At 46.5% G+C, this 71,339-nt stretch overlaps 1 protein-coding gene and 1 pseudogene across 2 annotated transcripts; both read left to right on the plus strand.

Moving 5' to 3' along the window:
* Nucleotides 1-13,543: 13,543 nt before the first annotated feature.
* NEK2 (NIMA related kinase 2) lies at nt 13,544-26,690 on the plus strand. 2 transcript variants are annotated; one of them, XM_050780986.1, is made up of 8 exons: nt 13,544-13,810; nt 14,650-14,867; nt 15,454-15,694; nt 17,888-17,970; nt 19,086-19,212; nt 20,162-20,381; nt 22,261-22,386; nt 25,811-26,690. In XM_050780986.1, the coding sequence occupies exons 1-8, from the start codon at nt 13,715-13,717 to the stop codon at nt 26,035-26,037; spliced, it is 1,338 nt and encodes a 445-aa protein (XP_050636943.1). In that variant the 5' UTR covers nt 13,544-13,714; the 3' UTR covers nt 26,038-26,690. The 2 variants fall into 2 exon arrangements, with proteins under 2 accessions (XP_050636943.1, XP_050636952.1); XM_050780995.1 differs by having other exon boundaries at nt 13,558-13,810; nt 25,835-26,690.
* A 1,488-nt stretch (nt 26,691-28,178) lies between these two features.
* On the plus strand, nt 28,179-29,628 carry LOC126948734 (farnesyl pyrophosphate synthase-like; annotated as a pseudogene).
* The last annotated feature ends 41,711 nt before the right edge of the window (nt 29,629-71,339 follow it).

The raw sequence follows: 71,339 nt of genomic DNA on the forward strand, positions 1-71,339 counted from the left end.
CTACAGGTCTAGCTGTGGCATTTTCTCACCCTCTAGAACCTGGATTTCCTCATCTGTAAAATAGAAATGGTAACAGTGCCTCCTCTTCGGGGCACTGGGCCTTGGACGGCACACGGTACTCCTCCAAGAGCAGCTATGTTATCACCACTCTTATCTCACAGACAGCTGGAGGAGGGTCACCAGGTGGGCCAGCGCTCTGCAGGAGGCCTCCTTTAAGGGCAGCCATCATTAGCACACTGTTAGCAATGGGAAGCTCCAAGATGCTGCCAAACCACTTAAAAAGATGTGTTAGAAATCCCCATTTGATAAAGAACAAAATTCTCAGTTCATGGAGCTTAGTCAATGCTTTTGTTGTCATTGTTGTTAATAAATGCTTTATTTTTGAAGAGTTTTAGATTTATAGAAAAGCTGTAAAGATAGTACAGAGAGTTCCCATTTCTGACAGGGAGTCCTGCACCCCCTCCCTGCTGGGGCGGGCTTGCAGTGGTCCAGTGGTTCAGTTTTTGTCTGGCTTCCTTTTTTCTGTGGTAAGCATCTAGCCCACAAGCTGAGTTATGGAGATGCTACAGCTTTTCTGTTTGTAAAAATGACCTCGATCCCCGCCTATACCAGTTTCCTCTGTGTGCACAAACACACGTGTGCACAGGCCCACCCACAGCATGCAGCAATGCAGTGTGAGGAGCACACCCACTGAGCTAGGCTCAGGTGACCCCTGACTGCTACCCCTTGCAGACCCAAGGTGGATCAGAGCCCCTGCAGAGGAGGCACCGTTACCGTCTCATGGCTTCTGGCTGGTCCAGAGGGGGTTTCTCGGAGATAAGTGAGCCAGGCCTCCAAGAATCTGTAGGGTGGGTGGGCACATCTGGGTGTTCTCTTTGGCAGATGAGAAGTATTCATGGTGGCCTGAGACTTGAGGTTTAAACACTATGAGCCTCGGTTTCCTTTTTTTGGAAAATGGGAATAAACCAATGCTTCAGTCCTGGGAATGTGGTGAAGAGTGAAGGAGAAGCGTGAGTAGCACTGGGCCTGGCACGGATGAGTGTGGTGCTTTTATCATTCCAGCTGTGTGGATCACACCAGCCACTCCAGGTGGACATGTGGCCTCAGCGCACCAGATGATCCTGCCCTCTGCCTCTGCCCAGGGTGGAGGGCAGTGAAGAAGGCAGTGCCACAGCCCGGCACAGACCTGAATCATTGTATGCTTGAGAGGCTCCAAGGCCTCCTTAAGTTAGGTCTTCGCTCTGTGTACCATGACATTCCTCCAGAAAAACAAAAGTGCAAAAAACATCTTCTAATTTATTTTTATTTTTATTTTATTTTATTTTATTTTTTGAGACCGAGTCTCGCTCTTTCGCCCAGGCTGGAGTGCAGTGGCGCGATCTTGGCTCACTACAAGCTCCACCTCCTGGGTTCAGGCCATTCTCCTGCCTCAGCCTCCCGAGTAGCTGGGACTACAGGCGCCCGCCACCAGGCCCGGCTAATTTTTTTGTATTTTTAGTAGAGACGGGGTTTCACGTGTTAGCCAGGATGGTCTCGATCTCCTGACCTTGTGATCTGCCCGCCTTGGCCTCCCAAAGTGCTGGGATTACAGGCGTGAGCCACCGCACCCAGCCACATCTTCTAATTTAAAGCATGTTTTATGGCCAGGCTTGGTGGCTTACGCCTGTAATCCCAGCACTTTGGGAGGCCGAGGCGGGTGGATCATCTGAGGTCAGGAGTTCAAGATCAACCTGGCCAACATGGCGAAACCTCGCCTCTACTAAAAATACAAAAAAATTAACCTGGCATGGTGGTGTGTGCCTGTGATCACAATTATTCAGGAGGCTGAAGTGGGAGGATTGCTTGAGTCCAGGAGTTTGAGGCTGCAGTGAACTATGATTGCACCATTGCACTCCAGCCTGGGCAACAGAATGAGACCCTGTCTCAAATAATATATATATACACTTATATATATGTATGTGTATATATGTGTGTGTGTCTGTGTGTGTGTATATACAGTTTTATTTCTTTAGCCGTGTTAAGATTTGAACTTTGGAATCAAGCAGAACAACAGGTCCAGCTCTGGCATTTTATCACCCTCTAGAGCCTGGGTTTCCTCATCTGTTTGTAAAAATGACCTCAATCCCCGCCTACACCCATTTCCTCTGTGTGCACAGGCCCACCCACAGCATGCAGCAATGCAGTGTGAGGAGCACACCCACTGAGCTAGGCTCAGGTGACCCCTGACTGCTGCCACTAGCAGACCCAAGGTGGATCCAGCTCATCCAGCTACTCAGGAGGCTGAGGCAAGAGAATCGCTTGAACCCAGGAGGCAGAGGTTGCAGTGAGCCAAGTTCGCGCCACTGCACTCCAGCCTGGGTGAGAGAGTGAGACTCTGTCTCAAAAAACAAAACAAAAATAAAAACAAAAACAAAACAAAAAACATGTTTTACTCAAGAAGACTAGTTTTTAATGTAATCAGTAGCAAGTACTTTTACAAAGTGATGAGAGCTTTATGTCACAACTCCCTTCCCCCAATTATTCTGTGGTCAGTTCTGATTTCACTGTACTTTGGGTTCAAGCTATGTATTTGGGAGAAAGACATACATGTCATTTCTCATAATATTCACCAAATGAAGAACTTTGGAAGGCTATGCAGGAGTCTACAGTTCAACGGAGGCCACACGGCAGATCTCCCCCAAGGAGTTTCCAGATGTTTCCTGAAAAAGAAGAGAAGAGAGAGAGAGGTCTCTGCATTGTATCTCAGATCTGAGTGAGGCCAGTTCTGGAACTTGTGGCCTATTGGGGAAGAAATTAGGTCTGGAGGGCCATGGACCAAGGCCTGTCCTCTCTTCAGCTGCCCCTCGACTGCCTCTCTGCCCTAAATGGGTAGCTGAAGGGGGATGAGAAAGAAGAGAGAGAGAGATAGAAGACAGGAGCAGCAGCAGGAGAGTGCGGGCACTTGGGAGCAGCTCACATCTGCCTCTTGGTTGGGGAGTGTATTGAAAACCACCCTGAGAAGGCTCATGCCTTGGCCTCGCTCCCCTTGTCTTGGGCTGACAGGACAGCTATACACTCAAATGCCCCTAAATGCAGGTTTGAGGACCCTCCTGGGGCAGGATGCCACATGGGGACAGGCAGAGCAGAAGCCAGGTGACAGAGCCAGGCCAGCTGGGAAAGTGTGCACCCTCAGAAACGCTGGCTGGGCGGCCCTGCTGGAGGTTGTGTAAAATGCCCATCGTGGTGCCTCAACAGTCAGCAGAAAGCTTGAGGTGTTAGGTTTCCTCTATGACTTCGTCCCTCCCCCAAAATAATTATACTAAAAACCATAGTAGCTGTTGTGTCTGGGGCATCTAAGCAGGTCAGACACTACATGCCTTATTTCATTCACCCTTCATTGAAACCCTATGAAACAGGCATTATTTCCCCCATTTTACAGGGAGGTACTGGGTCTCAGCGGGGGCGTAGGCAACTGCCAGGGGTCTCGCCCAGCTTGTAGGTATAGGGCTGGGCATTAGTCTCAGGTCCACATGACTCAGGTCAGGAGCTCAAAGCCGCTGTGCCGCCACACAGCCCTCAGCGTGTTGCGCTGTTGCAGTGGACAAGCTCTCTGGGGTCTGGCAAGGATGGTGAAGTCTGGTCAGAGGGTAGATGCCAGGCCTCATGGCACAGCTATCACACCAGAACCTAAACTGGAAATTAGGTTGTTGCTGCTGTTTTTTAAAAAATCCCCTGCATCTTTTGTTGTTGTTGTTGTTGTTGTTGTTGTTGTTGTTTGAGATGGAGTCGCTCTGTCACCCAGGCTGGAGTGCAGTGGTGAAATATTGGCTCACTGCAATCTCTGCCTCCCGGGTTCAAGCGATTCTCCTACCTAAGCCTCCCAAGTGGCTGGGACTACAGGTGCCTGCCACCACATCTGGCTAATTTTTGTATTTTTAGTACGGAAGGGGTTTCACCATGTTGGTCAGGCTGGTCTTGAACTCCTGACCTTGTGATCTGCCCCCTCAGCCTCCCAAAGTGCTGGGATTACAGGTGTGAGCCACTGTGCCCGGCCAACATCTTAAACTAGGTAAGCTACATAAGCTGGCTTTCAAGATCTTGGATCTCAAGTAGATCCCAGTTGGTCTTCAGTTTGTATCTGCCACTCACTACCCTGAGTCAAATACTTAAGGTCTTTGTGCCTCAAGTTTCTCACTGGTAAATTCTCATGGGCTGTTGTGAAACAGAATTAGATGATGCTTACCAACTGTCTGGCCTGAGAGCTCAGTAACCAGCCGTTCTAAGAACTGGAGGAACAGGCTGTAGCTTTAGGCTTTCCTTTCTGCCCTGGGATGTTCTCCCTGTCAAAAAGAACAGCATTGAGACTGCTGTCCTGGTGGGTTCCACCAAAGGATTAACACTGAACAGCAACAAAAAAGGGCGGGGGACTCTTCCTTCTGGACCGAATGCACACTTGAGTTTGTTGCAAGTAGCTGAGAGCTCATTACCTGCTTTGGCTGTGAAATAGGCCCATACCAATGCTTACGTCTTTCTGTTCTATCCCCTGAAAGTCAAAACAAAAGTTTCTCATCTTGAGGTGGGACTCGACTCCAGAGGTGGGGCTTGGACACTAGACTAGATTGAGGACTAGCTAAAACAGAGCCGGGGTGAAAGCAGCTTTGAATCAGACATGCCCACCACTGAGACATGTCAGTTTACTGTAGCCATGGCAACACCCGGGCGTTACCACTCCTTTCCATGGTAATGACCCCATGACCCAAAAGTGCCTACCCCTCCCCTAGAAATTTCTGCATAAACCGCCCCTTAATCTGCAGGGGCAGATTAGAGGGAGGTCCTGGGTCTCAGCGTTGAGTTAAAAGTGGGCATAAATATGACTGCAAAACGGCCCTGAGCCGCTACTCCCTGCCTAGGTTAGCCCTCCTCCGCAGGAGCAGTCATGGAGTTGTAACACTGCCTCTTCAATAAAGCTTTCTTCTACTTCTGGCTTGCCCTTGAATTCTTTCCTGGGCAAAGCCAGGAACCCAGCAGGCTAAGCTCCACTTTCGGCCTTGCCTGCCCTGTATCACTGACCTCCTTCTGAACCTTCCTCACACTAAGCAAATGCTTAGCCACCTGCCACGTTTTCCCCACTCCCTTAGCCCTTCCCAAGGTCTGGGCTGGGTTGAATTCAGATTGGTGTGGTCACCACTTTCACAGTGGCACAGCTTGTTTGGGGAACTCACTGATGGCGGATAAGGGGAAGGCGTAAGTTGTGACATGTCCTATAAGGTGATATGTCATGAGCTTGTAATATGAAATCAGCTGCAGGCTGATGCCATGTGGGTGGTGCCCTCCTCTGTGGGAGTAGAAGGCCTCCTGGGCAGGATTCTTGTTCTCCTGGGGCACAGGAACAAGGTGCAAACACGCAGAAGGGTAGGTTCCACGGCTGCTCTGGAAGGCTGACCGGGCTGTCCACACACACTCTATCAACCCCCCTCACTATCTTGTCCCAATGTAACTTCTGCTGGCTGGCTTCAGCCCCACTCAACTTGCAAATGCTCTTAGGGAGGTCGCTATGCGCTCCAAATGACCAAACCAAGTGTTTACAACTCTGCCCTTACCTTATTTGCTCTTTCTGCAACATCTGGCGTCATGGACCACTTCCGCGTTCTGGAAACCATTTTTCTTCTGTGGGAACCTGTGTGACAATTTTTTTCATATTCTCTCCTAGTCCTCCGGATGCTTCCCTTGGTCTCCTTCACTGAGTTTTCTTCCTCCTCCTGCACAGAATAACCTCCATGGTTCCTTCCTGTCTCCCTTCCCGCTCTGCCACTCTTGGAGCATATTCAACCCCAAATGTGGCTTCTGTTATCACCTCCCAGCTCTCTGTCTCTGGCCTAGACCAATCTATTGAGACCTTGTATCCAACTGCCTGTTGACCAGCTAGCTCCTCATAGGCCTCTGGGGCTCAACATGAACTCAGTATCAGCTTTGCCCAAGCTGCTCCTGTCCCAGCATTTCCTCCTGTGGTGAACTACACTACCATCCACCTGGTCACTCAAGCCAGGAATTTCCCTCCCTGTTTACCTTATGTACAATTGATCACTATGTGTCATCTAACCCATCTCCCAGGCATTTCTGGACTCCCCTCTTCATTCCCACAGCCATTGCCTCAGTTTAGTCAGTGTCATTTCCCCAGCGTTGCTGCCATAGCCTCTCACACTATATTCCTATGCCCCACTTTCACTCTTTACCAGAGAAGTCTTTCTAGAGCACACATCTAGTAGTGCTCGTCTGCTCAAAGCTTCCACTGCAAGTCCATCATCTTCAGAAGACTGCCTCAACTCTTGGGTCTTGCTGCTCACCTGTCCATCCACCTATCTTACAGGTAATGAACCACAGGTACCCTTTGGTCCACCAGCCCAACCTGCAGGTCACAGCAGGCCTCCATGCTTTTACCCACAGTTTCCCTTCTCCTCATTCCAACTGCTCCTTTAGATGGGATTCAAGTGTCACCTCTCCAGGAACATTTGCCCTGACCTCCATGCCCTGCCATCTTTATCAAAATCTGGGTCTTCCCCTTTGCATTTTAGGCAAAGCTCTTTCAGAGCAATTATCATACTACATAGAAAGAGCTGATTTACACAGCAGTTCCAGTGAAGTTTTGGTGAGAGGGGATGGAATCACAACATTTAGATCAGGAAGGGTTTAACAACTTCATTTTATAGAGCCCAGAGAAGGGATGTTGAAAAGTTAACGCAGACATAGCTACTCAACAAAAATTGTCATTCGGAGTCAGACCAATGACTAAACAGCCCAGTGTTCCAGTGAGGTGAAATGGATTCCCTTGGTCACATAACTCATTAAGACAGAACTAGGCCAGGCAGGGCGACTCATGCTTGCAATCCCAGCACTTTGGGAGGCCAAGGCAGGAGGATCACCTGAGGTCAGGGGTTCGAGATCAGTCTAGCCAACATGGTGAAACCCCGCCTCTACTAAAAATACAAAAATTAGTGGCATGGTGGCGGGTACCTGTAACCCCAGCTACTCGGGAGACTGAAGCAGGAGGATTGCTTGAACCCAGAAGACAGAGGCTGCAGTGAGCCAAGATGGCACCACTGCACTCCAGCCTGGGTGACAGAGCGAGCATACAAATAAATAAACAAACACACAAAGGAGACAAAACTAGAAGAGCCTGGGAACCTGCAGCTCAAGCTCACTGCTCCTACCATCACTGTGCTGCCCCCCTGGTTGAAAAGGTAGGTGTGTTCTCTAAAAGCTCTTAGTCCCTTAGAAACACATTATGGTCCTGTGCAAGGTGGTTCAGGCTGCTATAATAAAATACTTTAGACTGAGTAATTTATGAACAACAGAAACTTATTGCTCACAGTTCTGGAGGCTGGAAAGTCCAAGGGGAAGGTGCCAGCAGATTCAGTGTCTGATGAGGACCCGTTTCTCATAGATGGCATGCTCTATGTGTCCTCACATGATGGAAGGGCAAACACATGGCAAACAAACTCCCTGGGGCCTTTTGTATTGATATAAGGGCACTAATCACTCCCCCAGAGGCTCCACCTCTTAATACCATTAGCTTGGGGGTTAGGTTTCAACATATGAATTTAGGGAGGTCACAAGCATTCAGACTCTAGCAGGCCTCACCGTCCATAATTAGTTTTAACATTTGTCTTATCACATTTAAGTGATGAATATTCTTAGAGATAATAAATATCCTGAATTTACAAATAACAGGAAAAAACATGGAAAATTATGAATGTCTATCTTTGAAAGTTTATCCTTATATTGAACAGAAATATGTTTTTCCCTAGTTTGTACCCTTGGGTTGCCGGGTGCAGTGGCTCATGCCTGTAATCCCAGCACTTTGGGGGGCTGAGGTGGGTGGATCACGAGGTCAGGAGATCAAGACTATCCTGGCTAACACGATGAAATCCCATCTCTACTAAAAATATAAAAAATTATCCGGGCGTGGTGGCGGGCGCCTGTAGTCCCAGCCACTCAGGAGGCTGAGGCAGGAGAATGGCGTGAACCCGGGAGGCGGAGGTTGCAGTGAGCCGAGATCGTGCCACTGCACTCCAGCCTGGGCGGCAGAGCAAGACTCAGTCTCAAAAATAAATAAATAAATAAATAAATAAAACAAAAAATTTGTACCCCTGGGCATAAATTTAAAACTATTCCCTTTTAAAATGTGGTGGAGCTCTTAACTAAACACTTTGGTTTCAAAGATAACTTTCTTCTCATCATATTCTTCCATCAGCTGCCTGCCATTTAGCTGAAGCTGTCTCTCAGTCAGCATCTTGTCCTGTTTATGTCACGTGGTATGTGGCTGTTAAGAACAGTCTGCCTAACACCTCATTCTTTCTTCTAGAACGTGTTTATTTGTTGAGCGTATAGTATGTCATGCATCTTTTTTTAAAAGCATCTCTTAGCTTCTGATTGTTATAAACAAAGAATCTCTCCTTTTTCCTTTCTAGAAATCTTTTTTAATCACTCGAAAGAATTTCCATAATCCCTGACTTCAAATTGCTTCAAGTAATTGTGGAGATAAGACTTATACACAAACATCTTGTCTGTTTTTAAATCCTCACACATGCAAATCTGGGGATTTCCTGTAGGGACAGGCTCCTGCAGGCGGAGTAGTGCTGCCGCGCAGGCGCCAGCTCCTCGTTTATTATGCAGTGATATACAGCCCTCTAGTGGGTCTTTAAAGCAACATAAAAAAAAGAAGCTGAGGGCAACGAAGTATGGCTTCGTTCATTCACCCATTCACGATGTACAAGTGCTGGGTGCCTGCTTTGTTCCAGGCACATTTTAGGTGCTGGGAATACTGCAGTAAATCAAACAAACAGCAACAAAATCAGATGCATTGGTTACTGGAGACTACGAAGATAGAGAGGAGAACAAATTTGGGATGAAGATCAGAAACTTGATTTTTGGCACATTAAGTTTGGTATGCTCATTAATCTTCAAGTAGCTTCTTTTAAAAATTAATTAGGTGCTGGCTGCAGTGGCTCACATCTGTAATCCCAGGACTTTGGGAGGCCGAGGTGGGTGGCTCACTTGAGGTTAGGAGTTTGAGACCAGCCTACCCAACATGGTGAAACCCTATCTCTACTAAAACTACAAAAATTAGCCAGGAATGGTGGCCCGCACCTATAGTCCCAACTACTCGGAGGCTGAGGCAGGAAAATCTGTTGAACTCGGGAGGCGGAGGTTGCAGTGAGCCAAGATGGCACCACTGCACTCCAGCCTGGGTGACAGAGCGAGACTCCATCTCAAAAAAAAAAAAAAAAAGAAAGAAAAAAGAAAATTAAAATTAATCAGGCCAAGCGCGGTGGCTCACGCCTGAAATCTCAGCATTTTGGGAGGCTGAGGTGCTTGAGCCCGGGAGTTCAATATAAGCCTGGGCAACTTAGTGAGACCTCATCTCTACAAAAAGTTAAAAAAATGGCTAGGCATAGTAGTGTGCACCGGTGGTCCCAGCTACTCAGGAAGCTGAAGTGGGAGGATCGCTTTATGACCAGGAGGTTGAGACTGCAGTGAGCTGTGATCGTGCCACTGCACTCCAGCCTGTGCTACAGAGTGATACCCTGTCTCAAAAAATAATAGTAATAGTAATCAGTGTCCCTATGGATATGTACAGAGTGCCTGTGGGATAAAATGCAAGTGCAAATATTCTCTTATTTGAGATTTCACCAAATTTAAATGAAAACTGACAACATGAGCACAGTTAGCAAGAAAAGTGTGAAGACAGTGAATTAGACCGTGGATGTGGGGAGAGTGGGTATAGAGAAGTTCAAGGGTTGGCCCCACTCTTATGCAGCTGCTCATCTTCGTCCTCTGTTTAAATGGAATCATCTCAGTTCTTCGTTTGTTTTCTTCTTAATTCTTGCCACAATTTGTCACAGTGGAGTTTCTCTGTGTACTTAGGTTATATCCATCTCTTCCACCTACAGGATTATATATCTGTCCTATTCACTGTGGTATCCTCAGCATGTGGCACCTGGCTGAGCCTCTATTTATACTTGTTGGAGGATGAATTTTCCACGTAATAAGGCAGACAAGATGGATACACATGAGAAGCTAGTAATATGGCCTAGTATAATTCTAAATGAGTAAAAACACAGTTGATTACTCTTAAGAGTAATTAGAAGATCATAGTGGGTTGAAGTCAATCAGGAAAAATTTCAGAAAAGAAACTGCACATGAGCTGAGACTTAAAGGATGGATGGAATATGAAGGGAAAAGGAAAGAAGTTATGGGGGAAGAGATGTTCCCTGTAACCTGTCCCTGTTTGACTCCCACATGCTCCTCATCTCTCAGTGTCTCTTTCTATTCTGGTGTCTAGTGGTCTCTGCTAGGCTATCCTGCCCTCACTCATGATGCGGGCTAACTCTGGCCAATCTTTAGGGTTTGTCACATGATTCCTATGCCACCCTTTTTTTTTCTCTTTCTTTCTTTTTTTTTTTTTTTTTTTTTTTTTTGAGACAGGGTCTCGCTCTGTCGAGCAGGCTGGAGTGCAGTAGCGCAATCTCGGCTCACTGCAACCTCCGCCTCCCGAGTTCAAGCGATTCTCCTGCCTCAGCCTCCCGAGTAGCTGGGACTACAGGCGTGCCACCACACCCAGCTAATTTTTGTATTTTTAGTAGAGACGGGGTTTCACCATATTGGCCATGCTGGTCTTGAACTCCTGACCTCAGGTGATCTGCCTGCCTCGGCCTCCCAAAGGGCTGGGATTACAGGCATGAGACACTGTGCCCAGCCTCCTATGCTACTCTTTATTATTGTCTTTGTGGCTCCACTGTCTTTTTTAAAATGAAAACCCAGGATGTCAATGCCTGGCCCATAGCAAGTACTCAATAAATACTTGTTGAATGAGCATATGTGCCTAGGAGCCACATTCCGTACTCTTGGGATGGCTCCTTCCCAGATATTTAGTCTCTGCCTAGAGCTGGGGCATTTGGAAATTGCTTGAGGGGCCACTCAAAATCCTTGCATAATTATTAATAAGGGTCTTTCTCAGATTTTTATTTAACAAAGCTTTACTGCATGCCTTCTCTATTACAGGACTTACGCTGGCTATAAGCAGTTTGGAGTTCAGCTACTGTGAGACCCATGTAAACAAATAATGAAAAGCTTTGATTTATGTATAAAGTGGTCTATGAACACTGTAGACAGAGGACTGACTGTCCAAGTACACCAGAGAGGCTTCTCAGATTACAGGACAGAAAGTTGGAATTGAATCTTGAAGGATACATTATGTCCTCTAGGCAGACATGACTGGAGTGGATAAGGGAGTGGGTTGGATGGTATTCTAGGCAAATGCAATCACAGGTGCAAAGATGGTGGTGGTGGTGAGGAACTGAGAAAGTGTGTGTTTAGAGCAAAAGCAGAAGTGGCCAGAGAGAAGGTGCAGGACTGGATTTGGGGCAGGATAACCAAAGGGCTCTTTTTTCTTTTTTTTCTCTTGAGACGGGGTCTCACTCTGTCGCCCAAGCTGGAGTACAATGGCGTGATCTCCACTCACTGCAACCTCTGTCACCCGGGTTCAAGCGATTCTCCTGCCTCAGCTTTGGGAAAGTAGCTGGGATTACAGGTGCCTGCCATCGCACCTAATTTTTGTATTTTTAATAGAGGCGGGATTTCACCATGTTGGCCGGGCTGATCTTGAATTCCTGACCTCCTGATCCACCCCGCCTCTGCCTCCCAAAGTGCTGGGATTACAGGTGTGAGCCACCGTGCCCGGCCAGGGCTCTGTCTTATACAGTTTCATGTTGCTATAACAGGATGCCACAGACTGGGCAATTTATAAACAATAGTTTATTTGGCTCATGATTCTGGAAGCTAGGAAGTCCAAGATCAACAGGTAACATCTGGCAGCAGCCTTTTCTCTGGGTCACAACATAGCAGAAGGCATCACATGGTAAGAGAAACAGCAAGGGAAAGCCAAACTCATTTTTATAACCAACCGACTCTCAAGATAACCCACTCCTGTGATTACATTAATCCATTCGTGAGGGCGTAGCCCTCATAAGTCAATCAATTTAAACCTCTCACCTCTTAACACTTTTGCATTAATGATAAAGTTTTCAACACGTGAACTTTGGGGTATACATTCAAACCACAGCAAGCTCTATGGATACCGATCTGTAAGAGGCACAAAAATAAAAAATGATGCTAATTAACATAGCCATCTGCAGTGCCTTACATAACTTTTGAAACCTAAAATTGTCCTATTCCCCTGAGGTAAGACAGTACCCTTGAATGTTAATTTAAAAATTCTCCTGGTTGGCAATTCCAGTTATCTTATGTTATATTCAGTGCATGTAATAAGTCCCTTATTTTAACATAAAGAGCTTTTAAATTCTTATTAATAGAAAATCAGGTTTCTTTTAATCCTATGCCAAATAGATATTTAAAGAAAACTGGCCTGTTTATGCATTGCCAAATTATTAGCTTTCTGGTAATGTACGTATTTCTCCAACAAGCCCTGGATGGAGGCCTCTAGGTGCTCCTTCCCTGGTAAACATGGGACTGTTCATTTGGCTGCGTAAGCTGGGAAAGTTGGTTTGTGTGGGTGCCTAAAAAAGAATCTGTGTTCAATGAAGTATTGTCAATAGGGTGAATTATGTGTTTGGCACACATAAACGGGACAAGATGTGTAAAGTGCTTGGTCAGAAAGCGACTGTATTTCTTCTTCTTTTTTTTTTTTTTTGGAGACTGGGTCTCACTGTGTCACTCAGGCTGGAGTGCAGTGGCGCAATCTCTGCTCACTGTAACCTCTGCCTCCCGGGTTCAAGCAGTTCCTCATGACTCAGCCACCTAAGAAGCTGGGATTACAGACATGCACCCCCATGCTCGGTTAATTTTTTTTTCTTCATTTTTAGTAGAGACGGGGTTTCGCCATGTTGGCCAGGCTGGTCTTGAACTCTTGGCCTCAAGCAATCCCAATCCGCCTGCCTCGGCCTCCCAAAGTGCTAGGATTATAGGCGTGAGCCACAGCGCCCGGCCTAATTTTCGTATTTTCAGTAGAGACGAGGTTTGCTATATTGCCCAGGCTGGTCTGAACTCCTGGGCTCAAGCGTTCCACCCACCTCGGCTTCCCAAAGTGCTAGGGTTACGGGCGAGGGTGAGTCACGGCGCCCAGTCTAATTTCTAATTTGTATTCAGCTCTCAGCGTGTTCTTCAACGTGACCCCACCCAGGTTCAGGGTACTGGAACCTGAGCGAGGAAGGCGTGTTCGGGGAGAGTAGGTAGTGTGAGGGGCCAGAGTGCAAAGGTCAGAAGGCATTTGGTGGAAGCTGTGTGCAAAGAAGCCTGAGGGGAGGTCCTTCGATCTCGGTTACCTTGGCGATCTCTACCAGAGGGTTAGAGTTGCCAAGAGGCGCCTGCTGCCGCTTCCTTTCTCCCGCCCTCCCTTTGGTTTAGCTCCGCCCCCTGCTCCCACAGGTTAAAAGCAGACGCCGACGCGGTTGCCTAGTGACACTTTTCCCAAGATGCCTAGGGTATTGTTGTGTTCTTCTTAGCCAATCAGAGAGGCGAAGCGGGCCCACCGCCTGCCAATAGACTGCGAGATCAGGGCCCGCGACAGTTAAACGGGGCCGAAGGCAAGGATGACTGGTTAGCGCTGCTCGGGGGCTTCTCCGTGCTGGTCCCTGAAGCTCCCGGTCCCGGTCCCTGGAGCTCCGCATTTGGGGGCGCAACCTGCGTGAGGCAGCGCGACTCTGGCGACTGGCCGGCCATGCCGTCCCGGGCTGAGGACTATGAAGTGTTATACACCATTGGCACAGGCTCCTATGGCCGCTGCCAGAAGATCCGGAGGAAGAGTGACGGCAAGGTGAGCGTCGTCCCTTCCCTGTGCCAGCCCCTGCTTAGGGGCGAGCGCCCTGCGCCACCGAAGGGAACCGAGAGGGCTGGGGAAGTGGGTGCCCGGAAGACTCAGCCGTCTTTACTGAGTCTGCATCTGACAGCCTGTCCTGGGTCGCTTAAAGGATGGGAGACCGCGTCTTTTGATATATGTATTTCCATCTTTTCCCGTTTCTCTCCCCATTTCTCTCTTCTGCTTTGGGTTGCTAAGGACCTTCCATTGGTGACACGTAGCTAACTCCTGAGCTGTTTTTAGAGCTCTAAGAGTGGCCCTCTCAGACACAAGAAAGGGGCAGGACCACCAGAACCCGAAGCTTTGTATCTGCAGTCAGACTCCCTCAAAATACCCATTATTCGGATTATTGGATTCATATTTCCCAATGTATACAGGTAGACCTTTTACAGAAAGTAATATTGGACAGGAAACTGCCTGGCTGCTTTTCCAAGGTGTCTCATCCTGGGAAAACACGACTGAGGTGGAATGGGGCAGGGACTTTGACCACCTCCACCCCAATTTTGACTAAAGTACCTTTTTGCCAACTTCCCACTAACCAACTGAGGGTAGGGGTTGGGGGAGACCTCATGTGCCTTATTCCCCTTTATCTCCCTACAACATCATTTACTGCTTAGAAATTGAAAGAAGATTATGGAAGTAAACTCACAGTTCCTTAAGTTCATTGAACTAAATTAGATAATGACCTTGATTGTAGGATATAATTAAAAGGAAGGTTATTTTTTAAATCTTGGAACTTTCATTCTTTGTTTTTGAGCGTAATGAGTTCATTCATACCTTGGAAATTCTTATTTTAGATATTAGTTTGGAAAGAACTTGACTATGGCTCCATGACAGAAACTGAGAAACAGATGCTTGTTTCTGAAGTGAATTTGCTTCGTGAACTGAAACATCCAAACATCGTTCGTTACTATGATCGAATTATTGACCGGACCAACACAACACTGTACATTGTAATGGAATATTGTGAAGGAGGGGATCTGGCTAGTGTGATTACAAAGGGAACCAAGGAAAGGTAAGCATAATCTTTTAAAAATGTAAGCTGAAATTAGGTCTACTTTCATTTATTTTAAGCATCTTGTTTTAGGATCAGTAATATGGAAGAGTATACTTGCATTTGTTTGGTAGGTCCATAGTACTTTAGAAAATTCCCGGTGAATCAACACCCATATTTTATATCAAAATAACAATCTATAGGCTGAGTGTGGTGGCTCACACCTGTCATCCCAACACTTTGGAAGGCCGATGCAGGAGGATCACTTGAGCCCAGGATTTCAAGATCAGCCTGGGCAACATAGTAGGACCCTGTTTCTACAAGAATTAGCCAGGTATGGTGACATGTGCCTGTAGTCTAAGCTACTTGGGAGGCTGAGGCAAGAGGATTGCTTGAGCCTGGGAGGTCGAGGCTGCAGTGAGCCATGATCGTGCCACTGCATTCCAGCCAGGGTGACAGAGCAAGGCTCTGTCTCAAAAAATATAAATAAATAAATAAATAATTTATTTCCCTATTAGTACACTGGATAATTTATATCATCCCATCTTGGCAACAATTTTTTTTTTTTTTTTAGAAGTTATATGCTGTATAACTGCTTTGGTTTCAGGCAATACTTAGATGAAGAGTTTGTTCTTCGAGTGATGACTCAGTTGACTCTGGCCCTGAAGGAATGCCACAGACGAAGTGATGGTGGTCATACTGTATTGCATCGGGATCTGAAACCAGCCAATGTTTTCCTGGATGGCAAGCAAAACGTCAAACTTGGAGACTTTGGGCTAGCTAGAATATTAAACCACGACACGAGTTTTGCAAAAACATTTGTTGGCACACCTTATTACATGTCTCCTGTAAGTATTTCAGAATTTAGATACTTTTTAAAACATCTTTTATTTTTGTTTTTTTGTTTGTTTTTGAGACAGAGTCTCGCTCTGTTGCCCAGGCTGGAGTGGAGTGGTACGATCTCGGCTCACTGCAACCTCTGCCTCCTGGGTTCAAAGGATTCTCTTGCATCAGCCTCCCGAGTAGAGTAGCTGGGACGACAGGTGCATGTCACCATGCCCGGCTAATTTTTGTATGTTTAGTAGAGACAGGGTTTCATCATGTTGGCCAGGCTGGTCTCAAACTCCTGACCTCAAGCAATCTGCCCACCTCAGCCTCCCAAATTGTTGGGATTATAGGCGTGAGCCACCGCTCCCAGCCAAAACATCTTTTAATGTTAAGCATTCTGAAGCAGGGAAATTGAGTTTTCTGTTTGTTTAAGAATTGAAAATACTGTTATATTTTTCCACATGGACCACCAGACCAATAAAGTCTATGAGTTTTTGTTTGCTTCATGAATTATGTGTAATAATGTAAGTATGATGAAGACAGATTCCTACTCTAAGGTTTGCTACTGTTTGTCATCTCTCAGTGGGTTCAATTTTTTGAGCATTCATGCAAATTAAAGCATATTCAGTTCAAGCTTTTATGGAATGATTACAATGCATTAAACTCAAGGATTACAAAAATGAAATGGATTTTGTCCCTGCCCTCAAGAGCTGTTTCCAATGTGTAGGTCCTGGTCATCTGCATCAGACTCACTTGGAGTGTCTGTTTAAAATGCAGAGTTCTGGGTGCTAAACCAAACCCAAATCTGTCGAGTGAATTTCGATCTCTGGGTAGGTTCTTGAACTCTTGTTTTTTTTTTTTCTTCAATATTGTACTTTTTATTTTAGACTTTGCATTTTAACAGACTCTGTAAATGATTCTTGTGCATGCAGAATCAGAGCTCAGGAAGTTTGCTCACTGAGATAGCATGTTTTTACAATGTAACTTTTTGTACGTGTTATTTTTTTGTTGCCTTTTCCTGAAATATCGCGCTGAGTCCACTCACCAATTACCTCTATTGCTGGATATTTTGTTTCCAAAATGTTTCACCATTCTTAGAAGTACTGTTCTGCATATCTTTGTATGAATTATTCTTTCTTCCTTTTTGGTTATTTCCTTGACATGCAGCTCATAAAATGAAATTGCTGGGGTAAAAGGTATAAACAGTTTATGGCTGTTGTTAGATATTGCCTGACGGCTTTTAAAAAGTTTAAGTCAATTGTGATAGCACTAATGTGTTAGTATATGACATCTGAACAGATAAAGATGAAGAAATATTTATTAGTATTTTAGTAGTTCACCTTTCTAGGATTTTCCAGATCTTTATAAATTATGTTAACAGATCTGACTGTAGTATAAAACTTTATAAATTAGTGATTTTGCTTTTGACTAAGAATGGCCAGAACAGTACCATTTTCTCACTGTATCAAATTCCAAATAGAATGTTTTTAACATAAAGGACAATTATCCAGAAGTGGTTCTTGGAAAGCTTGAAACCTATTCTTTTGTTCCTTTTCCCTCCTGCCCTTGTAATTAGAGTGGTTCAGCTTCCCTAAGGCACTGATTGTCAAAAAGTGGCATCAGACTTTAGTGTTTTAAAGTTGGACTTTAAAACACTAACCAGCCACTAGAGATTGCTTCTATTCCCTCTGTTAAGAATAAGAGCTCTGGTAGGCTGTTGTTACTGTAGATGTGGAAGAAAGGCAAACAATAAAATAGGTAATGATAATATTAGTTACTACTGTGATTTATGCAGTGGACTAAGAAAAAATACAAATGGGTAATTCAATTAGCTATTTATGTCTATATCCATTTAAATGTGGACTAGATACATATTTTGATTATTCTTAAATTTTCTCTAGTTCTTTTAAAATGGTGTTTCTTAATTTGCCTTGAGAGTAGAAGTCTGTCATATTTACCTCTGAATTGTCAGTGCCTAGTCTATACTAAGCACTTTCATTTGTGAATGAAAAATGAGTGAATGAATTATATATGACAGTGTATTTGGACAAGAGCACTGCCTTTTTTTTCCATTATAAATTTCAAGATAAAGTATAAGCTAAAAACTTTGAAGTTCGGTTTTTACCTCAGGAGTAATTTAATGTGTTTTATAAGTTTCAAAACAAAATAAACTCTTAACACCTTCCACTTTCTTACCCTTTTTCCCTGTATAGGAACAAATGAATCGCATGTCCTACAATGAGAAATCAGATATCTGGTCACTGGGCTGTTTGCTGTATGAATTATGTGCATTAATGTAAGTATGATGAAGACAGATTCCTAGTCTAAGGTTTGTACTGTTTGTCACATTCCACTGGGTCTAGTTTTTTTGTTTGTTTGTTTGTTTGTTTGTTTGTTTTGAGACGGAGTCTCGCTCTGTCGCCCAGGCTGGAGTGCAGTGGCCGGATCTCAGCTCACTGCAAGCTCCGCCTCCCGGGTTCACGCCATTCTCCTGCCTCAGCCTCCCGAGTAGCTGGGACTACAGGCGCCCGCCACCTCGCCCGGCTAGTTTTTTGTATTTTTTTAGTAGAGACGGGGTTTCACCATGTTAGCCAGGATGGTCTCGATCTCCCGACCTCGTGATCCGCCCGTCTCGGCCTCCCAAAGTGCTGGGATTACAGGCTTGAGCCACCGCGCCCGGCCAGGGTCTAGTTTTTTGAGCCTCCACGCTAATGAAAGTATATTCAAGTCTGAAAGAATTGTACCTTGGCTAAAATTAAGGTAGATGGACAGGCTAAAAGAAACTATTCACAAATTAAAACTGTAAGCCATGAGGCTGGGTCTTGACTGTTCAAGTGTCTTGGCTGGTTAGGCGCTTTCCTGTTAGACTGACACTTAGCTCAAGGGAGAACACATAGGTCAGGCAGGTAAGGTAAAGCTACTGTAAGGATGTGGAAGAAATGAAACAAGACCGGGGTAGAGATCTGGGGATCTTTAGAGCAGGGAAGAGCTCCAGTTCTTTTCCTTTGTTCTTCTTTTCGTTTTTTTCCCTTTGAAACTATTCTGTAGAGCAGTGATTCTCAACCAGGGATAAGGGAAGCAAATTTGCCTCATGCGGGGCATTTGACAATGTTTGGATAAATTTTTAGTTATCACAGCTGGGGAGTGTTCCTGGCATCTAGAGGTACAGGGCAGCGAGGCTACAAAATACCTATAATGCACAGGACAGCCCCCCACAACAAAGAATTATGTGACCTCAAATGTCAATAGTGCCAAGGTTGGGAAACTTATAAGAAGAAAATCCCACAAGTAGAAACTTAAATACAAACTGGAGCTTAAACTGTGCTTTTGATTTAGTTCCTATTGTATATTTTCATTTTTACAATTTGAAAATGTCTTCGTCGTCTTTTCCTTCTTCTTTTTTAATCCCAGGCCTCCATTTACAGCTTTTAGCCAGAAGGAACTCGCTGGGAAAATCAGAGAGGGCAAATTCAGGCGAATTCCATACCGTTACTCTGATGAATTGAATGGAATTATTACGAGGATGTTAAACTTAAAGGTAAAGATGATAAGATGATATTTTGTCTGTTTCTAGCTGTCAGTTAAGTGTTGGAACATACATTCTCTCTTGTAGATCAATGGAGACTGAGGAAACATTAAATATAGTTTCTTAGCTAAATATACTGTGTTAACACAAGTGAAAACATATGTAAATTTGGCAAATTGCACATCCTTGCTGGCCCACCTTCTGCGCTTTCTTTATTTCTCTGCCCACTCTGCCATGCTAACAGATGGGTTGGTAGCAAGGAAAGATTGCAAAAAGAATTCAAATCCTCGTTCCCCTTGTCCTTGCCTACCTCACAGTGGCAGGTGGTGAGGGAAGGGGCCAGAGATAAGACTTTATTACTCTGCCTCTAGCTCTAATTGAGAGATTAGAGATCAGAAGAAGGGGAGGGGTGATGGAGGGTGGAGGGAGGACAGCTAAAAAGCAGAGGGAAAATCAATAAAGAGATTATGTGGAAAAACTCTGGCTATAGAATGGGGAAAGAAATGTTCTGGGGATCAGGCTGACATAAGAGAAGAAGGAAAATGCTGTAGGATCACAGACAAGGATACAGATGAAGTGACAGGATTGAGAGTCAGTGAGAGAGTATCTTGCTAAATGTAGTTTAGAGATGCAAGGACAGTACTTCCCCTAAAACAGACTCTAGCAGTGCTACCAAGCATCAGCACAAGATGTACCAATCTTCAGGGATTGAACCTTCTTAGAAAGGTGAAAAGGGGAAAAGGGAAAAAAGGTAAGTTAACATCTGCATTACCTTGTGGACCCAGAACCTCATGGGTTAAAACCACCAGTGAACTTATTTTTCCAAGTGTTTAAGACCTAGCCATAAAGGAGTCCTTTCTTTTGTCTTGGAAATACATATATGTCCTTTTATTGTAACTGCTGTCTTAGGAGAACTCTTCTGTTACGCAATCTGATTATATACTGCGTATTTTTTCCCCAGGATTACCATCGACCTTCTGTTGAAGAAATTCTCGAGAACCCTTTAATAGCAGATTTGGTTGCAGAAGAGCAAAGAAGAAATCTTGAGAGAAGAGGGCGACAATTAGGAGAGCCAGAAAAATTGCAGGATTCCAGCCCTGTATTAAGTGAGCTGAAACTAAAGGAAATTCAGTTACAGGAGCGAGAGCGAGCTCTCAAAGCAAGAGAAGAAAGATTGGAGCGTAAGTCTGAATGGGGGTCAAAGCAAAGGAGAACTACCAAGTGGGTTATTTTGATGTGTCTGAATATCTCTTTGAGCAGAATATTTTATACATACAGATCTTATTAGAAGCTTTTAAAAATACTTGAGAAACCAAAATATGTATTGTAGATTTTTAATAATCAGGCTTGCTAGCACCTTCATGTTGGACGTCTTTCTCTGAGATCAGTTGCTAGTTATATAATATTGGGCCTTAACAGTGATGGCCTTATACTTTATTGTAGAGTTACTTTTTTCTTTTTCATCTCTACTATGAATACCCTAATGTTTTCCCACTGTAAAGGAAGGTCTTAAAATTGCTGCTTTCCATAATAAAAACCATGACTTTTGTCTTTTGAAATGGCCACTCCAACAGAATTCCAGGTCTAAAACCCTACAGTATGTAGATGAGATATGTTCAGGCAATTCTTTTCTTTTTTTTTAACTTTTTATTTTTGAAAATGAGATGGGGTCTCACTATATTGCCCAGGCTGGTCTTGAACTCCTGAGCTCAAGCAATCCTCCCATCTTGCCTCCCAAAGTGCTGGAATTACAGGTGTGACCTACCACACCTGGTCTGTTCAGGCAATTCAATAGAGAGTCTAGATACAAGATATTTTAAGTCTATAAATAATACTCTGGTGGGTATTAACATTAACTTAACGAGTATTAACTGATTAGGTGTTAATTTAGTTTTGATGTTGAAAGTGTATCTACTCCACCAAGATGAGAGCTACTAGCAATCATTTAGGGTTACGCAAGGTAGCTACAGAGTGAGGTTCTTCATTTTAACATCAGGAGATGAGAGATGGGTCATATTTGTCACCTGTCACCCTCATGACTCACCTGATTTTACTTCTGCAGCTTTATACCTAATCCAGGCTTTAAATAATGAAATACTATATAGTCCTGTGAGATATGCTTACTGTATAGGTACAACCTATACTTACATAGAAACCTCTGTAAAAAATAAGAAAACTTTTTCTTATAACTTTCCCCAGTGTTTCATAATTTCTTTTCTTTTCTTTTTTTTTTTTTTTGAGATGGAATTTCACTCTTGTTGCCCAGGCTGGAGTACAGTGGCACCATCTTGGCTTATTGCAACCTCTGCCTTCTGGGTTCAAGCAGCTCTCCTGCCTCAGCCTCCTGAGTAGCTGGGATTACAGGCGCCTGCCACCATACCTGGCTAATTTTTGTATTTTTTAATAGAGATGGGGTTTTGCCATGTTGACCCAGCTGGTCTTGAACTCCTGACCTCAGGTGATCCACCTGCCTTGGCCTCCCAAAGTGTTGGGATTATAGGCGTGAGCCACTGTGCCCAGCCATAATTTCATATAGCAACTGAAATCTGAATACTTTCTGAATTTTGGGCCATGAATAAATAGTAACCTTTGTTATTAATACTAATCCTATGAACTACCGCCTAACTGAATTGCGTTTTTTTTTTCTTTTATTTGAGTGTGGTCATTCAACCAGAAAAAAAGAAGATTTTTGTACTGTGAGGCCAGATCATGTCCTGAAAATTAGCTGTTGCCTATCTTCAATGAAGAGCAGAGATAGCTTTAGTTTTTTGTTTTCCCAATTGAGTTACTCCCACAAAAGATGACCAAAGGTTGAAGCTAACTTTGTATTTGTTTAAACAAGTCCTTTCAAGAAAATCTAAGATAAACATACAGCCTACTAAAACACTCAATTAAAAACTAACACAATCAGTTTGACTGAGGCATAGTGAGAATCCTTTCCCCAAACATTGCTTATCAGTATCAAGCATGCTAGTAGTGATAAGATTGCCAAATGTAAATCGTTTTTTAGTGAAGGTCACTTGTTAATTTTTTTTTTCTTTGTCCATTCTCTTTTTAAAGAGAAAGAACAGGAGCTTTGTGTTCGTGAAAGACTAGCAGAGGACAAACTGGCTAGAGCAGAAAATCTGTTGAAGAATTACAGCTTGCTAAAGGAACAGAAGTTCCTGTCTCTGGCAAGTAGTCCAGGTATGAGAATCAACTTGGTCAACAGAGGCTGGTGCTACAAATGAAGAAATGTGCACCAGTGTTGCTCCCAAAGTGGCTTAGGTAGCCCTTTTCATTTACAAAGTCTCAAATTTTAAGATGGATTTCATTGAATATATGCATTTCAATGGAAACAAAATTCTGTTATAGCAATGATTTATTACCTGGGTTCATAGACCTGAGGCAATGAGTCACAGAATTTCATGTTTGATTTTCTTAACCTTATCAAACCACATGTTTAGTAATTGATACTTATTAATATTATTATTATTATTATTTTCTGAGATGGAGTCTCGCTCTATTGTCCACGCGGGAGTGCAGTGGCGCGATCTTGGCTCACTGCAAGCTCCGCCTCCCGAGTTCACGGCATTCTCCTGCCTCAGCCTCCCGAGTAGCTGGGACTACGGGTACCCGCCACCACGCCTGGCTAATTTTTTGCAATTTTAGTATAGACGGGATTTCACTGTGTTAGCCAGGATGGTCTCAATCTCCTGACCTCATGATCTGCCCACCTCAGCCTCCCAATGCGCTGTGATTACAGGCATGAGCCACCATGCCCAGCTGATACTTATTTTTTAAAATTAGGGCATTTACAAAACTATTGTGTGTTTTAGATTTCAGAGAGATAAACTGCATTTCAAGTAAAAATCAAAATTTTAATACTGCCATGCCTCATCTTTCATAGAAAGCATGTCTTAAAAGGCATGATAAGCCACCTGCAGAATAGGCTGTCACGTTTGGATCTTTGCTAACACCCTTTCAAGCTGAAACACATATTTGTGGAAATTTCATTGTTTAATATCTACATATGTTCTCTGCATTTTCTTCTTTATTTAAAGTCTGGTATATAGATGTTCAGCTTTCTCAGGGTCCTGCCTTTGTGTGGCATTGTCCCTTCACTCTGCCACACTGAGATGTGGTTATCGTATATACCAGTGAACCATTGTCTAACATTCTCCATTTTATAGAAACCTCTCAATCTAATTCAGTTGACTCTATGTAAAATGCAAACTGTGAAACATCTTTTTGCTTGATTTCTTTAGGGCACAAACTAACTGTTAAAAGTTGTTGGTTTAAAAAATCGAGCATCTGAATTTTCAATAAAATTTAGAGTTTTTTTTAACTCCCTTATTCCATGTAGGACAGCATATATGAAAGCTATTATTCTTATCTTTAATAAATTGAGATGTGATCAATTTAGTGAGTATTGGCAGCATTTTGTAAATGGAACAGACAAAAAACCCTACTTAAGTTAGATTGATGATCACAATAACTTTGTAGTGAACAAGTGATGGAAAGAAATGAAACTACTGATAGAAGTAAATGAAACAAAGATTGTTTGAAACTTTGGCTTGATCTCTGTTAAGATACCTTCTTTTTTCTCAATATTGCCACCTACCATTTCAATATTATAAACATATTTATTTTGGCTTTTCATAGATTCCACACTGTCATCCATAAAGACAAAGTATACTTAAATCATGATTAGGGTGATAAAATGAGGAGAAAATTATACTGGATGAATTTCATGCATCAAACCCATTGCAGGAAATTACTTAAGACCCTGTTGGGGATGGCTCTTCAGTTAAAGAGTTTATTTACATTTGCCCTGATAGTCTTTGAGCAAAAGATGAAAATAGCTAAGTAAGCATGATGTGTTTTACTTTATAGGATACACAGATAAGTATGGGAATCTACTTATATGTGAATCATGGCAAATATTTAAAATGAGACATAGGAATCAAGTATCCACTGGGGCAAGCAGACATTTTAGAGTATTGAGTGCTGAAAGTAGTGAACACATCAGAGCTATAAGATAAGCATCATAGCAGTGGGGAGCTGGTACTATTCTGAACTCAGGACAGTTGGAAATATCCTCTCCCCATCCTTGGGCTATAAAATCCACACATGAGGAAGCCATCACAAGTGTATTGAAATCATCACAGCAAGCAGCAGTATCTTTTTTTAAAACTTTTCTTTTCTTATTTGATGAAATAGTCATTATTCTATTTAATGGAAGAATTTTAAACATTTTTTAAAAACACTTTTTTCTTATAAAACTATCCCATTAAGAGCCAGGTGTGGTGGTGCACCTATAGTCCCAGCTACTCTGAGGGCTCAGGCAGGAAGATCACTTGAGCCCAGGCATCCGAGGCTGTAGTGCACTACAGCTGCACCTGTGAATAGCCACTGCACTCCAGCCTGGACAACATGGCAAGACCCCATCTCAAACAAAAACAAAACTATCCCGTCAGTAAGACAATGTTGACTTACAAATCTATAGGTATTTGTGATAATAAGAAGGTGGATAGATTTGAAACAGTGGAGATAAAGTCTAAAGGCAATCCAGTTTGCTTTGAAGCAGAAGCGATGTATGAAGCAGGAATTCACAGGACCCTTGGAAGGCAGTGCATCTGTGTGCCAGCATTTCCTATTTCTTCTGCCTGGAGCACTCTTCATCCAGATAGCCCTGTGGCTTCTTACTTCAGAAATGACCGTATGAGGCTTTGTATCATTACACCTACCACCCAGCATGTCCCTGTTTCCAGGGTTATTTTTCCTAATAGCACATATTACCATCAAATATTCCCCACCAGTACTTGTTTATTTGTGTTTGGTTTATCTCCTCCTACTAGAATAGGGCCTGTTTGGTTCACAGTGGCCCATCCTATGAGCTCAATAAATATTTGAACATACAGAGGAAAAATAAAAAGATCTAGAATCTGTTTAGGCCTCCAGCCCCTACTAATTCTGTCAGCAGTTAATAGTGTTGCCACTTTAAGTAAATAAGATTATTATTTATTTTTTCCATGAAAAGAATAGTTTACATTTTTTACTACTCTTACTTGATTTATCTTTTCCACACCGAATTTGTTTAGGTTTTTTGGAGACAAATTTCTGGTCAGTTAAGATGCTTTGAACTAAGTTCTTGAACATTTAACCAAAACTGTAGGTGTTCTCTATTTTAAAAAATATATACAAAAAGCAAAAACCAAAAGAAAACCACAAACTGTGCTTCTATACTTTTCTGTAGGTAAGGTGTTCTGCATAGAATGGCACTTATTTTCAAGGATAGAGATAAATAACATTGATTTCCAAAAGTTTTATATTGTCCATAATACTCAGTGTGTTTAACTTTAAGAGTAAAATTGATTGTTCATTGTTAAGAGAATAAAACTTATGTTCCTTGAATTTCGGCACATTCCAATATTTTTTCAATGCTGTGGATTAAAAGGCTGATTTCTGCCGGTCCTACACCCCTAACCTCCCATCCCAGAGAAAATAAAACAGGTACCTAGATTTCAAATGTGAACCATAAGAGCAAATACTTTTTGATAAGTATAAGTATGAAGGAGTTGAACTCTGTTCAAGTAACTCAAAGCCCTTTTTCTTTTTCCTTCTAAAGAACTTCTTAATCTTCCATCCTCAGTAATTAAGAAGAAAGTTCATTTCAGTGGGGAAAGTAAAGAGAACGTCATGAGGAGTGAGAATTCTGAGAGTCAGCTCACGTCTAAGTCCAAGTGCAAGGATCTGAAGAAAAGGCTTCATGCTGCCCAGCTGCGGGCTCAAGCCCTGTCAGATATTGAAAAAAATTACCAGCTAAAAAGCAGACAGATTCTGGGTATGCGTTAGCCAGGTAGAGAGACACAGAGCTGTGTACAGGATGTAATATTACCAACCTTTAAAGACTGATATTCAACTGCTGTAGTGTTATATACTTGGTTCCATGAGCCACGCCTTTTTGTATAGTACACGTGATATTTCGGAATTGGTTTTGCTGTTCTTCAGCAACTATTGTACAAAATGTTCACATTTAATTTTTCTTTCTTCTTTTAAGAACACATTATAAAAAAATACTTTCTTGCTTGGGCTTTTTTAATCCTGTGTGTGATGACTAGTAGGAACATGAGATGTGACATTCTAAATCTTGGGAGAAAAAAAATAATGTTAGGAAAAAAATATTTACGCAGGAGTAGCAGTCACTGAATAGTTTTAAACGACTGAGTGGTGTGCTTACAATTGTTATATATAGATTTAAATTTTAAGTCTGAGATTTTAAATGTTTTTGAGCTTAGAAAACCTATTTGGATGCACTTTGGTCATTAATACCATGACATCTTGCTTGTAAATATTCCATTGCTCTGTAGTTCAAATCTATTAGCTTTGTGAAAATTCATCACTGTGATGTTTGTATTCTTTTTTTTTTCTGTTTAACAGAATATGAGCTGTCTGTCATTTACCTACTTCTTTCCCACTAAATAAAAGAATTCTTTAGTTTCCCTGTATTTATGTGTCTTGCATTTGTTGGTCTCTTAGTTGATGGGAGTTGTGTTTATGATTTATAGGTCTTCATCATAGGGTATGGAAGGAAACATGGATCTGATGCTCAAGAGAGTGGCATTCCAGTCCTAAACTATATGGCGCTTTACCTCCCATCTCGTTAATCCATGTATGTAAGCCAGTGGTCCTGAACAGGGTGATTTTGCTCCTCAAGGGACGTTTGGCAATGCCTGGGGGTGTTTTTGATTGTCATGATTTGGGGTAAGGTGCTACTGGCTGCTAGTGGGTGCAGGCCATGGACATTTTACATTGTAAACATTTTACAATGCACAGGACAGCCTCTGACAACAAAATGTCAAATGGGTTTGGATCATATTCCTAAATGACACAATTTCAAATGCTAAAATTCCGAAAGACCAAAATCCCTAATGTCTTAAATCCCAAAAGATCAAAATCCCTAACGTGTGAACTTCCAAAATCACAATCCTGAAAGATTAAAATCTCAGATGTTAAAATCCTGAAAGCCAAATTCCAAGGCAGGGATTAGTGCAGTTTCAGCTGTATACAGGATAACCGCGTCATGTCAGGCAGAACTATTACCTTGTTATTGTCTTCATTTGCACATTAAGTATGGTTTAAGAGATGTGGATGGATATCAAGTTGATAAGGGGTGAACTTGTTGATTTATATGTCAACTTGACTGGATTAAGGAATCCCTAGAAATCTGGTAAAGCATTATTTTAGGTGTGTCTGTGAGGGTGTTTCCAGAGGAGGTTAATATGTGAGTCTCAGTAGACTAGGTGGGGTATATCTTTCCTCAATGTTCAGTGTTTTGAAGATCATAAAAGTGACTTTTCAGGTGAAAATTACGAGAAATCTCTCCCGCCAAATTACTCAGTTATATACAACTTCTGCTCCTTCATGAATAGTGCCACGGTTGCCTTCAAAAAATGCCCTTTGTCTGAGAATAAAATTCGACAAGCTGAGCAGCCTTGTGAACCAAAGACACTTGCTGACATTGAGGTTCCTCCAGCGTCACAAAACTCATTAACCAAACTGTTCTTGGTTAGAGATTTGAGTGTTGAAGAAGACCGACTGCTTATATTTACCACTAAATCTAACAGAAAAACTATCACATGCTTCACTTTGGCTAGTGGATGGCACTTTCAAACTGTCCGCACTGGTTTTTATCAGCTATACATGATTCATGCCCCTGTTGGTTCTGAAGATTCTAGAACTCATCTAGTCATTTAAACAATTATTTAAAGATTTGCTGCACTTTGCAGAAGAAAACAGCTTTCAATTGAATCCCCAAACCATAACAACAGATTTGGAATTAGATGTGATCAAAGCTTCTAAAAGTGAATTTCAAAGTGTTACCAATAAAGTTTGTTTTTTTCCATTCAGTGCAATGCATTTGATAGAAAATTAGATGAGTAGATAGGCCATGAGATACAGCAATGACAAAAACTTCAGTTTAGAAGCAGGAACCCACATCAAGGAATAGAGCCCTTTGCTCCTCCTTCAGAATGAATGGAGACCAAAAATCAGATGCTTATGCCCAAGAAAATCAGGATTTCATTCAGCACTTCTCCCAGATTGTTAGAGTGCTGACTGAGGATGAGATGGGGCACCCAGAGATGGGAGATGTTATTGCCCGGCTCAAGGAGGTCCTGGAGTACAATGCCATTGGAGGCAAGTTATCACCAGGGTTTTTCATTCCGGGAGCTGGTGGAGCCAAGGAAGTAGGATGCTGATAGTCTCCAGCGGGCCCTGACTGTGGGCTGGTGTGTGGAACTGCTGCAAGCTTTCTTACTGGTGGCAGATGACATCACGGATTCATTCCTCACCCACTGGGGACAGATCTGCTGGTATCAGAAGCCGGGCGTGGGCTTGGATGTTGTCAATGATGCTGTGCTTCTGGAAGCACGTATCTACCGCCTGCTGAAGCTCTATTGCTGGGAGCAGCCCTATTACCTGAACCCGATGGAGCTCTTCCTGCAGAGTTCCTATCAGACTGATCGAGCTCTTCCTGCAGAGTTCCTATCAGACTGATCGAGCTCTTCCTGCAGAGTTCCTATCAGACTGAGATTGGGCAGACCCTGGACCTCATCATAGCCCCCTAGGGCAATGTGGATCTTGGCAGATTCATGGAAAAGAAGTACAAATATCAAGTACAAGACAGCTTTCTACTCTTTCTACCTTCCTGTAGCTGCAGCCATGCATGTGGCAGGTATTGATGGCGAGAAGGCACACACCAATGCCAAGAAGATCCTGCTGGAGATGGGAGAGTTCTTTAAGATTCAGGATGATCGGCCGGGCGCGGTGGCTCAAGCCTGTAATCCCAGCACTTTGGGAGGCCGAGACGGGCGGATCACGAGGTCAGGAGATCGAGACCATCCTGGCTAACACGGTGAAACCCCGTCTCTACTAAAAAAAATACAAAAAACTAGCTGGGCGAGGTGGCGGGCGCCTGTAGTCCCAGCTACTCGGAGGCTGAGGCAGGAGAATGGCATGAACCCGGGAGGTGGAGCTTGCAGTGAGCTGAGATCCGGCCACTGCACTCCAGCCTGGGCGACAGAGGGAGACTCCGTCTCAAAAAAAATAAATAAATAAAAGGTTCAGGATGATCACTTTGACCTCTTTGGGGTCTCCACTGTGACTGACAAAGTTGGCGCTGACATCTAGGACAACAAATGCAGCTGGCTGGTGGTTCAGTGTCTGCCATGGGCCACTCCGAAACAGTACCAGATCCTGAAGGAGAATTACGGGCAGAAGGAGGCCGAGAAGGTGGCCCAGGTGAAGGCACTATGTGAGGAGCTGGATCTGCTGGCCATGTTCTTGCAGTATGAGGATGACAGTTACAGCCACATTATGGGTCTCATTGAACAGTGCGCCATTTTTCTGGAGCTGGCACACAAAATCTACAAGCGGAAAAAGTGACCTAGCGACCGCAAGGGCAGGGAGAGGAGGGAGGCTCTCAATAAATTATTGTGTAACCTTGAAAACAAAACAAAAAACTTCAGTTTAAAAATGTACTTTCCAGCTGGGCGTGGTGGCCAAGGACGGAGGAACACTTGAACTTAGAAATTCCATAATAGCCTGGGCAATGTAGTGAGACAGTGTCTCTAGAAATAATTTTTAAAAAAGTTAGCCAGGTGTGGTGTGTGACTGTGGTCCCAGTTACTTGGGAGGCTGAGGCAAGAGGATTGTCTGAGCCTGGGAGGTGGAGGCTGCAGTGCTGTGATCAAGCTACTGTACTCCAGCCTGGGAGACAGAAAGAGAGACCCTGTCTCGTAAAGCTGGGGGTGGGAGTCTGGGCGGAAGGGGGTTTCCTTGTGTGCAGTATGTATTAAGAGATGAGGAAAAAAATGTGTCATTCGCCTGCCTTGGCATTCCTTCCAGCTGATGACTTTCTAGAAACTTTTAATGAATTAAAGCCGCATTTGCCTGAAGACGCCAGCAAAGTTACTGACTGGTTTGAAAATAAATATATACGTGGTAGGATAAGAAAATACACAATGGTGTTGCTGTTTGATCACCAGTATTGTTTCTGTCAAATTTGTGGTCTAATGAGTGCATGCAGAACAGATTTCTGAGTACCGAAAACGACACAGAAGCATGACACAGAAAATAAGGAAATTTAGTAGGGAACACTCATGTCAGTGTACATGGAATCACAGAAGAATGCCAGGAAGAACAGCACCACGTAGAAAATGAATGTGAACATACTCTCCAAGTAGAGCCATGCCCTAAAAGAGAAAAAGCAGCTATTCCTTGTGATGCAAGACTTTAAAATACAGTGAATGATTGTGCAGGTTGGCCAGCTCTTACGGACTATCTCAGTGCAATTGCCCATAATCCATTCCTGTAATACACTTTTTCGTATGTCAAATTTTCTTGTTTTTTTCTGTTTTCTGTTGCTTTTTTTCACTATTTAAAATTGTCAGCATTCTTTTTTACAATTTGCTATGCTATATAATTCATCTTCAAAACATTTCTGATACTGGAGGCATAATTTGTGTAGAGACTTTTAGAAAGGTCTGGGTTTTTTGCAAATTTGACGCCATGAAAGTACACTGTCACAGCATTGACTGTGTGTAAGCATTGTTCCTGTACATAAAAACACTGACGCGTCCTCAGTAAGCGAAGAGATGTCCTTTTTGTACATCTGCATTTGTGAAAGGTAAACTTTTTGAACATCTTGGCTCGTTAGGTGGCTGCATATGCAGTAGTGACCCATCCTGTTTTTGATAGATCTCATCAAAAGACTCTTAGGTTGTTATGGGATTTCAGATGACCGAAGGCATAAAACTGGGTGCACACATTTACCAACCATAGGGATATGCATTTACACATTTCCCTTTTTGACCTATTTCTTTTTTTCTTTCCTTTTTTTTTTTTTTTTTTTTTTTTTTTTGAGATAGAGTCTCACTTTGTTGCCCAGGCTGGAGTGCAGTGGTGTGATCAGAACTCAATGTAACCTTGGCCTTGTAGGCTCAAGTAATCCTCCCACTTCAGCCTCCTGTGATGGAGTCTCACCGTGTTGCCCAGGCTAGTCTTGAACTCATGGGCTCAAGCAATCCTCCCACCTTGGCTGAGATTACAGGCATGAGCCGTTGCTCCCAGCCCCTTTATGACCTATTTCTTTATGAATGTGGCTTGTCTGTTCATTACTGATATAATTATGCAACTTTCATTAGTATATATGTTTATGCTTGCACAAAAATGTATGTTATTATTGCCTATTTTATTGCATAAAGTGACTTATGAAGTGTTCTGTGTTTTTATGTTTCTCAAATAAATTCCCTTTTAAAAATGTAAACTCATGTAAATGTAAAAAAAAAGGCGTAAATAAATATCTTTTAAAGAATTTTTAAATTATATTTTCCAGAATTGCATTTTTGGAATTCTGCTCTTTCAGGATTATGATTTCCAGGTTTTAGACTTTATGGCTTTTGACCTTTTGGGACTTCAGGATTACAACAGTTTGGATTATGGCATTAGAAATTGTATCTCTCCCATGTCAATAGTGCCACTTTTGAGAAACCTGATCTAAGCTCACACCTGTTGGGATATATCTCAGCCTTGAAGGAAAGTTATTTTGGATTTTGATGGATATTTAAATATATATATATCTGACTTTTAGTATAAATTAGCAGTCTCTGCTGTGCCTTTTCCTTTGTGAGATTTTCCTGGCAATGCTAGTCCTTTTAGCTTAATGAAATAAGACCAAGTAATAAAGGGTTAATAATAAATGAGAGGAAATAGCTCCTTCATATAAGTAGGATTATTATACAGCTGGTAGCATAGTTCCATCAAGTACAAATGATACTATCCAAACACAATCAGAAACTGATTACCAGGCCTTTAATCCTAACAGAATCACCTTGACATGAATGCTGAGTATAACTCCTGGCCAGCTATAAAATTTGCAAGACCCAGGCCGGGCGCGGTGGCTCAAGCCTGTAATCCCAGCACTTTGGGAGGCCGAGGCGGGCGGATCACAAGGTCAGGAGATCGAGACCACAGTGAAACCCCGTCTCTACTAAAAATACAAAAAATTAGCCGGGCGCGGTGGCGGGCGCCTGTAGTCCCAGCTACTCAGGAGGCTGAGGCTGGAGAATGGCGGGAACCCGGGAGGCGGAGCTTGCAGTGAGCCGAGATCGCGCCACTGCACTCCAGCCTGGGCAACAGCGTGAGACTCCGTCTCAAAAAAAAAAAAAAAAAAAAAAAAAAAAAAAAAAATTTGCAAGACCCAATGCAAAATGATAATGTGGAACTCTTGTTCAAAAAGCAGGAAACAAGTACCCTAAAGGTACCTATAAAGCTTTTCCCTTTCTTCCAAGGTTTCTCTCTCTCTCTTTCTCTGCTTATTGTGATGTTATTTGCTATTTAATATTCTAAGTAAAGAAACATTAAAAATTGAAATGATTAGCATGAATTTTACCATTTATATTGTGCAATGCAAATTTTAAATGCAAATGGCAGAGCATTCAGCTGAGATAGGGAATGCATTTCACAATTCATATTTTGTGACTCTTCTCTGAGGATGCCTTAAGTTGACCGGAGGAGACAGACACACCAGACCCTCAGGCGTCTGGGAACCCCTGACTCTGACACCTGCTCAGTTCTCCCTTCCTCCAGTCACCAGACCTACGCAATGCCAGGCCTGGAGGAGCAGAGTCAGGCATCTTCCTTTCACACAGGCCAACGGCCCCAGCCCATGGCAGATTGGCCACATCCAAGGATCTTTAAACCTCCAGGCTGGGACTTTATACTTGGATCAGGGTACCTGGATGGCCCTTACCAAGACATGGCCTCCAGCTGGCTGCCCATCAGACATGCCATGGGGCTGCCATGGGGGAGAGGGGAAATGGGTTCAGGACAGCAGCCACCGCCATGCCCTGCCTGAGGATGCATTGGAGCCTAGACACTTAACGCTGACCCTTCCCTTGCCTGTGCCCAGGCCCCTTCTGGTCATGGGAAGGGGAGATTAGGTGGGACCCAGTGCACTAGAGGGTAGGGAGGGGTCTGAGAACCATCCTGGGAGTCTATGGGGGCTGATGGCAAGTGGGACCATGCATGAGGCGAGGCCCTGAGCCCCCACGCAGGCTCCCACTGTCCCATTGGACTCCACTTACAAAAGGCAAATTCAAAGACAAAAGTATTAGTCAGGCGTGGTGGCTCATGCCTGTAATCCCAGCACTTTGGGAGGCCGAGAGGGGTGGATCACCTGAGGTCAGGAGTTTGAGACCAGCCTGAGCAACATGGTGAAACCCTGTCTCTACTAAAAATACAAAACAAATTAGCTGGGTGTGGTGGTGGGCGCCTGTAATCCCAGCTACTCAGGAGGCTGAGGAAGGAGAATCTCTTGAACCTGAGAGGTGGAGGTTGCAGTGAGCCAAGATCGCACCACTGTACCCCAGCCTGGCGACAGAGTGAGACTCTGTCTCAAAAATAAATAAATAAATAAAAAGATACAAGTGTTAAGAATTTCAAGACCTCAACCTCAGAGCGCTAGACTCCAGGTGCCAGGCCCTTCCGAATACCAGGTTTTTCTACACGTGGGGTCCTGTGTGGCTGTGCAGGTTACTCGGCTGTGAAACCACCACTTTCTCTAGGAAACTCCTTTCTCCCTTAGAAAATAATACGTTTTCTTCTCATTTTGAAAGCTGAGGCATGCTGGACAGCTTCTCGAATTTTCCCCAACCCAGATTTCACCTTTATTTTCATTCATGGCTTAATTCAACCGACAAGCAGTTATTGAGCACCCACTATGAGCCAGCCAGTGTTTCAGGTGCTGAAGATGCAGCCATGAAGAAACATTGAAATCCCTGCCCTTACTGCCCCCTTCAAATGGGGCATGACAGTCAGCAACTAATCAGCCACAGGGCATGTCAGCAACAAGGAGCAGAGCAAAGTGGGAGAGAGGGGCAGGAGTGGGGGGCTAGCAATTTCAGAAGAGGTGGTGATGAGGGGTGCAGCAGGAAGAGGAGGAGACTAACCATAGCAGGTTACAGTGGAGGTGGGGGTGGAGGGGAAAAGCAAATGGAATGAGAGACCTGAGGGGGCCGGGGGAGAGAGAAGGGAAGACAGCAGACCAGTGGTGGGCTAGGGGGCTGGGGAGGGGAGCGGGGGTTTGAGCGAAACTGGGAGAAGCAATATGGCAGGACTTGAAAGGGGGCAGGGGCTAGGAAACTGAGGAGACATTTTAAATCTGATCATGAATCCCTTCTTCTTGCTCTTAAGCTAACAAAACCTTGTTTCCAGTTCGTCGCTGAAGCTGGGAACGTCTGGAGTATTTGGGCAGTCATGGTAGATTAGAAGGGGGTCACTTTGATGAGGGCGTGGAGAGCGGGTTCCTCCCAAATGGTGTTTCTCCAGCATCACACTGTAAGATCTTTCTAAGATGTTCTGCTAGACACTAGCACTGTACTTACCATTACACAGTTTACATGTTTAAGTAATGATGAGTTCAACCAGCACAGCCTACTCACACGCGCTTGAAAAAGGGTCACTGGATTTTAATCTGATTAACCAGCTGTCCTGGCAGACAAAACCGCAAGGTGGCGCCATGGCTCTGCTAGAGCCGCAGTCCCACCCTCCCCGACTAGCCTGAGCAATTGGGAGTTACTGCGAGAATCTATGCCCGGCATTGGATAAATGCCTTCTCCCCATTATTTCCTTCAATCCTCACGATACTCCTGTGAAGTAGGTATCCTTCGAGTCACATTTTACACAGGGAAACTGAGACTAAGAGATTACAGCTCCAGAGCTCAGGCTTTTGGCAATAACCCTCCACTGCCTGCCTCCTCAAGACAGCAAAAGGTTGGCTTTGTTCCCCAAGTCATCCAGTTTCCCACAGTGACGGGTTAAGCGTCATAACCCATGGCTTTACCCAAGACATTTGAATTGAAGAGGAAGGTGGACGCAGAGCCAGCATGGTTAGGGCCAGTGGCCTTTCCAGACTTGCGTACCAGGAGAGATGGGTTAGCGTGGAGGAGGCCGGAGAAGGGGTTTTCACGTGACCCCGCTAGGACCCCACGTCTCTCTCCCGCCTTTGCTCAGCATCATCTGTAGCATGGCTCTGCATTTCCTCAAAAGCCCAGGACAGATGCCCAGTACCCTCAGGCCGTCCAGTGTCCCCCACCCCCTAGAGACACCTCATTCAGGACTGCCCTCCCCTGAAATGTTTTATGTTTCCAGAAGACCCTCCTCCTTCCAGGGCTAAGCCCTTTCAGTTAGGCAAGCTAGTTCCCTCAGTGACTGTCCTCCTAGGCTGAACTTGGGCTGAATGCAAAAGGCGATACAAGGCAGCTGTTTAAAAAAGAATGAAGCAAATTTATATGCACCAAGAAGAAGAGCTTATTGCTCATTGTGACTTGGTGGCTGGGAAAATAGGAATCCCTGTTAGACTGATGCATTTCACACCAGGGAGGAGGATGGAACCAGCCCTCCCAGAGGGCTGTGCTTGCTGCTGGCTAGCTGATGAAACACATGGCTTACTTTACCCCTTGCTCAGCCCCAGCCTGAGCCTCCCTCCCTCTACACGGGGAGGACAGAGGTCAGCTGCTGAGGAGTCTCCTCCATGCGAAAGGTTGCATTCCACCCCGCATTCAGAGGGGCACCCTCGCTAACCTCCATGGAGGCACCTTGCTTACATTTCTGACACCACAGCCACAGCGACAGCTCCGGGGCCCTACAGCTCCCCTCGAGCTGCTGAAATCCCAGACAACCAAGGCTGCTCATCCCTTGATGCCCTACGACCACCCATCCAGGAAACAAATCCCCCCTCCTCCCAGTGCCCGGACTCTGAGACAATCTCTGGCCATCTTGATGCAACAGAGTGTTCCATAATCCTAGTCACACGTTCACAGGAGGTGTTCACAGATGATTCAGTCTATTAAAAAAACAAAACAGTTAAATTATGAAGTGACAACATCGTTGTAAAAAATTCTAACAGTATGGAAAGTGTGTATAGTGAAAATTAGAAGGTAAACATTCCTCACCCATTACCCTAGTTTCTAGCTCTGCTTTCAGAAGTAGCTATTAACAATTTGGTGTTTGGTGGTCCTTTCCAGACCGTGTGTGTGTGTGTGTGTCTCGTGTGTGTGTGTGTGTGTTGTGGGGTGGGGATGGTGGCTCTGTGTATGGGGGTCTGTGTGTGTGTCTGAGTGAATGCATCTGAGTATGTATATTTAAAACATACTTAGGCTGGTTGTAATGGCTCACGCCTGTAATCCCAGCACTTTGGGAGGCTGAGGTGGGCAGATCACTTGAGCTCAGAAGTTCGAGACCAGCCTAGGCAACATAGTGAAACACAAAAATGCAAAAAATCAGCCGGGCGTGGTGGTGCATGCCTGTGGTCCCAGCTACTCAGGAGGCTGAAGTGGAAGGATTGCCTGAGACTGGGAGGTGGAGGCTGCAGTGAGCTATGATTGCGCCACTGTATTCCAGCCTGGCGACAGAGTGAGACCTCATCTCAAAAACAACAACAACAACAAAAACACACTGGGAAAAATGGGATCTGAATACATGTACTATTCTTTAATTTTTTTTTCCAATTAAAAAGAATCCTTTCTTGGCCGGGCGCGGTGTCTCACGCCTGTAATCCTAGTACTTTGGGAGGCTGAGGCGGGCAGATCACGAGGTCAGGAGATCGAGACCATCCTGGCTAACACGGTGAAACCCCGTCTCTACTGAAAATAAAAAAAAAAAAAATTAGCCAGGTGTGGTGGCGGGCGCCTGTAGTCCCAGGCACTCGGGAGGCTGAGGGAGGAGAATTGCGCGAACCCAGGAGGTGGAGCTTGCAGTGAGCCGAGATCGCGCCACTGCACTCCAGTCTGGGAGCCAGAGCAAGATTCGTCTCAAAAAAAAAAAAAAAAGAATCCTTTCTTATTGGTTGAGATAAATGAACCTTTCTTTTTCAGACAGCTGCCTTGTGTCATCATTTACCTTCATCCCGAGTTCATTATAGAAGGCAACTTACCTTGAGTCTTCAGGGAACTAGTCTGCCTAGATCAGCCAGCAAGGTGGAGAGTCAGCTCCTGCCTGGAGAACTCAAGGCCTTGCAGCTGACGTGGGCACACACCTTTGAAGCCCTTACCTATTCCCACAAAGCAGTTCACCAGCTCCAGTCACAGAATCACTGGCCCCAGCGCTATCCTTACGAACTTCATGCTTAAGGCCAGGCTCGGTGGCTCATGCCTGTAATCCCAGCACTTTGGGAGGCCGAGGCAGGTGGATCACTTGAGATCAGGAGTTCAAGACCAGCCTGCCAACATGGTGAAACCCCATGTCTACTAAAAATACAAAAATTAGCCAGGCATGGTGGTGTGGGCCTGTAATCCCAGCTACTCGGGAGGCTGAGGCAGGAGAGTCACTTGAACCTGGGAGATGGAGGTTGCAGTGAGCCGAGATTGCGCCACTGCACTCCAGCTTGACCAACAGCGTAAGACTCTGTGTCAAAAAAAAAAAAACCTTGTGGTTGATTAACTGGGGGAGTGGTCATAACATAAAGAAGACCCCCATTAAGGTGTGGCCCCGAAGCACATGCTGGGGGAACCCCACAGTGGTTCACTGACAGCCTCAGGGCTTGCCAGAAATCTGACCCACACCTCCCCTCAACTCCCTCTCAGCGCTGTATTGGCCGCCTGCTGCCAAGACAGGATCCAGGTGGTCCCTGCTGGGGCCCAAACTCTGAACACAGAGAGCTGAGATGCCCTGGCTTAGACACTCACAGTTGTCCTGAGCCTGGCTTGCTAGTTTCACCTCTCTGAGCTTCAGTGTCCTCATCTGTGCAATGGGGATAATAACACTGGCAAAGATCAAGAGGGAATAAGCCATAGTCAAGGACCTAGAACAGTGCCTACTTATAAAGTTATTCCACTTGGCTTCAGGAAAGATTTAAAGTGGCTTATATGAATACATGGTTATAATGAAATGCATATATTAAAAGTAAGGAAGAAGAAGACAAGCTAGGGTGAAGCCAGGGATCAGTCCAGCATGAGAATTAGCATGATCGTACACTTACTGTTGTTGGGCCACAAATCTGGCTCTAAGCTTCCTAGTGGCCAAAACAAAAAAGGGCAAATGGATAGTTATCCCCTAGAGGCCCTTAGTAAAATAAAGGCAGTTCACTTGCCCAGGTAATATTGAACCACTCTGGATCTAAAGTAAGGCTTTTCTCCTTTGCATCCTTAGACAAGGGACAGTGTGGTAGAAGGAGTGTGCTCCTGTGTGACATCTATGAAGTGTGTGCCACCCCTTCCCACCTCTACCCTCCATGTAGCTTGCTGGCATCACCCCAAGCTCAAGTCAGCAAAAGCTATTGTAGCTGGGAGAGTAGTTTTGAAGTACGTTCATATCTTTCTCTCTTTCTCCATTCTGTATATTTGCCTCTCTCTCCAGTGCCATTTTTAAGAAGAATGCCCTGAGGAGGATTGGGATTGTTATGGAAAGAATGTCAAGGGAAAGAAAAAGTCCTATGCAGCCGGTGATATCCAAGGCCTGGAGGCAAGATAATTGAGTTTGCAGCATCTAGAAGTCAAGCTTTGACAAGAGAGAAAGCTTTCCTAAATTTGCTGAGTTCCACCAACATATCAAGAACCAGGCCTGGCAGACCAGATCCCGGAGTCTGACATAAGGGAAGGAGAAGACACCGCCAGGATGTGCTGCAAGCCAGCACCGCTTCTCTGAATCACCTGGGCACCTTGTTAACATACAAGCCCTCGTTCCGCAGGTCCGTGGTGGGGCTTGAGAGCCTCCATTTCTAATAAGCTCTCGGGATACTAACACAGCTTGTCTGTGGCCCACTGTCTAGTGGCAAATACGTTAAGGATATCAAGGCTAAAATTGAAAGGGATTAGAGCTCCCCTCCAGGCCCAGGAAATCGCGGGAAGAAGACGGGCTGAGGCTGGGGACCTGGGTGGTCACACTCATGTGGGCTGATCTTCCTACTGCAGGCTAAAGTCCCAGGGTAGAGGACAGGATTGGTGGGGGATGAGTAGGGTGAGCAGTTGAATAGATTGAGAGAAAAGGCAAAGACAGAGTATTTTGTGCCCTGACCCCCATTTAGAACTTTGTTAGTGGGGAGTGGGTTGGGAAAAGGGAGGGTGCTCTGCTGGGGACAGGGGAGTACTTGGTTTGACATTCCCAAAGCCCTCGATGCCACGTAATGTGGGAGGAACTGGAAGAGACCCACTTTCTTGCGTGTTCCTATGGGGGTTTCCAATGAGGATCTGGCTGGGGGCATAGGGTCTACATGGGTCTTGGGCTTAATGGGAGTCACGACCGTACTTTGGGGGTCAGCAGAGTTTTTGAGAACAGAGGAAGTATCCAATGGGTTGTGTAAGCCGGAGGTTACACTCACCAAGGATGTCAACAGCAGATGTCCCCAGGATTGCCAGGGACAGACTGGGCCAGTCCAGCTCATGGACCAGACAGTCACCTAAAGCAGAGATCTGTGCAAGGACCAGCTGGGGACCCATCCCACCACTCCCTTGAGAAATGCCATGAGGACTTCTAGGGTTCCTAGTGCCATATTACCAACAGGGCCCAGGAGAAGTGAAGTGGCTCATTAGGATTGAACTTTGGATTCACTGAATATTTACCCCAGACCGGTCAATTGATTAGCCTATCAAATGCTTCTCTCACTAATCTTGTAGAGATTGTGGCAATATTCAATTTGTTACAAGTATCAGAAACAACACCTTTGATCATCTGGGTAGAGTGTGTGCATTTTTTTTGTTGTTTTTAGCAGACATAACAAAAGTTATCTGTAATGCTGCTTAATAAATAGTCCTTACTGGCTGGGCGTGGTGGCTCACGCTTGTAATCCCAGCACTTTGGGAGGCCAAGGTGGATGAATCACTTGAGACCCGGAGTTCAAGACCAGCCTGGCCAACATGGTGAAACCCTGTCTCTACTAAAACCACAAAAATTAACTGCGCTTGGTGGCGCGTGCCTGTAATCCCAGCTACTCAGGAGACTAAGGCACAAGAATCGCTTGAGCCTGGGAGGCAGAGGTTGCAGTGAACTGAGATTGTGCGATTGCACTCCAGCCTGAGTGACGGAGCAAGACTCTGTCTCAAAAATAAATAAACTAATAAGTAGTCCTCACTGCTGTTGGATGAAAATGCATAACCGGCAGCTTCTGGCTGGGATCAGTAAAGACGCAGGGACACAGGGTGGGGGCCACAGACCTGGGGAGGCCTGGGGGTTCAGTTGGAGGCATCCCCAGAAGCTACAATTTGAGCAGAAGTTGGGAAGAGAGGAGATACCCACATTGGTCAAGAGGGAGGAGAGAAAGGACATAAGAAGGTTTAGGCAAAGTATGGGGGAAGGTCCCGTTTATTTGTCTGAGAGCTTCTGTTGCATGCCTGCCACGGAGCCAGGAACCCGGGCGTCAGAAAGATATTCCATGCCTCATCAGGCTTGTTCTCCAAGGAGAGGATGAAAGGACGCTGCACACCTCCTGACCTCTGAACAGGAGCACTGCAGGGAGGTGCTTTTGAGAACCAGGCGTTCAAAATAGTCCTGCCAATCTCCCTACGGCCCTGCCCTGCCCTCTGCCCTGGAGAGTCTGGAGATGGGGATCTGGATGGTCGGAAGACCAAAGCAGTATATCCCTCACCCCATTCAGATATTTCCCAGGGAGAAGGGGGCAGCCATTTGTATTTAGAAAAAGGTTCCCAGTGAGGGTTCTTTTTTGCCCCTTTCCTCCAGCTTCCGCCAAGCACACACATGCACACCCACCCACCCCCACACAAACACACACGTGTGTGCAAGCTGAGGTGTCCAGGGCCTGAAGTTCACACTGGGGCTTGAGGACAAGTGGCATAATCTACCGGGAGCAGGAAGAAGACAAGTTGGAAGACCTTTAAAGTCTCTTAGAAGGGATCTGGCTTTATTATTACATTATTTTTTCAGTTGCAAATTCACCTTCATCAAATTCAGTCCCTTATTTTACAATGGGGACCCAGTGGAGGGGAGCAGAGAGAAGGGCTGGCCTGGGCTCACACAGAGCCAGGACTCACTGGGCGCCTGGTGGCCAGGCCTGCTGCTCTCCATAACTCGGAGGCTGCTGGCAGTTTCCCTCCAGCATGCAGGAGAGGATGAATTATTATTATACATATTTTTTGCGACATAATTTCGCTCTGTCACCCAGGCTGGAGTGCAGTGGCACAATCTCAGCTCACTGCAACCTCCACCTCCCAGGTTCAAGCAATTCTCCAGTGTCAGCCTCCTGAGTAGCTGAGATTACAGGCATGAGCCACCACACCTGGCTAATTTTTGTATTATTAGTAGAGGCAAGGTTTCACCATGTTGGCCAGGCTAGTCTTGAACTCCTGACCTCAAGTGGTCCGCCTGCCTCGGCCCCCCAAAGTGCTGGGATTACAGGATGGAGCCACCGCGCCCAGCCTAATTATTAATTTTTATAACAACCCAGAAATGTATCTGTGAACCATGAGCCCCGACACTTCTTTTCCAGTATCCAGCCACTTAATCGTGGTTTTAGCTGGGTCAGCTAAAACGGTCCCATCAGCTCAGAAGTGGAAAGCAGTGAAGGCCTTTATCAGCCATTCCTGGGGGCGAAGGCCAAGTTCACTGGGAGCAGCTGGTGATGTGAGAGCCAATAATATTCTCTAAGAATCTCAGAGGCCTTTGCATATCAGAGCTGGGCCTCGTGCTATTCCCTTTCCTGGCATGAGTCATTTCTTACCTTTGTGTTACTTAGCTGCAGTTTTCAAAGCACTTTCACAAGACAGAATACCAGACGACTCCCAAACAACACTATAACTAGACTGGGTAGATATTGTTCTCATGGAGAAAATAATGACTCAGAGAGGGAAGTGACCCATCCAAGGTCACACAGACACAACGACTTCTGCCCTCTGAACATGACCCCATCTCTGGGGACCTCCCACCTGGAGGAATCCCTGTCGGGGCCATTGTTTTAACACAGGAATATTAACTTAACCCAAGATCCTTGAGTGTGTTTTGGGGTTGTCCGTACATCCTCTGAAAGTGTCAACAGCATTTGGGGCATTTGTCTGAGAGTCCATAGAGTTCATCAGATTCTCTCTGATGCTGAACAGTAAGAACAGCAGCTTTCAAATAAGTAGTCCGAAGTCCTACTGCACAGCAGCCACTTTTATGAAGTTTATCCTAAGTATGTTGACAGATAAATGTGCAAAGATGTTTGTGCAAAAGTGGCTATTGAATGTTTTTTATAAGAGCAAAAAATAGAAACAACTTAAATGTCAAAAAATGAACGGTTAAAAAACTTTTAGACTGGGCACAGTGGCTCACACCTTGATCCCAGCACTTTGAGAGGCTGAGGTAGACAGATCGCTTGAAGTCAGGAGTTCAAGACCAGCCTGGCCAACACGGTGAAACCCCGTCTCCACTGAAAATACAAAAATTAGCTGGGCCTAGTGGTGGGCACCTGTAATCCCAGCTACTCAGGAGGCTGAGGCAGGAGAATTGCAGAGGCTGCAGTGCGCCAAGAGCATGCCAGTGTACTCTAGCCTGGGCGACAGAGTGAGATTCTGGCTCAAAAAAACAAACAAAACTTTTGTTCAACCACACAATGGACTATATGCTGCCACTAAAAATTAAAAATCATCTTACCAGCCAAGCATGGTGGCTCATGCCTATAATCCCAGCACTTTGGGAGGCTGAGGCAGATGAATCATTTGAGGACACGAGTTCGAGAGCAACCTGGGCAATATGGTGAAACCCCCATCTCTACTAAAAATACAAAAATTAGCTGGGCATGGTGGCACATGCCAGTAGTCCCAGCTACTCAGTAGACTGAGGCATGAGAATCGCTTGAGCCTGGGATGTGGAGGTTGCAGTGAGCTAGACTGCACTCCAGCCTGGGAGAGAGAACGATACTCTATCTCAAAAAAATAAAAATAAAAAATCTTACTGAACATTAATTGATTGATTGGGAAGAAATACTTAGATAAGAGTGCTAACTATGACACCAAGTATATATTGTATGATATCTTAAACATACCAAAATGTACGCCAAAAGGATTATCTCTGTGTGAGGGAGTAACTTTGTTCTTTTTCTTTATTCTTTCCAAACTCACTATAATAAACCTGCTGATATCACAATTCTACCAAATTTAATAGGGATTTTTTTTTTTTCTTTGAGACAGGGTCTTGCCTTCTTGCCCAGGCTGGAGTACAGTGGCATGATCTTGCCTCACTGCAGCCTTGACCTCCCAGGTTTAATCAAACCTCCCACCTCAGCCTCTCAAGTAGCTGGGACTACGGGCGCATGCCACTACGCCGGGCTAATTGTTGTGTTTTTGTTTTGTTTTTGTTTTTTGTAGAGATGTGGTTTTACCATGTTGCCCATGCTGGTCTCAAACTCCTTATCTGCCTGTCTCGGCCTTCCAAAGTGCTGGGATTACAGATGTGAGTCAGCCACCACGCCCGGCCTTAATAGGGATTTTAAAAGTTCAGTTTAGAATTTTTAAAAACTGGGATCTAGGCTGGGTGGCTCATGCCCATAATCTCAGGGGTTTGGAAGGCTGAGGTGGAAAGATTGCTTGAGGCCAGAAGTTTGAGACCAAAGTGAGCTATGATCTTGCCATGCACTCCAGCCTGGGCAACAGAACAAGACCTTGTCTCTCTTAAAAAAAAAAAAAAAAAAAAAAGTAAAAATTGGTGTATTTCCAATTTTTTGTGCATTTAAAAGTCAATTATTGAACAGAGGTTTTACAAAAGCTACTCTTTTTTTTTTTTTTTGAGTCAGAGTCTCACTGGAGTGCAGTGGTACAATCGCAGCTCACTGTAACCTCTGCCTCCTGGATTCAAGCAATTCCGCTGCCTCAGCCTCCCGAGTAGCTGGGACTACAGGCGAGCACCACCACACCCAGTTATTTATTTATTTATTTTCAGTACAGACGGAGTTTCACCATGTTGGCCAGGCTGGTCTTGAACTCCTGACCTCAGGTAATCCACCTGTCTTGGCCTCCCAAAGTGCTAGGATTACAGGTGTGAGCCACTGCACCTGGCCTACAAAAGATACTTCTCATCTTTGTTTCTCAAACTGGGGTAAATCTGTGGCATCTGCTAATAGGTCATCACAAGAACATGTGCGCAATTTACTTGACTAATCCTCCCTTAGACGTTACTTTTATATGAAAACAAATCCAAATGAATTATAAGAGAAATACGAAATGCTTATGGTTTCTTTTTCCAGATAGAGCAAGAGACCAGGCAGCCATCGACCCCCAGATGGCAGCTGCTTAGGCAGGTCCCTGTCCATGAGCTCTGCCTTAGCTGCTTCGGAGAGGAGGAGGGGCCTGGTGCAAGCCCATGGCACTGCAGCGACATTTGTCCCCACACCCGGGGAAGTAGCCAGTGAAGCCTTATGTTTTCTTGAAAGTTCAAAGTCTCAGGTGTCACAAATCCCCTCAGCCAAAGATTCCTCAGGTGGAGCCTTGCTTCCCAGAAGTCTCCAAAACAAACAGCAATAAGTCAATGAGACCTGAGAAGCTGGCAAGCAGCCAGCTTGGGGCAGGATGCAGGGCTGGGGGTGGCGGGAGTGCAGAAGAGGCTGAGCGCTCCCAGCACACCAGCCTGGTGGGGCAGCTCCTTTCCAAGGACCTCATGCTTCCCTCAGCAGCCAGTGCCTCTGGACAGGACACGGTGCCCAAAATGGGAATGCCCACTACCTGAGTGAAACTTGGCTGGGTCTGGGAGCAGGCTGGGCTGGCGGGAATGCTGTGAAGCTGGCAAATTCTGTGCAGGGTGAGGCAGGGCTCATACCAGCTGCCCGCACAATGCCAAGGCCTGGGGTGCTAACTGTGGCTCATCTCACCAGGGCAACCTGTGTCCTAGGCTGCTCAGGGGTGCCAGGAAAGATACCCAGGGGCCGAGCTTTGGCGTGTCTCGCACTTTCTGGGCCTCTGAGTCCACGGATGTTAGCCCACACCAAAGAAAGAGGCTCAGCATTCAGGGGCGTGGCGGGGCAGTGAACTTCCCACAAGCTCTCCCTGCTCTCACCGTGGGCTGCAGCCTTGACCTTGGCTTTGTTTATGACGGAGATGGTGAGGAAAGCTTTCCAGCAGGGGGCACGTGTGGGGGAGACTACAGGACAGCCAGCATTCATGGAGCTTTTATTCCAGGTCAGACCCTGTAATAGCTGCAGACATGCATTTTCTCACATTTCTCGTCACAACTGCTGGATTATCTCCATTTCACAGGTGAGGAAACTGAGGCTTGGAAACAATCAGTGGAGATAGAGGAAGGTCACACAGCTAGTGAATTGCTAGCTGGGGTGGACGGATACACACACACATCCACCAGGCTCCTGAGCTAGGCCATGTCTATTGCCCCAGCCCTGTGTCATTATGGAGCCCACCCCTAGGCCCAGCCACTGCCACCCTCTAGGCCCTTCTCAGCCCACAGCTCCCCTGTGCTCCCCTGCCTTGCATCCTTGATCAAGTCCCCAGGGATCTGCCCAGTTTCCTCTCTTTGAGAAAGCTGTCACTCCCCTCTCTGGCTAGGACATGGCTGGAGGTAGAACGCTGACCTCCCCTCCTCTGCCTCCAACACAGGCTCATGGGCTTCTCCTCCCTGCTTCCCTGAGTTGGTTTTCCTCTGGAAAATTAGGTAAGTGATCATCAAAATGGCAAGCATGAGTTTACAAAGGTTCTAGAACCAAGCTGAGCTCTCATACCCACTCCCTGATTGGTACTCGCTGACTGCCTCTGAGAAGGACATTGGAAGCCCAGGTGGAATCTGAACTCTACATTTATTTCTGAGAGTTAAGTTTATTAAGATCCCCACTTTTACCCCCACCCAATTCTTTCCTTCCCTTAGCCCGTTTCTCTGGTCTCTTTTGGTGGCCAGAGGCAGTGAAGGCAGGAGGGCTCACCCTTTCTGGTGGGCTGTTTGCTTCTCTGTGTTTTCCATTCCATCCCACCCCAGCCTCCTCCTGTTCCCAAGGAAGCCAAAAATGGGGCATTAGATTTGTGTGTTTCGGAGTCTTCTATCTTCGCATGAGCAACGCCCAGACCCTAATTGACCCTAGAGATGAAAGCTGTCTCAAGATCCACTCGGGAGACCACACCTTAAAAACATGGAAGAGTGGGGTCTACTGATTTTGTTTTCTAAGCTAAGTCAAAGTTTCGAAACAATAACTCTTTCTCTATGCGGGAGGAGCAGTGCTATTAGCTCATGGCTGCTGAACCTATTGGATTTCACCCACAGCTGTGTGTGGGCCAGCAAGGTGGAAGCTTAGAGATGCAAAAGTGGGAAGGGGTCTGGGCATGATGGCTCACATCTGTCATCCCAACACTTTGGGAGGCCAAGGCAAGAAGATCACTTGAGCCCAGGAGTTTGAGACCAGTCTGGGCAACATAGTGAGACCCCATCTCTACAATTTTTTTTTTTTTTTAACTAAACAAACAAGTGAGAAGGGAAACTCTATTTCACAGAGTTGTTGAGTGAATTCACTAGACAACATTTATGCCATTCCTGGTACATAGCACCAAATACATGTTAGCTGTGATTATGCTGTGGAATCATGACTCTTTGAGGTCCCTGACATTCACTGAACAATATGACAATGTTCACTGGATGGAGAAGCTCCATGGACGAGGCACGGTGCAGGGCACCAAGGAGCCAGTGGTGGCAAGATCTTGCCCTGACTTTGGGAGTCCAGTGTGAAGATAGACAATAAACAAGTAACTGCACATGGTAGGCACTTAAAAAATATTTACTGCAATATATAAATGCAAAATAGGTGTGTGATGAGTTTTTGATGGGAATATGCTGTTAAATCAAGTTTAGCCTAAAGCTGCCTCTTCACATATTTTAAGTTCGGCTTAAAGGTTTCTCTGTACATTGTGAACTATTACAAGTGGAGGTGTAAACTGACCGTAGCCTGCACCTGTGCCAGTCACTGAGTTTTGGCCAATCAAATGTAGCCAACTGTTTGAACTGTGTTCAAATAAGGCAAACACCGAGGTGTAACCAGTCTGGCTGTTTCTGTACCTCGTTTCTGTTTTCTGTACGTCACTTTCCTCTTTCTGTCCATAAATTCCCTTCCACCACGTGGCTGCGCTGGAGTATCTCTGCATCTACTGTGATTTGGGGGCTGCCTGATTGTGCGTTGCTCAGTTACACTCCTTTCAATTTACTTTGGCTGAAGTTTTTCTTTTAACAATGCAAAGTGCCGTATGGGTGGACTTGGGGATCAAAGCCAGCCCAGGCCTCCCTGGGGAGGTGATGCTGAAGTGGAGTCTCAGGATGAGAAGGATTCAGCCAGGAGCTTCACAGCAACTTTGGACATTTTCCAAGAGCTTGGTTGGGCTAAAGGGTTGGTCTTGGTTAGGAGGGTAGACCATTCAAATGTACCTCAATGGATAAATGGATTTAAAAAATGTGGCGTATACATACAATGCAGTATTATTCAGCCTTAAAAAATCCTGACATTTGCGGCAACATGGATGAACCTAGAAGACATTATGTTAAGTGAAATAAGCCAAATACAGAAAAACAAATACCGTATGATGTCACTTACACGTGAAATCTAAAAAAGTTGAACTCATAGAAGGAGAGAGTAGAATTGCTGTTGCCAGGAGCTGAGGGGACGGAAAATGGGGACATGTTGGTCAAAGGGTACAAAGTTTCAGTTATGCAATATGAATAAGTTGTGGAGATCTAATGTACAGCGTGGGGACTATAGTTAACAATTCTATATTATACACTGGAAATTTGCTAAGAGGATAATTTTTTTTTTTTTTTTTTTTTTTGGATATGGAGTCTCACCCTGTCATCAGGCTGGAGGGCTGTGGCATAATCTCAGCTCACTGCAACCTCCGCCTCCCGCTTCAAGCGATTCTCCTGGCTCAGCCTCCCAAGTAGCTAGGACTACAGGCACGTGCCACCACGCCGAGCTAATTTTTGTATTTTTAGTAGAGACGGGGTTTCACCATGTTGGCCAGGATGGTTTCGATTTCTTGATCTCGTGATTTGCCTGCCTCGCCCTCCCAAAGTGCTGGGATTATAGGAGTGAGCCACCACACCCGGCTGAGGATAGGTCTTAAGTGTTTTCATCTCTCACATACACAAAGAAGAAAATAGTGACTGTGTGAGGTGATGGATATGTGAATTAACTTGATGGTACTGATCACGTCGTAATGTGTACATATGTCAAAACATCAAGTTGTACACCTTAAATACACACAATTTTTATGTGTCAGTTATATCCCAATAAAGCTGTTTTTGTTTTTTAAAAAAGAGTTCAAAGTTCTAATACCTAGATTACTTTTCCAGGCCTGGTTAATTCCCATTCTCTTGCCAGTAACTTTTAGTAGAAGGAAGGACAGTTCCCCCTCTCCCTTCCCAATCCTCCCCTCCACCCTAGCCCTTGTCCCAGTACAGCGGCTTTGATGAGTTCTGCTCTGAAGTGCCCAGTAGTCAATAAGCACCAAAAATCCTGACCCAGCCAGACATTATCTCCCGGCAGGCTTGCTTTTCACCAAGGCCTCCTGGTCCTCACATGTTGAAGTTATTTCATCTTGCCTTCAAAGCTTGTAGTGATCAGAGGTATTAAACTCTGGAGCCAACAGCTAATATTTGTTGAGCAAGATCTCATGCAATCTTTCTAGCAGCCCAGTGAGAGAGGTTCCCCCGCTATCAGCCTGATTTACAGAGCAGAAAAGTCACTTGCCTGAGATCACACAGCAAGCTGAGAGGCTGAGATTCAGATTCACACATCTGACTCCCAAGTGCTTGGGTTTAACCCCCGAGCTGCCTGTCTCTTGGCAGACCCCGTGGATCAGTCCGCTAAAGTCAACCCGAGGAATGTCCCTCCTTCACCTCTGAGCTTATATCCAATCCTCACCCTTCAAGTTTTCATCACTCCTGGGATATTTTCCTTTAGAGGTAACTGACTTACAGACCCGTGGAGTCAGAAGTTTACATTGCACTGACAGATCAGTCAGTCCCCAAGGGAGGATGTAGAGTCCCTCCTTGCAAGAAACCCCAAGGACCAGCAGGTCTCTCTGCTCCAGTGCCCCCAGGCCCCTTGTCAGCCATGGCCAGGGTTGGGGCAGGCAGAAACCAGCCTGAGAAAAGCATGGAAAACAATGTCCAGAGCCATGATCAGGGGTGGGTCCGGGGTCCTGGCATGCTGAGCTATATCGGGACTCAAACATCGCTGGAGCGAGTGTGGAACCAGATAACTCAGTTTCTATGCACATCTATTCTCAACTGTGATGTGAAACTTGGTCTAGCTTCTGCCAAAGAAAACGCAGCCATTGAGTAGTAATAAAATATGTATTTGTCCCTGGTCCACTCATATCTATTGAAAATGTTCTCATAGGCTGCCTGGTACAACTTTTCCTGAAGTGGGCCGTGCCATGACAGGAGCTGTTTCCAGGGAATAAGAGGCTTATTAACTGAATTTAAAACACTTTGAGAGGCCGGGTGTGGTGGCTCATGCCTGTAATCCCAGCACTTTGGGAGGCAGAGGCAGATGGATCAGGAGATCAGGAGTTCGAGACCAGCCTGACCAATATGGTGAAGCCCTGTCTCTATTAAAAATACAAAATTTAGCCAGGCGTGGTGGTTGATGCCTGTAATTCCAGCTACTGAGGAGATTGAGGCAGGAGAATCGCTTGAACCCGGGAGGCGGAGGTTGCTGTGAACCGAGATCGCGCCACTGCACTCCAGCCTGGGTGACAGAGCGAGACTATGTCTCAAAAACAAAACAAAGCAGAGGCCGGCCGTGGTGGCTCAAGCCTGTAATCCCAGCATTTTGGGAAGCTGAGGCGGGTGGATCACGAGGTCAGGAGATCGAGACCATCCTGGCTACGGTGAAACCCCATCTCTACTAAAAATACAAAAAATTTGCCGGGCGTGGTGGTAGGCACCTGTAGTCCCAGCTACTCGGGAGGCTGAGGCAGGAGAATGGCGTGACCCCAGGAGGCAGAGCTTGCAGTGAGCTGAGATCGAGTCACTGCACTCCAGCCTGGGTGACAGAGCGAGACTCTGTCTCAATTAAAAAACAAACAAACACTTTGATAGGTTGGGTTCCGTGGCTAATGCCTGTAATCCCCACACTATTGCTGGAGGCCAGTTTGAGACCAGCCTAGGCAACACTGGGACACCCAGTGTGGTGTTATGAAATAGATTGGGTTTTGTCCAGGAGGGTTCCTGGCTCATAACTCCCACAGCCCTTGTTTCAGTCTTTTGTTAGATGTTGGGTGCATTAGGCCTCAGGGGCAGCATCTGACCTTCTCCCACCCTCTTTTCACTAACATTCCCTCGCCTTTCTGACTGTGGATTTTAAGACTGTCCCATGAGAGGGTCCCACCCTATGCCCTGGGGAAAAGAATGCTGTTGTCAAAAAGCTTCCATAAAAGCTCAAGAGGACAGGGTTCAGGGAGCTTCCATCCGGATAGCTGAACACAGGGAGGTTCCTGGAGTGCGGCGCCCAGGGAGGGCGTGACAGCTTCGCACCCCGTCCCTCATACCCTGCCTTACATGCCTCTTCGTCTGTATCCTTTGCAATATCCTTTGTAATAAACCAGTAAATGTAATAAGTGTTTCCCTGAGTTCTGTCAGCCGCTCCAGCAAATTAATCGAACCCAAAGAGGGGGCCATGGGAAGCCCAACTCGAAGCTGGTCAGTCAAAAGCTCTAGAGGCCTGGACTTGCAACTACTGTGTGGGGCGGGGCGAGGGGGCAGTCTTGGGGGTCTGAGCCCTCAACTTGTGGGGCCTGACACTGTCTCCAGACAGATAGTGTTGGGACAGAATTAGAGGACACTGGCTGGTGTCTGCTGCTTGGTGTGTGGGGAGAACTCCCACACATTTGGTCACAGAAGTCTTCCGTGTTGATGACTGTTGTGGTGTGACAGTTGATGAAAAACACACAGAGAGCTTTCCCTATGCACCCTGTCTCTACAAAAAATAAAAATAATATTAGCCGGGCAGAGTGACGTGCACCTGTACTCCCAGCTCCTCAAGAGGGTGAGGTAGGAGGATCGCTCGAGTCCAGGAATTGGAGACCGCCACAAGCTATAATTGCACCACTGGTGAAGGCTGTGAGACTCTGTCTCTAAAAACAAAATTAAGGCCGGGCACAGTGGCTCACATCTGTAATCCCAGCATTTTGGGAGGCCGAGGCAGGCAGATCACCTGAGGTCAGGAGCCAGCGACCGGTCTGGCCAGCATGGTAAAATCCCATCTCTACTGAAAATACAAAAATTAGCCGGATGCGGTGGTGCATGCCTGTAGTCCCAGCTACTCAGGAGGCTGAAGCTGGAGAATCACTTGAACCCAGGAAGTGGAGGTTGTAGTGAGCCGAGATTGTGCCACTGCACTCCAGCCTGGGTGACAAAGCAAGACTGTCTTAAAAAAAAAATTAAAAGAAAACAAAACCACTTCGATGTATCTCCTGTTGTGAGCAGTGTTGGTTGTGTACTGCATTAGCCAAGGGAGGGCTAGGCTGCGGTAACAAAGAGATCCAATATTGATGTAGGGCAGGGACCAGCAAACTTTCTGTAAGGGGCCAGAGAGTAAATAGTTCAGGTTTCACAGGTCATATGTTCTCTGCTTCAACTGCTCCACTCGATCCTTGCAGAGTGAAGGCAGTCATGGACAATATGTAGATGAATGATTGTGGATGTATTCCAATAAAATACTATTTACGAAAATAGGCGGCGTGAGTGTTTGCCCACCCCTGCTGCAGCTTAAAGATGATAATTTCTCTTCTATGTAACAATGGTGGAGTGAGTGGCCCTAGTTTTGGGCACAGTTGTTTAGGGATCCAGGTCCCTTCCATTGCAAAGGAGGCTGGGAGATGTGGTCTGGTGGTGTGTCCAGGAAGAGGGAAGAACGGATGTTGGCACATGGCCCACAGTCTCTGCTTCCCCACCAGCTTCCATTGTCCCTGCCCCTTCTCACTGCCTCCATTTTTTGTGCAGGTGTCCACTCTGCCCTGCTCCCCTACCCCTATGCTCCTCTGCCTCCCCGCAGAGCCCCTGTCCCAGATGGTGCAGGGGAGGTTGACTCTACTCTTTTTTTGTTTGTTTGTTTTTTGAGGTGGAGTCTCGCACTGTCCTGGGCTGGAATGCAGTGACGCGATCTCGGCTCACTGCAACCTCTGCCTCCTGGGTTCAAGTGAGTCTCCTGCCTCAGCATCCCGAGTAGCTGGGATTACAGGAGGCCACCAGCATGCCCAGCTGATTTTTTGTATTTTAGCAGAGATGGGGTTTCACTACGTTGGCCAGGCTGGTGTTGAACTCCTGAACTCATGATTCTCCCACCTCGGCCTCCCAAAGTACAGGGATTACAGGCGTGAGCCACTGCACCCAGCTGACTCTACTCCTCCATTGGGGTTGGCCTGATGGGTCATCGCAGGCCTTTTGTCACAGTGATTGGGGCAGGCACCCGGGCCTAAGCCCAGGAGTGCAGAGCATGCTTCCTGGCCACAGGGATGTTTCAGGAGTGAGAGAATGTGACGCTATTGAGAGGGCTGGTTTGTTAGTAGTATCTGGAAAAGAAGTGTCCTTTCCCTTGAAAGGGAGTCTTTCTCTTCAAGGGGATATGGTGGCAATTCTGGGGCTACTATAGCCATTTTTTAAAAAATTGCGGTAACATATTTATAACATAAAATTTATCATTTAACCTCTTTTTGTTTTTTGAGATGGGGTCTCGCCATGTTGCCCAGGCTGGTCTTGAACTCCTGGCACAAGCAATCTTCCTGCCTCAGCCTCTGGAGCAGCAGGGACTTCAGGCGGACACCTCACACCTGGCCGTGTACATCACATGTTGTTTATACATTCGTCTATCAATGGACATGGGCATCACCTCCACCTTTTTAGGCTGGTCACTGCAGCCTAAATTCTGTTTAATTCTGTTTTTAATTTTAATTCTGCTCCTTTGAGATGAGCCAGCTTGAAGCAAGGCTTGAAGGAAAACATGGCTGCATGGATCGCTGGGCCACTGGACTGAGCTGCTTTGAAGCTGGCAATCCAGGAACCTCCGGATTTGCGGATCTGTGAAGCAATGAGTCTCTTCATTGCTGTATTGAGGTTTAGGTCTCTTACAGCTATGAGGCACCTAATTGATGCATCTCCCGAGAAGCTGCCCAGTTTCAGAAATTACAGAAGAAAACAAAAATGAACAGAACCACAGGAAAGTGGGAATTATTCTGCTGATGTGAATGCTGGAAAAAAAATTTAAAGTATGTTTTACAGCAATTTTAAAGCAAGATTTTGTAATTCTATCTGTGAGAGTTACTTCTTTCCTGATGTGTGTGAGTGACTAATCTTATGAGTGGTGGAAAAACAGAAAAGAAATACAAATTTGGTTAAGTTAAAATGTTTTGTTATATCCAAAGTATGTCATAGATCTCTTATTTTGACCTTTAAAGAAAGACTTTTATTGGCCAGACACAGTGGCTCACGCCTGTAATCCCAGCACTTTGGGAGGCTGAGGTAGGCAGATCATGAGGTCAGCAGTTCGAGACCAGCCTGACCAACATAGTGAAACCCCGTCTCTACTGAAATACAAAATTTGTATTACTGAAAATACAAAAATTAGCCGGGTGTGGTGGCAGGCGCCTGTAATCCCCGCTATTCGGAAGGCTGAGGCAGGAGAATCGCTTGAACCCGGGAGGCAGAGGTTGTAGTGAGCCAAGATTGCACCATTGTACCCCAGTCTGGGGGACAGAGCCAGACTTTGCCTCAAAAAAAAAAAAAAAGGAAAAATCGGGTTTCCATATACTCTGAATAAATGCTGTGTGTATATGCAGAGATGGAGAACCAAATTATAAGCCTTCCCAGGGCTCTCACATGTCCCCATCTGCCTCAGCTGATGGATGAGCTAGAGGTTCATACATGTAAGTCCCCCTCCAAGCTATGACACCATTTGGTAGAAAATGCCCTGAACCAAATGGCAACTCTGGGGATCTTCCCCAACTGAGTGACCCTGGGACTATCTAACAACTCTGGGCCTCTGTTTCCTCATCTGTATAATGGGTTTCCTAATACCTACCCTATCTACTCTGTGGTGTTGGTAGTGAATGAGAAAAGACCTTGAAACTAAAAAGGGTTGTGCAGATTTAAAGTCCCTGGGGGCAAAAGATTAACCCATTCTTTTATGCAAGTTCAGCGGCCTGGGGGAGGGTGGTAATCACTCTCACAAAAAGCTAAGTCAGCCTTCTTATAATTATTATTTATTTTGAGACAGTCTTGCTCTGTCGCCCAGGCCAGAGTGCAGTGGTGTGGTGCCATCCTAGCTCACTGCAGCTTCGACTTCCCGGGCTCAAGTGACTCTCCTAGCTCAGCCTCCCTGCTCCTAAAAGCTAGGACCACAGGCATGTGACCTCGCCTGGGTAATTTTTAAATTTTTTGTAGGGATGAGGTTTCACTCTGTTGCCCAGGCTGGTCTCGAAACTCTTGAGGCCAGCCCTTTTGAGTTGGCAGTATGGAAGCCCAGGCTGCTAGGCCCAGCAGTGGTGGAGCACCCTGGAAATGGGCTCCTGAATGCCTGTGGCAGCAGCTAATCATGCATGTGCCTTCAGGGAGGAAGATACAGATTTCTTTCCCTTGATCCGCTTGTAAAGAGCTGGATTCTGACGCTGGGGTTTGCACACTAACAGACATTTCAGCTCCTCCAGCTACCATGGGAGATGTGATCCTCATCTGACAGTGAAGTAACTGAGGCTCAGAGAGTATACACACTCAGGGTCACACAGCTTGTCAGTGTCAGAGCCCAGATTTCAACCAAGAACCCTTGTCTTGGTCTCCAGAGTTCTCCCCAATCTTCCGTGCTGCCTTTGTCTCCAAGCTTTCGGCTCTTTCTCCTGCCACGTTCCTAGATCTCTGAGGGTTTCCTCTCCGCTCTCCAGTCTGTGGCCCTAGGCATTTTGGGGTGGGAGTTGGGTAACCAGGAGAAGAGCAGATCCTTATGAGTAGAGACAAGGCTTTCCAGGGACAAGGGTTGGCAGCCCTGGGGGCCACGCTGCCTGTGGTCTTGCCCCCTCACTCTCGCCCTGCCGTGGGAGCTGCCCATGGAGTAAGCATTGACACTGGAGAGGTTGCGGTAATGACAGTTTTTTAGTGAAATCGTTTTCCATTTATTGATGCCAGAGGAATAGTCTCCTCTGGATATGTGTGTAGGTGGCAAAGGGACCCAGAAGCAAGAGCTACCCATCTTCTATGGGTCCAGTGAATCACAGAGCCCTTGGCTCCAAGGGCAGGGACACTATCTCATTCAATCAAGTGTCCAGAGCCTGCCAGATGGCCTGCTGCACAGCTGGCACTCACTACGTATGTGTTAAATGAGTGAATGAATGAATGATGACTGCCGTGAAGGATCGTCCCATCTGCCTCCCTTCCCGTGCACTCTACATCTCCCGGCTCTTGCATTCTCCTGCTCATGGTCTCTCCTCCAGCTCCTTCTGGCTGTAGTCTCCACCCACTGACCTCCTGACCTGAGTTCATCTCTTCATCTCCCTCCTCCTGCCCCTCCCTATGTGCTGCCAAGGCACTAAGGGCTGCTTTATAGGTTGGTTTTAGTTCATCCTTGCAGGCTGACATCCCCCAATCCACAGCTGACAAAGCTGGGACCTGATGAGGCCAGGTGGCTCACCCAAGTTTCACACGTAGGAAGTGGCTGGGCTGAGACACCAGCTCCCAGTGGCTGAGCTCTGCACCTCCAGAACCCGACTGCACAGTCTGTGGAGCCCTTCCCCCAGAGACAGCTTCCCCTGGAACCTTCCCAAGATAGAGGTGAGGGGAACAGCCCGAGCTTCTCAAGCATGCTGCCAGCACTGAGCGTTCTCCAGCCAGGCACAGGCCTGCATTCCCCGTGTGGGGAGAGAGGAGCTGTGGGGCTGAGTGAGCTGCCAGCAGAGACCTTCTCTCCTGCCCAGCTGCTGATACGGGCCCGCGCCTCGGAGCACAGCCCCACGAAGGCTGCCCCCTCACTGTCTTCCTCCGGGACCAGGCCATGTGGCTCCCTCTGGGTGGGGTGGAAGAGAGGGCTTTCAGAGAACCCCCTCTGACGCATGACTCTGCAGCAGCAGGGGAAAAATCCCAGGCCTGTAACAGAACCTGTGGTTTCTTAGGGAAAACCACAGAAAACTCACAGCTTGGGATGGTAAACCCACAATCCCCACTGCACAGGGTGTGACCCAAGGGTACCTTGGCTGTCAGTACCTATCTTGGCACAAGACTCCACTGGCAGCACCTTCTGCTTGCAGCCATTAGCGTTTTTGTCTGGCAGTGTCCCCTGCACGGGGTGGCTGTGCTGTTGGTGGCCCTTGCTGAGGGGAATTCCATGGGAGGAGGAACAGGAAGGCGATGTCGTGTACCCTCCTTTAGCCTCTACTGACCAGCAGCCAGGTGGGGGATGGGGAGGCTACGGTAGCTTTGATCCCACCGCAGCCTGCAGCAGCTCCTCCAACATTGACTCCTGACTCACCCTTACTCATAGCCTTCCCACCCCAGCCTAGTGGGCACCCTCTCCTTTCTAGGCCTCTACAGCCACAGGCCTGGCTACAGGTGGCAGAGCTGCCACCATGAATTTCTAAGCCTCGAAAGCACACCGCACTTAGATGCATCGCTTGGCAGTGGCCTTTCTGAGCAAGGCCCCGGGGGACTGTGTGGAGCTCGGGCGAGAATGTGGTTGTGGAGCTGTACATGGAGCACTATCGGTGGTTTCTGTGGTGGGCCCACACAGAGACCTCTGTTGTGCTTTTCCCCTGAAGCCAACAATGTGCCCCAGCTATTAGCTCACTGGACAGTCTCCGGGAACTGGGCCCATTGCTGCTTCCTCCCGTAAAACAAAGCTATAAACTATTGTTCCTGCCCTCCTCTGTCCACAGGCCCCACTGCCCACAGCAGGCATGTCTGCCAAGGCCAAGGTCAAAATTTGCCAATCAGCTCAGCAGCGGAAACTCAGTAGGTTGCACTGTTACCTCCTCTCTCCCCATCAGGGCATTGGAGGTCATTCCTCTCATTTTCTTTCTTTCTTTTTCTTTTTCTTTTTTTTTTTTTTTTTTTGAGACAGTCTTGTTCTGTCTCCCAGGCTGGAGTGCAGTGGCATGATCTTGGCTGACTGCAGCCTCAACCTCCTGGACTCAAGTAATCTTCCTACCTCAGCCTCCCAAGTAGCTGGGACTATAGGCGTGCACCGCCATGCCCAGCTAATTTTTGTAGAGATGTGGTTTCTCCATGTTGCCCAGCTGATCTCGAACTCCTAGGCTCAAGTAATCCTTCTATCTTGGCCTCCCAAAGTACTGGGATTACAGGGTTGAGCCACAATGCCTAGCCCCTCCCTCTCTTAATCTTCCCTTTCCTTTGCCCAGTGGTGACATCTCAGTTAGAAGGAGCCTTGGCCGTCGGAGATGGACCAAAAGTCAAGGGTTTGATGCTGACTTCCATTTTATGTGTGTGTGTCTTCCCAGGGCTTCCTGGCTGAGCCTTCCTGGCTCTGCCTTGACATCCCAACCCAGGAGTAAGGACAGTCACTAAGGTGTCGGGACAAGGGTCTACCTGCTGTCTCTGCTTAGGCTCCTCTGCTTCTCTTCTCGACATTGGCTGTCTGTCTGGGGTTAGGAGAGGATGAGAGGATGTAGAGGATGAGGCCAGGGTCCACACTCATGGGCAAGAGTTCCCTCCTCTGATTTGGAGTCACAGGCAGTAGCCACGACCCAGCCAACCCTGTCCCAAGGAAGATCAAGAAAAAGCACAAAGGGCTTAGTTCACAGCTCCCTTTCCTGATGCGGCCAGAGAACCTGCCTCCTGCCTCTGGATCCACCAGCGAGTGCTTAGGCCAGTGTAGATAACTTCCTTTCTTGTCACCCCTACCCCTGCACTCGGAAAGTCTCCTGAATTGGAGTGGGAGAAACAGTATGAAAAAAGCTGGGTCTGACCCGGCGTAGGAATAACGATCTGGGAGCGTGACAGGCTGTTCTGGAAGAAGGGGTGCTTTTTTCTCTCTTCCCACTCTTTCAACAGCCTGGCTCTAGTGGCAACATGTATCAGGGAATTACTATTATTATTTCCATTCGGGATATAATTATAGTAGCTCTGAGAGCAAAGCCTTACACCCTTGGCACTGCTGGGGAACATCGGCATGTAATTACATCACAGAGTCATCTTATCTCACCCCCTCCACTGTCTTCTCATTGCCCTCCAGCCACGTTCCGCCCCTACAGACATTTATGAGACTTCTCTGGCTCTGGGCCAGGAAGATCGTGTTGACTCCCTCCCCACACCCCAATGCCTCTGGAGGGCCCCCCTTTTAGCTGCATCCTTCACTGGGTCCAAACCCAGCAATCCCTTGGTTGGAGACTGAACAGCTGAGATCACTTGTCTAGAAGGGCCTTGCTCTGGATTCTCAGCTGGGGTGGGGTGGGGGTACACAGAGCCCTGGCAGCCGAAGGAACAGGGTCAATGGCTGGGCAGGGTTGAGGAGGTACAGGGACCTGGGTGTGCAGGGCGCTTTGGGGTCAGTTCTCTGACTGGGATTGCTTGTGGAAACTCCCTCCAGCTCCACAGTAGCCCGGGACTGAGGGGGGCAACCTCAGCGATGTTGACCGGGCACGGAGAGGGTCCTGGGGCCGGCCTGTGGCCAGGAAGCCTGGCTGCTGGGTCCTCTAGGAGCTGCTCAGTGCGGAGGTGAGGCAGCTTGGTCACATGCTGGCTTCTTGGCCATTAGTTGTGGATGCAGTGTGTGGCACCAGGGCTGTGGAGATAAGCTGACAGCCTCCCCGCCCCGGGGGCCCCCTGCAGTGGCGATACTGTAGCCTTGTTATCCTTCCGGAGGCGGTGACTCATGAGAGAGGCAGTGTGGGGAGGGCGCCTGGAGCCCTCTATCTGCAGGAACACATCCCAGGAATGCCTGCCGCCTATGAAAAGCCTGTGAAACCCGTTGAGGATAGCTGGTGGCCACACGACTCCCCCCAGGATTCTGAAGGTGTGAGAACAGGCACAGCCCGTGGTCTCCCCATCAGCTACTCCCCTACTTCCCAAATTCTCTTATGACAAAGCCATTTGAGATTTATGTCCTTGGCTGTCCTTCTTCTTTCCATTGAGTGCATTTCTGTTTTTTTAATTTTAATTTAATTTATTTTATTTATTTATTTTTTTTTTTTGAGACGGAGTCTCGCTCTGTCACCCAGGCTGGAGTGCAGTGGCCAGATCTCAGCTCACTGCAAGCTCCGCCTCCCGGGTTCACGCCATTCTCCTGCCTCAGCCTCCCGAGTAGCTGGGACTACAGGCGCCCGCCACCTCGCCCGGCTAAGTTTTTTTTTTTTATTTTTAGTAGAGACGGGGTTTCACTGTGTTAGCCAGGATGGTCTCGATCTCCTGACCTCGTGATCCGCCCGTCTCGGCCTCCCAAAGTGCTGGGATTACAGGCTTGAGCCACCGCGCCCGGCCAATTTAATTTTATTTTTTGAGACAGGGTTCCCTGGCTGGAGTGCAGTGGTGCAATCTTGGCTCACTGCAGCCTCTGTCTCCTGGGTCCAAGTGATTCTTGTGCCTCAGCCTCCCAAGTAGCTGGGATTACAGGTGTGCACCACGATGCCCGGCTAATTCTTGTATTTTTTGTAGAGACAGGGTTTCACCACGTTGGCCAGGCTGGTCTCGAATTGCTGACCTCAAGTGATCTGCCCACCTTGGCCTCCCAAAGTGCTGGGATTGCAGGCGTGAGCCACCGTGCCTGGCCTAATTTTTATTTTTTAACTTTTGTGAGTACATAGTTGGTGTATATATTTATGGGGTATATGATAAATTTTGATCCAGGCATAGAAGTGTAATAATCACAGGGTGGATAGATGGGGATGCATCCCCTCATGTTTATCCTTTGTGTTACAAACAAGCCAATTATATGCTTTTAGTTAATTTCAAATGTACAATTAAATTCTTATTGACTGCAGTCACCCTGTTGTGCTATCAAATACTAGATTTTGTTCATTCTTTCTATTTTGTGCCCACTGAGAGTACTTCTGCTTAATCAAATCGTTCAGGAGGTTCAGATCATTGTAGGGTAGAGAATGCTTACAGGGATGGGATGACACGACCTTGAAGGACAGCCTGAGTTGCTAGGGAAGAAAGTTGCCATTGGATTTTGGTAAGCCATCTTCTCTTTTTCACCATTCAGAGAATCTACAAAGAATCATGTAAGGAAATCAAGTGCTAGTGTGGTCACCTATCAGAGGCAGGACACACCTACAAAGTCTAAGACTTGTTCTCGTTATCCTCTATATATGTTTCTGACTTTTTTCCATCCCTTTTCTCAACACTCACCCTTCTATGTTCTGGGGGTGTTAAGCGACAGATTTACCCACGGGCAGGGGACACAGAGGGGGACATAGGAGGGAGATGGCCATCTGTGCGTGATGACCAGATATGATGTGGAGCACAGGCTAGAATGGTGAGTTCTGCCTGGGGTGGAGTGGAGTATTAGAGGAAGCTCCTTGAAAGGAGGAGAAGATCCCCCAGCGGACAAACTGAAGAGGGTACTCTGGGCCCAGGCAGAGTCGCCAGAAGAAATACAGAACGCCCAGTTAAATTTAAACTTCAGATGAACAGTAAAACAATTTTAGTACATGTCTCAAATATTGCATGAGACATGCTTATACTAAAAAGGTGTTCATTATTTATCTGAAATTTAAATTTAACTGGACATTCTGTATTTTGATTTGCTAAATCTGGCAATCCTAGATCCACGAAACAGCAAGAGCAAAGACAGAAACGGCATATGTGGGAAGGAGGAGTGGTTCCATGGGGCCTTGGGCCATCAGCAGCTGTGATTGCTTTTACTGGGAGGTCCTGACTTAGCTCAGGATTACAGACCACCTGCCAGCCAGTGCCCACACCCGTTGCTCTTAGCTACTGCTTCAGCTCTTTCTTTCAGGACCACCTCGTCACCAGCTGGAGAAATCCAGCTTCCAGTATTCATAATCTCTTCTTTTCTTCCTCAAGCTTCAGTGTCTAGTCCTTTCCCTTGGGTCAGTATTCATTCAAGTCACCCAGCATACATTGAATGCCAGTCCTGTGCCAGGCAACGTACTTGACATTGGGAATTCAGTGGCACATGGGACAGACATAGCCCTTGACCACATGGAATTTACAACATACATTTTAAAAACTCTCTTGACAGTATACGTGATGAGTGGGCACAGACAGTAAAAAACGCACAAACACATATACAAACTAAATTTCTCCCATCCTTTTTTTTTTTTTTTAAATAGCTATTTTAGAGAAAGGAAATTTCTGAGCCAGACATCTCTGTAATTCTTAACTCTTTCTGCATTTACAGCATGGAGCTGGAACAACTGAGTTCTCCAAGTGCTCTCTCTTCCTTCTGTCTCATGCACTGGCTTGAGAATCCCCTGGGAACAGAGCATTGCTAGAGGACACAGAGGAAGGAAGAAGGTGATTGCCCTAGCCCCCAAATACTAGTCTGGTGACAGACACAAAGCACGCATTAAAAACAGAACACTAGCCGGGTGTGGCGGCTCACGCCTGTAATCCCAGCAGCACTTTGGAAGGCTGAGGTGGGTGGATCATGAGGTCAGGAGTTCGAGACCAGCCTGGCCAACATGGCGAAACCCTGTCTCTACTAAAAATACAAAAATTTGCTGGGCATTGTGGCAGGCGCCTGTAATCCCAGCTACTGGGGAGGCTGAGGCAGGAGAATCGCTTGAACTCAAGAGGTGGAGGTTGCAGTGAGCTGAGATCGCACCACTACACTCCAGCCTGGGCAACAGAGTGAGACTCCATCTCAAAAGAAAAAAAAAAATTAACAAAAAAAACGGAACACCAACCCCGCCAAACCACCTCTAGTACAAATGTTAATATTTAGTTAGAAACACAAATCGGTAGCAGCAGTACTGTTATTTCTGTCAAGGCTAATGCTGGCTTCCAGGTGCTGGACGTGTTCTGAGTACTGAGCACTTTCCATGCATCGCCCTCTTCAGCAGAGGCCCCAGAACAGTCCTGTGAGTTTGATACTATTATTAGCCTACAGTTGAAGAAACGACAGCTCAGAGAGAGTGGAGGATTTGCCCAGTCTGACAGCTGGCAAGTGGTAGGGCTGGGACTGAAGTTTAGGGTTTGAGACCAGGGTTTGAGACTGCAGGCCTCACACACTTAACCACAGTGCTAAAGACCTGGAGGGACTATCGCTGAAGTCTGGAATTGCCTGTGAGTAAATGCAAATGTGTGTGCATTTTCACAAGTGTGTTTGTAGTCCACATCAAGGAACTGCTCTGGCTAAGGGCAGTGATTAAGCCAAGAGACAGTAATTAAGTAAATTAGCTCAAGGGTAGAAACACAAACCTCCTCTCTTTGTTCTCTCCTGCCTTGGAGAATCGTAGGCTGGTTTGGAATGTCTAGGACTGGTAGTTCTTAAAGTGCAGTCCCCAAACCATCACCATTACCTGAAAACTTGTGAGAAATGTACCATTTTCTGGCCCCGCCTGTAATTTCTACTGATTCAGAAACTGAGGGTGGGAGGTGCGGTAGGGCCCAGCCATCTGCGTTTAACAAGCCCAGGTGATTCCGATGTTCCGGAGGCAGCATCACTTTCCAGATGCTACGAAGTTTCTAGGGCCTTTGCTCTACCAATGAGACAGAAGGCAGCACTAAGGGATTTGCAGCTGGGACTAGGGCTCCCTCAGTCTAGTGCACCTGACATGTGATAGATACTCAATATGTGTATTTTGGATAAATGAGTAGATGGCACCCAGTGTCCCAAATCTCTGTTACTATGACAGGGGCAGAATGTCAGTAGGATGATACCTTGGCTCAGTTGGCCATGTCAGCATTCTCAGGGGCTCAAGCTGACCAGAAGCACCCTGAAGAGCAGAAAGATGAAATTTTCTGTTCACTTGAGTTTCAGGATGAACACAGACAATGAGAGGGGCTCACCATCCTTCTAATCTTTGGAGTTTTAAGCAGGAGGTGTCAAAAGGATTAAGTTACCACAGGGATAACTGGCTTTTCTAGTGATGTGCTGAGAAACCAAGTCTCTGTATAGAAAGCCCTCACTCGTAGCATTTGCTAATTCCCTTGGTGTAAATACTTCCACCATGGCCCGTGGATTTTCAAATCATGAGCCGATGGGAGCCCGCTGCAGCATACAACTGGCCCTGGAAGGCTTTGTTACCAACTTCTTTAAAACTGAAAGACTACTTGTCTTTAAAGCACACAAGTTTATATATATGTGTGTGTGTGTGTGTGTGTGTGTGTATACATAATATATGTATATATGAAAATCAAACAGCGCAGAGGGCCTAAAATGAGAAATCTTCCCCTGGTACCCCGAGTCCCACCTCCAGAGGGAATCATCTTTTCTGGTTTTAGTTCTACTGAAGATCCCTTCCATAGGTCCAAATGGTGTGCTTAAAGCAGCACATATTGGTCTATCATCCACAGGGGGCACCAATGCCATGGTTTGGAAGACCAGGAACCTAGCTCTTCTCCAGCGCTGCCCACTCCCCACTACACTCCTCCATTCACATGGCTATTTTGACGATATTTTGCAATTCATCTATTGGTTACTTCTTTGCCTTTAAGTAATAATAGCAGTCACTTATGTAGTATTTACTTTTAGAACAGGTGCTGATATAAGCACTTAAGACATTAATGATTGAATCCTCACAGTGACCCTCAGAGGTAGGTACTATTTTCATTCCCATTTTATAGATGAGAAAACCGAAGCACAGAGAAGTTAAATAACTTGCCCAAGCTAGTAAAAGGCAGAGATAGGATTCAAACTCAGACAGTGTGGCTCCAGAGTCCATGTTTTTAACCTCTCAGAAGAAGGTTCTAGAAAGTTACTTACTCAGTGTTGGGGGGGACAGTTGCAAGGGAAATGACAATAGGAATATAAATAGATGAGCAAACTGCAGACTATTTGCTTTTATTGCCCTTAGAAAAAACCAAGGCAGGTGAAGGATGATGTCTATACAAGCCTATGTCTGCTCTGTCGTGTAGACAGAGATGCCCACAAAGTTCAGGACACTGTCCACCACAAGAAATATGGCAGATGGGAGCTGTTAATGGTCTGTGGATAAAATATCATTTGTATTTGCATATGAAGGCTCTGGTAATTTAATGAAGATATATCTATGATGTGGGCTTTCCCCCAACCCATTTTTCCTTCATTGTACTTGGTGGGCCCTTTCAAACTGGAAGGTTTCAGTCCTTTTTCAGATTTGGGAAACTTTCTTTTTTTTGAGACGGAGTCTCACGCTGTTGCCCAGGCTGGAGTGCAGTGGCGCGATCTCGGCTCACTGCAAGCTCCGCCTCCTGGGTTCACGCCATTCTCCTGCCTCAGCCTCCTGAGTAGCTGGGACTACAGGCGCCCACCACCGCGCCCGGCTAATTTTTTGTATTTTTAGTAGAGACGGGGTTTCACTGTGGTCTCGATCTCCTGACCTTGTGATCCGCCCGCCTCGGCCTCCCAAAGTGCTGGGATTACAGGCTTGAGCCACCGAGCCCGGCCACTTTCTTTCATTATTTATTTGATAACATCTTCTCTTTTATTTTCTCTGTTGGAGTTTAGGCTTCTTAGATCGATTCTCTGTCTCCATTTCTGTCTTTTTGGCTTATATTCTGGGAGACTGATTCACCTTTTCTTCTAGCCCTTGTATTAAATATTTTATTTTAGTGATTATACTTTTAATTTCCAAGAAACTTTCTTCTTCTTTAATTGTTCCTATTCCACATTCACCTGTTTTTGGTTTATAGCCTCCATTCATATCTTCTTGGGTTGCTCTGAAGTTACAAATTAAAATTATCACAGAGTTCCTTGAATTAGCTTCATTTCCTTTGGGGCCAGTTGTTCTGGTTCTTATCTTGATTTGACTACTTCCTTTGGTTCTTTGAAATCAGCTCACACTCAGTCCTCATTTGTTTAAGCTACTCTCATTGAGCCTGTACTCTGTCTCTGTGGGGTGCTCTGCCTGGGCTGGGAATATAAGGTTGACAAGCCCCTGTCCTCATGGGGCTTTCCATTTTTCAATAGACTCTATTGTGACAGATCAGACTTGCTGAGCATTGGACCACGCTGTGTTGATATTTCCCACACTGTACTTAACATTTTGGGTTGTCTGCCAGACCCACGAGGCTGTGAGCAGGGGCTTGAGAACCATGACTGTGTCTTATCGATATATTTATCACAAGGAGGCCCTTGGTAAAAGTTTGATAACCCTTGGGTTACATAGAACTGAACTGAGTTTTGTGATGGTTGATATATTTATATATGCACACACTCACAGATGAGGTAGAGGTGTGTTGGGGGCTGCTGGAAGGATGAGAAAGACCAGTACCAAACGGCATTCTTCTGAAAGGTTTTGGAGGAGCATGAGAATGTGAGTTTCCCCAAGCTCACTGCCCATCCTGCTCACACTCCATTCACATTCTAAATAAACACTAAGGCCACCATTGCCTCTTCTCTCTCCAACAGTTACAGTCACTTTTGCCTGGAGTTTTTTAGCATCCAACCTTCTGCCTTGTAAAGTGTGAAAACCTGTAATTCTGTACTCAATCATTTTTTAAAAGGAGGGTGGGCAGGAGTGTACTTATCTGCACTTCCAGAAATGGAGGCCTCCTTCCAGAGGGCATGGCCCATGGGTCTACAACTTGAATACATTCATTGGTTCATGTATTCATTCATTCAGCCAGCCATCAATCTTTTTTTCCCTACAGATGTAGCCTTGCTATGAGTGACTCCAAGTATAATCATACCTCACGGCAGCCTCTAACTCCTGGCTTCAAGAAATCCTCCTGCAGGCCGGGCACGGTGGCTCACGCCTGTAATCCCAGCACTTTGGGAGGCCGAGGTGGGTGGATCCCCTGAGGTCAGGAGTTGGAGACCAGCCTGGCCAACATGGTGAAACCCCATCTCTACTAAAAATACAAAAAATTAGCTGAGTGTGGTGGCACGTGCCTGTAATCCCAGCTACTAGGGAGGCTGAGGCAGGAGAATTGCTTGAACTCAGGAGGCGGAGGTTGCAGTGAGCTGAGATCACACCACTGCACTCCAGTCTGGGCAACAAGAGCAAAATTCCATCTTAAAAAAAAAGAAAAAGAAAAAGAAATCCTCCTGCCTTAGCCTCCCAAGTAGCTGCAACTAGAGGCATGTGCCACCATGCCCAGTTCATCAATCCTTTATTAAGGAAATCTTGTGTGTTAGACTTAGCAGTAGGCTCTGGAAACAAAAAATTAGATATGATGACCACCTTCCAGGAGTTTACAGTCTGGGACACTGTAAGTGAAGTATTTGACATTTCTCCAGGAATGAGCAACAGGGTCTTACCTTCCTTAACCGTGTGCTTTCATTGAATTTGATCTCTGTGGGTCTGTCCCACATTAGACTACTGCCTCCTTAGGTTGGCACTCAGTAGATATTTGTTGGTTGTATGAATGAGTGAATGAATGAATGAATAGCATTGCCTAGCATGGTGGGACATGCCCAGCTTCTGCACTCTGAGGGGACCCATTGCCCACTCCCTAAGTACCATGGAATCCCAATAAGAGTTTGAGGCCCATGATAAGCAAAGAGAGACCCAAATTATCTGCAGCCTTCTTACTTCTTCCATAGACTCACCCTGGGGAGGAGCTGACTCCAGACCCAGGCACCCCACTGGGGACAGCTGGGCTTGTTAAAATGGGGATCAAAGTGAGCATGAGAAATGCAGAGTCTCATTAACAACCAGCCCAGACAGCCAGGCCAAGAGGGTGAGGGGAGCAGGAGTAAGGGGGTGGAGGGGTGGGAGTAAGTGGGTGGGTGAAGGGAGGCTCCAGGGTGCAAGGAGTTGCTGCTGGTCCATTTTAGGGTTAAAGAAAGAAAAACACATGTTAACATTAGGGCCAGGGCCTGAAGTCTGTGCTGCCTGTTCTGAGGCTGAGGCTATGGCAAGCACAGAGGGCTTCATCAGGGCGTTCTGCCAGGTGCGGTCCTGGAGCCAAACTGATCTGTGAAGTCACTGGCCAGTGATAGGTGACACTGGAATTCCCTCTTTCTCCTGTCAGAAGCATCTGGCCTGTCAGAGCATAGGTTCTCCCATTTGCTTCCCAGGAGGTGGGGGAGGCCCTTCTCTGAGAAGTCATCAATCCTCTCTTCTCCATGCTCTTGTGCAGGAGGGCTGGGCTGGAGGTGTAGATGCTGAGTTCTGGGAAGTGGTGGCCAGGAATTCACAAGAGGAACTGGCTTCCTCCAGGATGCATGAAGAAGCTATAGGAACCTCCCCTGACTGGCTCCCTGGGGCAGCTTAGCAAGAACACAGTCAGGCAGGAACAATGGGCCGATGGGCCCTGACATGCGGGATCCGAGGCTGGGTCTGTGGCCCTGTGAACATCCGGGGACCATATAAAATACAGGGGTCCTGTTTGTAGGGGCATGGCTGCTGGGCCTGAGCACAGGGGGGCCTGAGCACAGGTTGGCTTGGGCATGCCGGGATGGATGAGTTGCTTGGGAAGGAGCTTGAGGAAATAAATGGTCCGGAGGCCCAGCTGCCTCACAGCCAGCCCAGGAGCTCCTCCTGCTCCTGTCTCCAGAGCCCCCAGCCTCACCCAAAGTTTACAACATTATGCTTATGGGCGAGGTGTGGGGGGTCTTGGGAGGCCCCAGGAAGGTGGGTAGGTAGGTTTCCTGTGGCAAACCTCTTGGGGGCTCAGGGTCTCTGGCTGATCAGGTGGGAAGACCTTCTTTGGGTTTATATTGGGGTGGGGGTAGGACTGACCATACAGGGGACACAGGGATATGGCTCCCAGAGACCTTGTAGTGAAGACAGAATTGTCTTCAAGAAAAGAGCAGCAACTTGAGAAGCTCTTTTCGTAAGCCCCTGAGAAACTGGTGTTTCCCCTTCCCCAGCACCACCTCCCCCTCCCCAGCAATTCCAAGAAGCCGTGACCGGTGGGTGACTGTGGTAGTGTCCAGCCCCAACCTGAGCCCCAGGGGCAGGAGCAGCAGTGAAGGCCCAGTCCATCCTCCACAAACAGGGAGAAAGGCAGCTCCTGAGACCTTTCTGGAAGTGGCCCAGGCCAGCCCGCCAAGGCTGGGCGCCTCCCTGCTGGTGTGGGGAAGCCCTCCTGGGTACTTCTCTGCGTCCCTTTGTCTTGAACACCTCCAAGGGTGGGAGGGAACAGAGTCCTACTTCCCCCACGCTCACAGAAACTATAAATGAACAAGGTCTTGTCTCCGCATCACTCCTTGGCTCAAAGCTGTGCTGGGTCTGTGTGAGTGACTGTGAATGTGTACGTGTGCCGTGTGTGAGCCAGTGTGGGGGTGTGTGTGAATGTGTGTGTGGGTGTGTGCGTGGGTGAGTGTGTATGTGTGAATGTATGCATGAGAACACGTGCGAGCATGGGGTGTGTGTGAACACACATGTTGGTGTCTGCAGTGTGTGCATGACCTGTGTGCGGCAGTGTGTGGAGGTCAGCCTGTGTGTGGTGAGTGTGGGTGGGTGTGAATGGGTGTCTATACAGCGAGTATGAGTGTGTGAGGATGTTCCCCAGCCTGCTGGGCCCTGTGTTCCCCACAAAGGCCCCTTGCAATTGATCCTGGTGCTGTCCTGGAGCCATGGTTGGTGGGATGCAGAGATTGTTTCCGGAAGGTCCAGCATTCTGGAGCTCTTTCTCCAGTTGCCTAGAGAGTGGATCCTTTGCGGCTAAAGGGACTGATGGCTTCCTGCCTTTGCCTTCTGCCTCTAACTTCCATCCCATGAATGCGCGTGTGCCTGCCAGTGCACACTAGCACACTGTGTAGTCACTGCCTATGGGGCCCTATGGGACTCTGTGGAGCTGACCCCAGGCTTCAAGCCACCAGTGTGAATGGTGCATGTGTCTCACTGTTGTTGGTGAGGGCAGTTTCGGCCTCTCCAGATGTAGGAGACATTTGCCTTTGAGCTTTTTCAGGACTTTGAGTCCCTGTCAGGCTCCAATAGGGACACTGGCCTGTGGGCACGGCATTGCCTTGAAGCAGAGAGCACAGTGTGGCCCCTCAGGAATCAAGCCCACTGCCTGGGCCACTGAGGCCTCTGCTTCCTCCCAGCCCCTCATGGGGTATGTTTGGGCTCTGGGGGTGGGAAGGGCTGGCCCACAGGGCCCCCAGCAACTTCTTCCTCCTCTTTGGGTCTCCAGCTAGAGACTCCTGTACACCAGAGCCTTCATGGGCCTAGGTGGGTCCAGAAGCCAGGGTCTTTGGTGGGAGAACGGAATCCCTTCTGGATTCAGGCAGGGTGAGAGGATCCTGCTGGGGATGAGTGTGTCTTGGTAACAAAGCAGACTTTCAGCTGAGTAAGTTCCTGGGGCCTCAGCTCAACCCTCTGACCACACAGGGCAGAGGTGAACGGCTCAGCCTCTGGGATCACACAGATCAGAGTTCAATTCTGGGCTCCACCACTCACTGTGCTGTGGGAAATTGGACGAATTACTTCATTGCTCTGAAGCTCAGTTTCTGCAACTGTACAATGGGTGTGATACTGTTTACATCGTAGAAGTGTTACGGGGAGTAGTCCATCTTTAGAAGCATCTAACATTTGGAACATAGAGGATTCCAGTGACTTGTGAGAACTGTGACAGGAGGGACCTGGGTGGGCAGACATAGATGCGTCTGTGTCTGGGAGGCTCTAGACACCAGGCAACTGCATTCCCCTTATTCTCTCCATGCCTCACCCCAAATACACTGGCCTGGGGTGTCCAAGCTAGAAGGACCTTGGACACTACCCCTGGCTGAGAGAAGTGTCAACCTACTCCTCAGACACAGGGCTGGGACTAGAGTCCTGCCCTCTAGACTTGGTGGGACTCTGCAGTGATTAAGAGAACCACTTCTGGAGTCCCTCAGATCCAGATTCAAATCCCAGCTCTACCACATCACTTCACCGCTTTAACCTTGTTCTCTTGTCCGCAAGATGAGAATACTACTAGGCCACATCTTGGAGTCATGCTGGTCAATATGGTAGCCACCGGCTATGTGTAGCAATGGCGCAATCTCAGCTCACTGCAACCTCCGCCCCCCAGGTTCGAGTGATTCTCCTGCCTTAGCCTCCCAAGTAGCTGGAATTGCAGGCGCCTGCCACCACGCAGGCTAATTTTTGTATTTTTAGTAGAGACAGCGTTTCACTACGTTGGCCAGGCTAGTCTTGAAATCCTGGCCTCAGGTGATCTGCCTGCCTCGGCCTCCCAAAGTGTCGGGGTTACAGGTGTGAGCCACTGTGCCCAGCCATGTGTAGCTATTTAAATTCAAGTAAAATTAAATAAAATTTAACATGCATTTTCTTAGTTGCACTAGCCACATTTCAGATGCTCAATAGCCACATGTAGCTAGTGGTCACTGTTTTTGGGCAGTGCAGACAGAATATCTCCATTATTTCAGAGAATTCTATGGGCACGTGTGGCCTCCAAAGGTTGTTTGTGAAGACAAAATGAGACAATGCAGATAAAGTGCTGGGCTCAGAGCCTGGCTCTGCATCAGTGATGCCGGCTGTCACTATTGTTATCAGAGCCTCCTAAGAGGTCCTCCTTCCAGCTAAGGGTGGCCTAGAGATCAGAGCATTCCTTGGGACCATGGCCATGCATGGCAACACATCCCCTAGAGCCACAGTCTGAGACTGGGAACACATTGTTTGAGCTCTGTTCTTTCCTGATGAGGAGACTGAGGCCCAGAGAAGCAAAGTAACTTTCCCAAAGTCATCTGAAAGAATGGAGGCCAGAATCCTGTTTGCTGACCCTTGCCCAGCTAATTTTTTAACTTTTTGTAGAAATGAGGTCTCACTTTGTTGCCTAGACTGGTCACAAACTCCTGGCGTTAAGCAATCTTCTGCCTTGGCCTCCCAAAGTGTTAGGATTACAGGGTGTGAGCCCTTGCTCCCAGCCTGAGATCTGCCTTTTTACTAAGAGCTCTAGATGCTTTTGATCTTTAGCCAGATTGGGGCACAGTTTGGGGGGAACTGTGTCTCCTCCATCCTCTGCCCAGGACTTTGTAGTTCTCACCAGTGGGGGGGGTGGGTTGTCACATTCACCAGCCTCCCAGGGTCTGACCGGCTCCTTGGTGGAGCAAACGAGGAAGCAGTGGCCTTCCCCCATCCCCCAGGCTCCCCTGAGCTGGCTTCCCCAGCATGTCCTTCTTCCACCTTGCCATA

This window comes from Macaca thibetana, chromosome 1 (genome assembly GCF_024542745.1).
Source record: "Macaca thibetana thibetana isolate TM-01 chromosome 1, ASM2454274v1, whole genome shotgun sequence".
In the NCBI taxonomy this organism is placed as follows: Eukaryota; Metazoa; Chordata; class Mammalia; order Primates; family Cercopithecidae; genus Macaca; species Macaca thibetana.

Excerpts from the sequence above, each read along its gene's own strand:
- NEK2 (XM_050780986.1), top strand. The coding sequence starts at position 13,715 with ATGCCGTCCCGGGCTGAGGACTATGAAGTGTTATACACCATTGGCACA. Across the intron at positions 19,213-20,161 it reads CGAGGATGTTAAACTTAAAG|GATTACCATCGACCTTCTGT; the intron begins GTAAAGATGATA and ends TTTTTTCCCCAG. Across the intron at positions 22,387-25,810 it reads GTCTCTGGCAAGTAGTCCAG|AACTTCTTAATCTTCCATCC; the intron begins GTATGAGAATCA and ends TTCCTTCTAAAG.